The 59,104-nt window shown below is 36.7% G+C and overlaps 6 protein-coding genes across 7 annotated transcripts; 3 read left to right on the top strand and 3 right to left on the bottom strand.

The window, feature by feature from the left end:
* Nucleotides 1–620: 620 nt before the first annotated feature.
* Nucleotides 621–1,145, bottom strand: LOC136036666 (uncharacterized). The gene has a single exon (XM_065718969.1). The coding sequence runs from the start codon at nucleotides 1,143–1,145 to the stop codon at nucleotides 621–623; it is 525 nt and encodes a 174-aa protein (XP_065575041.1).
* Nucleotides 1,146–1,886: 741 nt separating this feature from the next.
* LOC136036606 (signal recognition particle receptor subunit beta-like) lies at nucleotides 1,887–3,098 on the bottom strand. Its single transcript, XM_065718913.1, has one exon. It carries the CDS (start codon nucleotides 3,066–3,068, stop codon nucleotides 2,331–2,333), a length of 738 nt encoding a protein of 245 aa, XP_065574985.1. The 5' UTR covers nucleotides 3,069–3,098; the 3' UTR covers nucleotides 1,887–2,330.
* A 9,155-nt stretch (nucleotides 3,099–12,253) lies between these two features.
* LOC136036035 (NADH dehydrogenase [ubiquinone] 1 beta subcomplex subunit 6-like) lies at nucleotides 12,254–37,051 on the bottom strand. Of its 2 annotated transcripts, none has more exons than XM_065717964.1 (4): nucleotides 36,922–37,051; nucleotides 22,049–22,325; nucleotides 18,703–18,804; nucleotides 12,254–12,480 (listed from the first exon to the last, which is right to left on the bottom strand). In XM_065717964.1, the coding sequence occupies exons 2-4, from the start codon at nucleotides 22,316–22,318 to the stop codon at nucleotides 12,325–12,327; spliced, it is 528 nt and encodes a 175-aa protein (XP_065574036.1). In that variant the 5' UTR covers nucleotides 22,319–22,325; nucleotides 36,922–37,051; the 3' UTR covers nucleotides 12,254–12,324. The 2 variants fall into 2 exon arrangements, with proteins under 2 accessions (XP_065574036.1, XP_065574037.1); XM_065717965.1 differs by having other exon boundaries at nucleotides 36,988–37,046.
* Nucleotides 31,187–31,978, top strand: LOC136036665 (uncharacterized). Its single transcript, XM_065718968.1, has one exon. The coding sequence runs from the start codon at nucleotides 31,187–31,189 to the stop codon at nucleotides 31,976–31,978; it is 792 nt and encodes a 263-aa protein (XP_065575040.1).
* Nucleotides 33,510–35,121, top strand: LOC136036664 (uncharacterized). Its single transcript, XM_065718967.1, has 2 exons — nucleotides 33,510–33,603; nucleotides 34,709–35,121. The coding sequence occupies exons 1-2, from the start codon at nucleotides 33,510–33,512 to the stop codon at nucleotides 35,119–35,121; spliced, it is 507 nt and encodes a 168-aa protein (XP_065575039.1).
* Nucleotides 37,052–37,081: 30 nt separating the features above from the next.
* LOC136036034 (small ribosomal subunit protein uS12m-like) lies at nucleotides 37,082–49,420 on the top strand. The gene is made up of 2 exons (XM_065717963.1): nucleotides 37,082–37,306; nucleotides 49,011–49,420. Exons 1-2 carry the CDS (start codon nucleotides 37,120–37,122, stop codon nucleotides 49,391–49,393), a joined length of 570 nt encoding a protein of 189 aa, XP_065574035.1. The 5' UTR covers nucleotides 37,082–37,119; the 3' UTR covers nucleotides 49,394–49,420.
* The last annotated feature ends 9,684 nt before the right edge of the window (nucleotides 49,421–59,104 follow it).

Raw genomic sequence — 59,104 nt, 5'->3', positions numbered from 1 at the left:
CAATATCTGTTGCCCAATATATTCTAATTAACCTTCGGTTTCGAAATGATCATGGTAAATAAAGTAAGATCTTACAATACCGATAGTAATCTGTCTTGACCTTTTTTAAGTCACCTTTATTCAGAAGCATATAAAACCCAGCACAAAATAACACAGAATGGTCGCAGAAACTCGAGTACAGCTTTTTAAGTGCTTGTCGCCGGAAATGTCCACGATTTCCAATAATTTTAGAGTGTCCCCAGTTTAATTGCAAACAGAAATCCCAAGCCATCGAAAAGAAGTAACTTTCGGTACGGAAAAAGAACTGCAATCCAAAGGATGAGACAAACTAACCCCATTAAATATAATCAATTCATATTTATCTACATTAAGCAATAATCCAATTCTTGCAAATGCATCAGTGACGGATCGGACAGAACGCGCTAAACCGCCTCAGTTTGGCTAATAAGAAGCATAAGCTAAGTATGATATGTCTGTGAATCCTGTAAAAAAAAAACGACGTGTACCGGACAAAACATTTTCAATAGAAGTATTAAAGATAAAGAACTGAAAGAGAACTCCCTGAAAAGAAAACTCCCCCTGTCTGACTTTACACTTGACTGGTATATGTCCGAAAAAAATCACCATTCCTTGAGTTTAATTTTAAATAAGAATTTGAATACCAAAACCAGAATCACAGACGCATTCACACCAAATTGACTATGAGCATACCAAGCTTGAGCATGGCAAACACTATCGAATGCTTTAGGTATATCAAAGGTGCAAAAATGAAGACTATAATTACTCCGAGAGGCTTCCTTAATAAGTTGCGCTAAAACATGATGAGCATGTTGACAGCTCAGACCTGACCTGAAGCCGAACTGGTTAGCCTCATAATTAACAAAGTCATCGATATGAGGAAGTAGAACATACTGTAATAATTTACTTAGAATACAGGCGACGGTAATTGGCCTGCACGAATTACACGAATTTAGATCTTTTCCTTTCTTTAATATAGAAGTATCACTTCCACATAAAAATGAATCAGGAACAACAGATCTAAAAATGCTCAGATGAGTGGTAGCACATCGGTGATAAATCTGCAAGAGCCCGTCTGATATAACACGCGAGGCCACCAGCAGGCCTACCCCGAGTCTGTCTAGCATTGATACTAAACACAATGTAATCACGATTCGTAAAAAGTTCACGCTGCCGGCAGGGAGCAAGTGTTCTTCTAGGAGAAAGGCATCAAAACGGCTCAACTTTTCCTCCAAACTTGGCAGTTTGTTTTTAGTTGCGTTAATGTTAAACGAGCACACCGTAATTTTGCGTCAGTTCATTTATGAAGGCGCCCTGTAACAGCCTTAATAAGAGCCTGAAGACGAGGACAGCGAAAACTAAATGCCACACGATCATCACCACAGTTTGCACATTTTATCGGACGTGTACATGGTGTGTCTTTGCAATACTCATGAGGACCAAAGTATCGAGCTCATTTATAGCAGGTACTTGGACAGTTAGCAATTAGATGTTCAGGAGACTGGCATTTATTACAGCATCTCAGGATTTTTCTAAATTCATAGACACGGATCATTTCATATTCAATTTTCAACACTAGTCTAAGAGCCGAAATAAGAGACCCTTGATCACAAAAGCAATCTTGAAGCACCTGGAATTTCCAATCTAGGTGGCTTCAGCAACTCCAGAACAGTTTAAATGAGTCGCCAACCCTTTTGTGATTCCGCAAAGCTTCCTTTCCAGAACCTTCAAATCCGATCCATGCAAGACCGATCAGGCTGAATCGCAAAAGCTGCTTGTCGCAACGCTGTCAATATTCACTATTATTCTGTCTCCAGAAGCACGAATATTCTCAACACATTCATGTCCGGCAATTTTATCAATCACAGTTTTTCGTTTCGACAGATTGTCTAGATCACGTGGTGTCTTCGTGAGAAGGATTGTCGCTTGATTCGTTACAACCGAAATAGAAGCAGCACCATCCCCTGGTAATCCGGGGAAGTGAAGATCATGAGCAGTAACCTTATCTTTAATTTGTAGCAAGGTCTGTTGAAGAGCATTAATTTTTGTCGAGAGCCTAGAATAGGCTCCTTTAGGTAAACACAGAACTTCTGTGGGAGAACGTATCACGAAAACAGGAAGGATAGGAAAAGGCTCAGTTTTTTTTATTTTTTCTTTTAGAAAAAGATATATATTTTTAAAATGACCTATAAAATCAATTCACCAGCTTACTCGCATTGTAAGAACACTTTCAAAATTAAAGTTTTATAACGGCCTCACGCTTTTAACATTTAAGATCAACTAGTTTACTCGCCTTTAACATTTAAGATCCCTCACGCCTTTACGATCCACTGGTGTAAAACATCAAGGTCACAACGAACCTCTGATTGATCATAGACAGTAATATTTTCATTTGTCGCAAAACCCTCTGCAAAATCTACTTCAATTTTTGCCAAATCTGAAAACGAGAATTTGTTTCCGATTTTTCCTAGGAACGTGTTGTTATTGGCAGATCCTGAAGAGTTCATCCTGTTTTGCTTACTCACATACAGAAATTCCATCTCCTTTTCAATAGCATTCTTTACTGCATCTTTGACTCTTGAACCCTTATCACACTTATTACAAAAAACTAGGATTCGAGGACTGGCTGTCGCAATTTGATCATCAGTAAGAATATCATATATGTACTCTGTGATATCCTTCAGGTTCCTAGTATATGTTGTTGAGTCGACTACAAAAACAATTGCTTTTGCTACCCTTTTATGGGCATCAAAAAATTCTTGACGGAATCTGATATGACCAGGAATATCAACAACAGTAAGACGTTTCTTTTCATCCAGTGCTAGGCTACCAACATTCTCTTTGACTGATGTAACGGTGAGAACAGGCTTCTTATGAATTAATTGTCCAAAAATCTGTGTCTTTCCACTTCCTGGAAGGCCAACAAGAAGAATTGATTTCCCCTTTGGCTTCCTTTTCAGGAACCAGATGAGCCCTATTGAGGCCAAGATTACTGTAACAGCAATAATAATTGATAGCCAATCCAACTCGTATTCATTTCTTAGGGACATATTAGTTTCTTAACAAGGGGAAAACAAATTTCAATTTAGACTGCAAAAGTGAAGTGAAGTAGATCGCAAGACCAAAGTGAATCGTAACGAAGATTGTCTGCTAAGCTTCAAACTTTTGGTTTTATTTTTTAGAATTCCTTGTTAAAATATATACAAATATTTTTGCAACTGTCCGTTTTTTTGCTCTTTAAGCAAACCTTTATGTGAGACATATATCTTTATACTAAACATTTCAATTACTATAGATTAAAGTCCGTACATCCTCCTTACACGTAAACCCCTTACAAGAAAAATTTTCAATTACTACAAGCTCGAGTTCGTTCTTTAATACAATGAGAGATGAAATAAAATTATTTCATTTAAAGTTACAGGAATTACTCTAGTTTCAATTCACAAATCAATTTTTTGGTTAAAACCCCTAAAAGAAATACTGTATTTTATATACCAACTAGCTGTTGGGGTGGCGCTTCGCGCCACCCCAACACCTAGTTGGTGGGGGCGCTTCGCGCCCCCCCCAAGCCCCCCCGCGCGCGTAAGTCGTTACGCGCCATAATAGTTACGCGCCATTGTAGTTGTGTCCCTATGTCCCACCTGTGAATATAGATATATATATATATATGGTTTTAACTACGTAAAACTTGCGAATATACAACATTCTTTGCTGTCCCATTGTCTTTGCATATAAATAGATTGTCAGGTTATCCCCCTGTTTCCCCCCGGTGTCCCCGTTGTAGTTGTGTCCCTGTGTCCCGGTCGTCATTTATATTCCCTGTGTCCCGGGTCCCGGTCATCATTTGTATCCCGGTGTCCCGGTCTGTATATACATTCGTTTTTTAGTTTTGTTTTTCTCCTTTATTTTTTTCCTTTTTTTTTCTTTTTTAGCTTATTTAGATTTTTAGATTTTTTAGTTTTTTTTATTAGTTTTTAGTTTTTATTTCTTTTTAGTTTTTTTGTCCCGGTCGTCATTTATATCCCCCTGTTTCCCCCGGTGTCCCCGTTGTAGTTGTGTCCCTGTGTCCCGGTCGTTATTTATATTCCCTGTGTCCCGGTCGTCATTTGTATCCCGGTGTACCGGTCTGTATATACATTCGTTTTTTAGTTTTGTTTTTCTCCTTTATTTTTTTCCTTTTTTTTTCTTTTTTAGTTTATTTAGATTTTTAGATTTTTTAGTTTTTTTATTAGTTTTTAGTTTTTTTTTCTTTTTAGTTTTTTTGTAGTTTTTACCTTCTTTTTAGTTTTGTTAATTTTTTTTTTTACTTGTGTCCTGGTCGTCATTTATACTCCCTGTGTCCCGGTGCTTTGTTGATTGCTAATCGAACATTCCTTTTGTCCTGGTCGCTTTCTCTTTGAGTGTCGTCATTTATTTTTTTCTTTTTTAGTTCTTTTAGTTTTTACCTTTTTTAGTTTTTTTTTAGTTTTTAGTTTTTTTAGTTTTTTACCTTTTTTTAGTTTTTTTAGTTTTTTAGCTTTTTTATTTTTTTTATTAGTTTTTAGTTTTTTTGTAGTTTTTGCCTTTTTTTTTAGTTTTTTGTCCTGGTCGCTTTCTCTTTGAGTGTCGTCATTTATTAGTTTTTTCCTTTTTTTTTTTAGTTTTTTATTGGTTTTTACCTTTATTTTAGCTTATTTTTCAGTTTTTTCCTTTTTTTTAGTTTTTTTTTATTTTTTATTTTTTTTAGTTTTTTACCTTTTTTTAGTTTTTTTAGTTTTTTTAGTTTTTTAGCTTTTTTACTTTTTTTATTAGTTTTTAGTTTTTTTTTGTAGTTTTTGCCTTTTTTTAGTTTTTTCAGTTTTTTTTTTAGTTTTTTATTGGTTTTTACCTTTATAGTTTTTTTAGTTTTTTAGCTTTTTTATTTTTTTTATTAGTTTTTAGTTTTTTTTGTAGTTTTTGCCTTTTTTTAGTTTTTTCAGTTTTGACGTCACCTAATCCAGTTTTTTCAGGTGACGTCACCTGACACATCCATCCACACATCCATCCATCCATCCATCCACAGACAACTTATTTTTATATATATAGATATGTACATGCCTTTTAAAATGTTAAAAATAACACTTGCTATTACAATATTGTAGAAAAAGGTAGTTTTTCATAAAAATTGATTCTTTGAATCATATATTTCTTATATCATGATCTTGTCAAAAGATAAATGTGAATGAATATTACACTCACTTATTACGTCATATATCTATATATCTATATATACAAAAATAAGTTGTAAGTTTGTCCGCATATGTGTGTTTGTTTGTCCGCATATGCGTGTTTGTTTGTCCGCATATGACGTCTGAAAAATAAAGAAGAAAAAGAAAAATAAAAATATAAAAAAAGCTTAAAAAACTAAAAAAACTAAAAAAAAGAAAAAACTAAAAAAAGAAAAACCTAAAAAGAAAAAAACTAAAAAAAAAAGGCAAAAAACTAAAAAGAAAAAAAAGCTAAGAAAACTAAAAATGCTACAACATTAATATAAAAATAAGTTGTAAGTATGCATGTTTGTTTGTTTGTGGGTTTGCATATGACGTCATTATAAATATAAAAGGCTTTGTATATGACGTCACTATAAGATGACGGTACAGACCGGGACACAAATGATGACCGGGACACAGGGCATATAAATGACGACCGGGGCACAGGGACAACTACAACGGGGACACCGGGGGGACAGGGGGGATATATAAATGACGACGGGGACACAGCGAATGTTCGATTAGCAATCATCATCAACAAAGTTCAAGGGCAAACATTAGAAAAATACGGTATAGATCTGAATACGGATTGTTTTTCCCATGAACAATTGTATGTTGCATGTTCAAGAGTCGGTAAACCTGAAAATTTATTTATATACTCAGACAATGGGACGGTGAAGAATGTTGTATATTCGCAAGTTTTACATAGTTAAAAACATATATATCTATCTATATTCACAGATGGGACACGGGGACACAACTACAATGGCGCCTAACACCAACTAGGTGTTGGTGTGGCGCCAAGCGCCACACCAATAGCTATTAACCTATAGGATTATAACGTCATTCATCAAGCTTGTGCATGAAAATGCAGTTGTTTTTTGACAAAATGGCTCTATTAAAAAAAAAAAATTTTAATTGCAAAAGACACTAAATGTAGCAATTTTCTTTAAGACATGCCATTATACAGCTCTCTATGGTTTTCCGGTGCCCAGCAAGCTGAGGAAAAAAAAACAACATAGAAAAAGAGATGCCATATATGCAGAATATAATGGTTGCAGTCACGTTTCTTTCTTTTCAAGCCAATGATTTCCTTGCTGTTCAAGCCAAGAGACGGTAAAATTTATATATAGGGGTTTCGGACAAAGTGGTTCTAATAGTGTAATTTTGTTTTGATCTGACTATATTTTTAGGAGTTATGGATTATTTAGTTTGTACTATGGGGCGTGATCCGTCTCTTACTAGGTTGTTAGCTACCGCTGTAACCCAGATTGCAGCATATACTATCTAGTCTACATACTTTTTGTCTGCGACCTAGTGTCAGATTCGTCAATGCAGGTGAAGTCAAAGCACGACTTTTAATACAGTGATATTTTCTTAGCCTTTTTTTTCAGCAGGCAGGGACTTCAGTCGAAACTATTCAGCCCTTTTCCTTTTGTCTCACTCTGTGAGATGGACAGAGCTATGGAGTTGGTTTGTCTTATTTATCTTGTATCTGCTCAGATTTCTTGCAGTAGATCTTTTGATACTAGGAGTTGAATTATAAGAGAATATAAATTGAGTTCTGTACTCTGTGTGCAAGTATGGTCAGCAAGACTCTTGGCTGATAGTGAAATTTGTGGTATTTGAAGCATTCTTACATTTTACGTTGCAGGGCATACTGCGCAGACGTCAGCTTATTACATTCAAATAGACAATGGTCCATTGTTTCATTTTTAAGATTACAAGACCTGCAAAGGGGGGAAGAGGGAGCTTCTCCACTTGAATTAGGGAGCTGAATTCCTTAGCCTTGCAGGAATTTCTTACTCTTCTTCTTCTATAATTTCAAATAACGTGAAGAGAGTTTTACATATATATACTATCTTTATAAAAGAACAATAATTGTATATTTTATTTCTTGAAAAGGGCTCCATATTTTTTTCGGGAAAATTAGTATCCGTTTTCGTGAAAAATACATACATACATAAATAAATAATTGTTACTCGTTCAAAGAGACAGTATATAATGTATTTTTAAGAAGTGACGAACTACATTTTGGAGCATACAATCTGAGGATTTAAGAAAATAAGCAACAAACAGTGTTTGTTTGTCGTTTTATATTGCATATGGTCAGCTTGTTGATTTTATTTTCTTTATATTATTCAATTTAATATTATATTCTTCAATCAGAGTTTAACAAAATGTTTGAATTGAATTTTATAAGCACTCCTTCCTAATTACGAGGTCAACAAATTGAACTTTTTATGATACAGGATATAGCCAACATTTTCTTGACAAATGCAACGTTCCAGTTTGTTAACTGAGCCATTCAGAGGCCAACTTGACTAAGTCGATAAAAAAGAAAGGCAGATATTCAGAGCTGATTTGAAGTTAATATGCTAATAATTTGGTGAAAATAATTATCCTGTATCCAGTTATGTTTTTCAGCGCAGATAATTTTTTTAAAGGCATTTTAGAAGGAACTTTTGAAACTGGCTTTTAAAGACGTGATTCAAAGAATTTTAGACATTTTGATGGAATATACTTGTGACTCTATAAAGCTAAGAGTCAATCAAATGCTTTAAACTTCAAAATTTGTAAAAAGCAGACATTGTTGTTCTGGCTACTAAAAGGCCCAAACGAAGCGTCCAAATTATTGAAGCGAAAACAAAATTATTATAGATGATGTTGCATTTAAGAATGATTATTTCATCATTAATTCTGTTAGAATATGTTCTATACCATTAATATTGACAACTCACTGTACCAAGCCACTAGAGGTAGAAACATCTGCGCACGCTTTTCTTCCTTCCCAATCTATTCAAAGCTTAAATCTTCTCCCACGAAGTTAGAATATTTTAAATCCTTTCTTACGACCTCTTCCGATCGAATTCGGGACAACGTGTTTTTTGTTTGACCCCAGAACGACTGCCACAACGCACAATTTTTTGGACAATCTATTGTTCTTCATCCATAGAATGTGACCTAGCAACATTTATTTTTATCTCCGTATAGCCTTAAAATTGGGATTGAACTGCATTTTTCGTAGAGTTTATTGTTTGATGCATGCTCATTCAAACGAGCACCAATAATTATCCATAGACAATTCCTCTGGAAAATAGTTTACTTAACTTCCTCGTATATATATATATATATATATATATATATATATATATATATATATATATATATATATATATATATATATATATGTATATATATATATATATATATATATATATATATATATATATATATATATATATATATATATATATATATATATATATACTAGCTGTTGGGATGGCGCTTCGCGCCACCCCAACACCTAGTTGGTGGGGCGCTTCGCGCCCCCCCAAGCCCCCCCGCGCGCGTAAGTCGTTACGCGCCATTGTAGTTGTGTCCCTGTGTCCCACCTGTGAATAGAGATAGATATAAATATATGTTTTTAACTACGTAAAACATGCGAATATGCAACATTCTTCGCTGTCCCATTGTCTGTGCATATAAATAGATTGTCAGGTTTACTGACTCTTGAACATGCAACATATAATTGTCCATGGGAAAAACAATCCGTATTCAGATCTATACCTCATTATTCTAATGATGTGTCCCTGTGTCCCGGTCGTCATTTATATTCCCTGTGTCCCGGTCGTCATTTGTGTCCCGGTGTCCCAGTTTGTAATTTCTCTTTGAGTGTCCCGGTCGTCATTTATATTCCCTTTGTCCCGGTGTCCCGGTCGTCATTTGTGTCCTGGTCTGTAATTTCTATTCGAACAATCCCTGTGTCCCGGTCGTCATTTATATATCCCGTCTGTGCCCCCGGCGTCCCCGTTGTAGTTGTGTCCCTGTGTCCCGGTCGTCATTTATATTCCCTGTGTCCCGGTCGTGATTTGTGTCCGAGTGTCCCAGTCTGTAATTTCTCTTTGAGGTTCCCGGTCGTCACTTATATTCCCTCTGTCTCGGTCGTCATTTGTGTCCCGGTCCGTAATTTCTCTTTGAGTGTTTTTTCTTTTTAGTTTTTTTTTTAGTTTTTTACCTTTTTTCTTTTTTCAGTTTTCTTTTTCTTCTTTATTTTTCAGCGTCACTATGAAGTACATATCGACGAACCTTTGTTTTTTATAAATAGATTGTCAGGTTTACTGACTCTTGAACATGCAACATATAATTGTCCATGGGAAAAACAATCCGTATTCAGATCTATACCTCATTATTCTAATGATGTGTCCCAACACCTAGTTGGTGGTCAACGTTAAAAAAACCCAATAAAAACCAAAATTAAAAGAAGAATAAAGTTCAATAAAAGCCAAAATTAGAAGAATTAAAACCAAATATCTAACAACCAAAAGTAATTCATTCACATACATCCGTGATTTGCGCAAAATACATCTACATAAATGAGTTGTTAAGCTACTCAGCAATGCAATTATTCAGCTTGTATTTCATTTGAATATTTTGCGCTGGTTCTTTTAATGATCTACAACGTGTAATATCTAATTTGAAATTTTCCGATTAAAAAACAAGAGCTAAGAGCTCATATGGCTCTTGTGACGAGGCCGGAAGAGCCAAGAGCTCATATGGTATGAGCTCTAGCAAAATTCTAAGAATCAATAGATTGATTCAAAAGGAAAACCAGAGGCTGTCGTATGTCGTATGAAAATTTCGTATCTATGACATTTGCTTATTCTACCCACCAAGTTTCATCCCGATCTCTCCATTCTAAGCGTTTTCCAAAATTTCCGGTTTCCCCCTCCGACTCCCCCAATGTCAACAGATCTGGTCGGGATTTAAAATTAGAGCTCTGAGACATGAGTCCCTTCTAAATAACAAAACCCATTAAGATCCGGTCACCCGTTCTTAAGTTAAAAATACCTCAATTTTTCCAAATTAACAACCCCCAGCTCCCCCAAAGAGAACGGATCCGTTCCAATTATGTCAATCACGTATCTAAAACTTGTGCTTATTCTTCCCATCAAGTTTCGTCCCGATCTCTCCACTCTAAGCGTTTTTCAAGATTTCTGCTTCCCCCTCCAACCCTCTGTGTCCCCGGATCCGATTCGTATTGAAAATAGAGCATCTGAGACATAAGATTCTTCTATATATCAAGTTTCATTAAGATCCAATCACCCATTCGTAAGATACCTCGATTTTCACGTTTTCCAAGAGTTCCGGTTTCCCCCTTCAAGTCCCCCCAATGTCACCGGATCTGGTCGGGGATTAAAATAAGAATTATAAAGCACAAGATCCTTCTAAATATCAAATTTCATCAATATATGATCACCCATTCGTAAGTTACAAATACCTAATTTTTTCTAATTTTTCCGAAATTCCCCCTCCCCCAACTCCACCAAAGAGAGCGGATCCTTTCCGGCGATGTTAGTCATGTATCTTGGATTTGTGATTATTCTTCCCACCAAGTTTCATCCTGATCTCTCCGCTTTAAGCCTTTTCCAAGATTTCCAGTTCCTATCCCTCCAATGACACTGGATCCAGCCGCGATTTAAAAAAAAGTATCTGAGTTACGAGGTCCTTCTAAATATGAAATTTGATTAAGATCCGATCACTCCTTCGTAAGTTAAAAGTACCTCGTTTTTTTCTAATTTTTCAGAATCAACCCCCCCCCCCCCATCTCCCCCAAAGAGATCGGATCCGTTCCGGTTATGTCAATCACGTATCTAATACTTGTGCTTATTTTTCCCACCAAGTTTCATCCCGATCCCTCCACTCTAAGCGTTTTCCAAGATTTTAGGTTCCCCCCCAATATCAACAGATCCGCTCGGGATTTAAAATAAGAGCTCTGAGACACGATATCCTTCCAAACATCAAATTTCATAAAGATCCGATCACCCATTCGCAAGTTAAAAATACCTCATTTTTTCTAATTTTTCTGATTTACCGTCCCCCCACTCGCCCTTCCAGATGATCGAATTGGGGAAACGACAATTTCTAATTTAATCTGGTCTGTTTCCTGATACGCCTGCCAAATTTCATCGTCCTAGATTACCTGGAAGTGCATAAACTAGCGAAACAGGGACAGACCGAATTTGCGATCACTATATGTCACTTGGTAGATACCAAGTGCCATAAAAACCATTGAAATTCTGAGGTCCTTAAATTTTGGTCTCTTCCTTTTAATGCTGGAAACTAGGAATCCATCAATAAAGAAAATCAAACAGAAAAAATAACAGTAAACAGTTTTAATTCTGAACATTTTAAGATGATAGGTATACAGAAAGTCCGTGCATTTGCACAAGAAACCCTTACGTTACATGTCAAAAGGCTTCAAACTAAGAAGATGGATTACTAAAATAGAATCTCTTCAAAACTTTAAAAAGCAACAAGAAAACTTGATACGGATGGAATATAGCGCTATAGCTCTATCAAGAACAAAAAATCATTCTGGCATAAATGCACGCAAAGAGTACGGAGAATTCTCAAAAGGGACTTACTGGAAGGACCCTAGAGAAACAATTAGAAGTCTGGCTGCCATAAAATCCTGAAAGTCTGCCCTGAAAAAAAATGTTAAATGGACCCCCGCCCCAATATTTATGATCATATAATTTTGTAGGATCCACACTAATGTGAAAAATCTCTACATTTTTTTTTTTATAGAAAGTGTCTACTTTTTTTTTATCTTATGGCTAAAAACAGACCCTTTCTATTATTCGACGTCTTGTGAAACTGAATCTGAGCAATATTCCTCCCTTTAAGGATCCATTTTTTAAGCTCCGGGATTCGGCTTAGGGGTGGCAAATCTATTTTAGACAACCATGCAACCTTATTTTGCTGGGAAGTCTCTCTTAATGACACAGGAAAATTGAAATCCCTTTTTGAAATGCATGAGGAAGCAGACAATGTTGAAGCCTTTGACAATCGCTTACTTAAGTAGAAAATTCGTTTGGACATCAACAGGAGAAAAACAGAGTTTAGAAGAAAGCCCTTTAAAATAAAGAAATGGTCTATTTCATGCTCAAATTATGCCGGTATACAACCATATCTGATGGCACACCTACTCGCAACTTAAAGAGTTTATTAACTACGGATTTATTTTTATTTCCTGTAACAAATATACATAATTACATTTACGTAAGACTACTACTTAGTAATTTACAGGCTTGTAAAAGGAAGAGTTTTTGAAACCCTTATCATAATAGTCGTTGGGCTGCTTCTTAGTAAAGTTAGGATAGCCAGGTTCTCCAGGGAGTATACGGGGTCTGGTATCGTAAACATGCCATCCTTGAAGAGAGGTCCAATTCTGAAATCATTTTAAAATACATTAATTAATTGACAAAATAGCGACACAACAAGCTTTGAAAGAAAAATTGTATTTCTGTCTAAAATAAGCGGCAAATAAAGGAGGAAAAAACACAGTTATTGCAGAAAAAGTTTGATTTGTGGAGAGCAGGAATGGTTCCCTTATCTACCAATAGCAAAATGAAATAAGGCAAACAGGGAAATACATTCGTGTGACCAAGCAGAGAGGTCAAGGTTTAATGAGATAAGAACCTTTAGACAATGAAGCTGATAGTTAATGGTTAGTTTAGAATTCAAAGTTCAAATATAAGTAAATTCTTGTCGTCTCCATATCAGGATAGAAGGTCAGAACATTTGCAAATTTTACTAGTTAAACGGATAATATCACTAGAATCTTGCAGTTCTGGCAAAATACACCAAGATTGGTGGAGATATAGATTAAAGCACTGAGAATCCAATGGTGATGAGAACCATGTCGAGCAGACGCTCGAAAGCCCCTTTAGGAACACCCGAACCGCTAAAAAAGGAAGTTTACCAGTCTCTCTACAGACACATTAAAACTTCGGACAGTACGTTTTAATTTATGGTGATTCCAGAGGTGGCTAAATAAAAAGCAAAGGATTGCTCTGAAGCGCGCAATAGAGCGCTAAAAACTGAGTGAAGCACAAAATGGAAGCGCCTATTCCATGGAACACAAAAACTGGCAAAAATAGTTTAGAGTGCTAGAGAGTTGACTATCAAACAGTTCTTGGTAACGAACTGTAGTAAGGAGCGACCCGGCCCAATAGTAACCAAAACTCTAAAAAAAGGGATTTTGATACTAATAGATACATCAAAAGAATTGGATTTTTAAGCTGATTTTAAATATATAAGTTTCATCAAATTTAGTTTTACCCATCAAAAGTTACGGGCCTGAAAATGTTTGCATTATTTTGGAAAATAGGGGGGAAACACCTTTAAACGTCATCGTATCTTGTCGAAAATCCCACCATGACATTCAACTTATCAGAGAACTCCACTGTAGAAGTTTCGAGCGCTTGTCTACAAAAAATGTCGAAATTTGTATTTTTCGCCAGAAGAAAGATCACGGATGCGTGTTTATTTGTTTTTCCCCCAGGGGTGATCGTATTGACCTATTGGTCCTAGAATGTCGCAAAAGGGCTCATCCTAACAGTTCTAGTGCCCTTTTTAAGTGGCCAAAAAATTTGAGGGCACCTAGGCCCTTTCCCACGCTCATTTTTCCCCAAAGTCACCGAATCACCATTTTGAGATAGCCATTTTGTTCAGCATAGTCGAAAAACCTAATAACTATGTCTTTGGAGATAACCTACTCCGTTGAAAGTCCCCGGGGAGGGGCTAAAGTCAAAAATTTTGACCGTTGTTTGCATGTAGAAATGGTTATTGGGAACTGTACAGACGTTTTCAGGGGGATTTTTTTCTGGTTGGGAGAGGGGGTCGAGGAGAGGGGGTCACGTGGGATGATCTTTCCATCGAGAATTTGTCATGGGGGAAGAGAAATTCCATGAAGGGGGCGTAGGATTTTCTAGCATACTTAAAAAGAAACAATGAAAAATTAAATATGAAAAAGTTTTTTCAACTAGATGTAAGGAGCAGCATTAAAACTTAGAACGAATATTACGCATATGAGGAGGTCCATCTCATCCTAAATATCTCTTTCTGTACGCAAAAGTATTTTTTGTAATTTCAACTATTCATTCTACGACCTTTGTGATTCAGGGGTCATTCTTAAAGAATTGGGGTAAAATTTAAGCTTTAGTGTAAAGAGCGAAGTATTGACGAGGGGGCGAACTCTCTCATATACATAATACAAATATAAGAACACAGAAGCTCGTTACGTAAGCTAATTCTTAAGTTACGTGTATTTATTACTAATAAAAATGTTCGTAAAAAAATTAAAAGTTCTAGTTGCCTTTTTAAGTAACCGAAAAATCGGAGGGCAAATAGGCCTCCTATTCCAGCCCTTTTTTTTTATCAAAATCGTCTAGTCAAAACTATGAGAAAGCCCTTTAGCCACAAAATAATTAACATGCAAATTTTGTGTTAATCATTTATGTGCGGAGAGCCAAAATAAAAACATGTATTAATTCAAAAACGTTCAGAAATTAAATAAAAAGAACGAGTTTTTTAACTGAAAGTAAGCAGCGACATCAAAACTTAAAATGAACAGAAATTGCTCCGTATATGAAAGGGCTCTTCCCTCGTAAACGCCCCGCTCTTTATGCTAAACTTTTTTTGTTGTTTTAAAAAGTAGAGCTGTGAGACAGGGTCAAACTTTAACGTAGAGAGAGGGGCGTTTAGGAGGGAATAGCCCCTTTCATATACGGAGTAATTTCTGTTCGTTTTAAGTTTTAATGTCGCTGCTTACTTTCAGTTGAAAAAACTGTTTTTTTTTTATTTAATTATAAGAACCAGCTAGAGTTTGTCTGTCCAATCGCGTATTTGCACGCTCAAACGCTCATGAAATATGGGGAAACAAATTGTGATCGGTACGAAGTCGAGCGATTGCTCTATAGCGCCCCATAAAGCACTCGAAGTGCTAAAAAAGTGCATGTTTACCAGCCTTACTACAGAAGCCTCACGGCTTCTGAAAACACATTTTAAGATGTGACGATTTCAATGGTGGCATTACAAAAATCAAAGGATCGCTCTGAAGCGCACAATAGAGCTCTAATGAAAGCGCGTAAAGCACAAAATGGAAGCGCAAACTTCATGGAATGCAAAAACTGGCGAAAACATAGTTTAAAGTACTAGAAGTCCGGCAATTACAAATAGCAGCTCGAGCATGCGTGTCAAAGCACGTTAACTAGGATGGGTAGGAAGTCGAGCGATTACTCTATCGCACCCTACAAAGCACCCGAAACCATAAAAAAGTGCAAGTTAAGTATGACAGTATAGTGACGACTTCACTCAGATTTAGCACGTAACAATGCCAAAAATCTCCCTATATATTAATTACCTCAGCGTAGTAGTCAGAACTGAATGTTATTGGTCACATCATTTCCTGGACTCAGCGGCCCATAGGGTGAAAAGTACATTCTGGTGAAAGGTTTCCGGACGAAAGGTTTTTGCCAAATGGAAATAGCAAAGAGGTATGTAAGGCTTTTATAAATGAGACTTCGGATGCTTGTTTGCCTGTCATTCAAGTCAAATTAACAGTCCTTTGTCATTTTTGGTCAACCTAACCTGATACCATAGGCGGGCATGCCTTGTTTGCCTGTCATTCCAGGCGACCTAACGGTACTGTGTCAATTTTAAATTCTTTGTCAGCCTACCCGAGACTCTAGGCGGGTGTGCCTTTCCAAAAGCTAACACACAAGTGTTTGTCCCGTAAGAGAGGCACACTGACTTCCATATGAGCATGAACTTGCTCTTCTGCGATGAGGAGACTCATGTTTGTTGCTCCGGAAACAGTAAGGATAACTGAAGAATTCCGTACTGCAGAAACATCGTCCTGCAGAGCATCACGAAATGGGTTTGGCAGTTCAGAAGAAGTTCCAGGTTTGGTAACTCATCTCCGTAGTTTGGTTACGCATCTCCGAAAAAGTGCCATTTAGGTCTCTATTTTTGTTCGAAATCCTTCATTCTTTTCGTGTCATTGAGCGTCGTGGGCTCTGCTCGACGCTCTAAATCGCGCTTCGTATTGCATTTTCGATGTCAATTCAAATTATCGCTTGTTTTAAGAGACTAAAGTTTTGTGAATTTTTCAATTTTCGCGCTTTAAGCGGGCATTAAGACATGCCAGGGCAAGATTCTGGCTCACAGATTCCATTTCTTTTCAACACCACTCGACTCTCGGTATTTCAAACGTGTTTATACAAAATTTGATCTTCCTGTAATAAGCAGATAAGTTTTGCACCATTAGCGCACTTTTCAGCGATTGCAAAGGTGCTATAAAGCGATCGCTCGACTTTCTACCTGTGATTGTTGGGATCCCCATACTTTGTACTAAATTACCACTTTTCCGGAGTTTCTTAAAACTTTCCATCAGTTTTATGCTTTTTGAGCGCACAATTCGCGCTTTGACGCACAGACTCGAGCTGCTGCTTCTAATTTTCGGACTTCTAGCACTCTAAACTATGTTTTTGCCTGTTTTGGTGTTACATGGGATAGGCGCTCCTTTTTGCGCTTTATGTGCTTTTTTTACCGCTCTATTGCCCGCTTCAGAACAATCCTTTACTTTTTATATAGCCACCACTGGAACCGCCATATCTTAAAAATGTATATTCAGAGGTTTTGATACTTCTGTAGAAATGCTGGTAAACTTGCGCATTTTTTAGTGCTTTGGGCGCTCGTAAAGGTGCTTTAGAGCGTCAAATCGACGTGCTTCCAGTCACCAGATTTGGTACTTCAATCTATACTTCCATCAATTTTGGTGCTTTTTGCCAAAAATGCACGATTTTTATGCTTAACAGCCTATACAGAAAAACAGGTTTCAACGTGGTTTTAGGAAGGAAAGAGGATGCGTTGACAAAATCTTCACTTTTAGATAAATAATGAAGAAGTGCCTGAGTCATCAAATCCCTTTGGTTGTCAGCTTTATAGATTTATAATCACGCATCTGACTCAGCTGATAGAAAAGCTTAAGCGAAGGTCATATCCTTGTATGGTATACCACATAAATACACTTAAATGATTAGTGCTAGGTACGGGAATGCCACTGCTGCAGTTAAGGTAAGAAATGACATTAGTATCTGGTTCCGTATTAAATCAGGAGTTGAGCAGGGCTGCGTCCTATCCCATTTATATGGATCATTTTGATGGACTTCGTCCCACGGAGCAAGGCAAGGCAATGAAAAACACAGAATCAATTGAGGAAGTAAAACCCTTCTGGACATAGGTTTTGCAGATGATTTAAGTATCTTAGATGAAAATGTTAGCAAAATGAATGACTTTTTAGAGGTTTTGCAAGTTCAGGGTGCAAGAATAGGTTTAAAAATTAATGTTAAGAATATTAAGCCCCACAGACTAGGAATAAGTGAAGAGGTGCAAAAATAGGTTTAAAAATTAATGTCAAGAACACTAAGCCACAAAGACTAGGAATAATTGAAGAGGTGCAAGAATAGGTCTAAAAATTAATGTTAAGAATACTAAGCCGCAAAGACTAGGAATAAGTGAAAAGGTGCAAGAATAGGTTTAAAATTTAATGTTAAAAATACTAAGCCGCCAACACCAGGAATAAGTGAAGAGGTGCAAGAATAGGTTTAAAAATTAATGTTAAGAATACTAAGCCGCCAACATTAAGAATAAGTGAAATGGTGCAAGAATAGGTTTAAAAATTGACGTTAAGAATACTAAGCCGCAAAGTCTAGGAATAAGTGAAGAGGTGCATGAATAAGTTTGAATATTAATGTTAAGAAGGCTAAGTAGCTAAGACTAGGAATAAGTAAAGGTGAATACGGGCTTTTAGGTAAGGAGAAGATCGATCAAGTGGACAGATTTACCTACCAAGGTAGTATTATTAGTAAAGACGGTGGGTGCAGCAAAGATGTTAAAAGTAGAATAGCCAAGGCCCAGGGTGTTTTTCTCAGGTGAAATAAATTTGGAAGAATAGACAAGTCTGCGCATCAAGATAAGATTATTGGAAGCTGCAGTGATAACAGTGGTCAGGCATGGTTCTTAAGCATGAGCGATCCGAAAAACGGATTAAGATTTGCTTTATGTTTTCCAGAGATATTGCCTGCGCATTGTTTTGGAAGCCCGATTGACTGACAGTATCTCAAACAGTAACGAAAAATTTGGGTTTATCCTGCTTTCTAAGGCTATAAAGAGAGAAAGGTTGAGATGGCTAGGACACGTTCTGCGGATGAAGGATGAAAGATTGCCCAAGATCGTCCTTGTCAGGCAACCGTCTAGGGAATAACGAAAAGCAAGTTGCCCCAAATGGTGTGCTAGGACGCCATAAGGAAATTTTTAAGGGAAATGGGAACTTTATGGGAGGGTTTAAAAAGAGGGAGGCTTTGAACATATTGAAATGGAGGATGAGCGTGCGTATCAGTGTTGGCCTCAAGCGGCTTGGTGTTGCACTGAGTTGTTAGTGGTAGTAGTAGTAGCAGCAGCAAATCATCTTTTTGATAACAAATGATCGTTTTCTAGGCTTTTTTTTCATTTTAAAACTAAGAGATGACCAAGAATTCCAGAACAGGACAATTAAATTTCAAGTAGAATTTCAAGATGAAAAAAAAGAAGCAAATAATGTACTAACCTGTTTTTCATATTTGAGATAGTAATAGGCAAATTCCAAAAATGCCATACCGAGCACGATTTTTGTGAACATATTACGACCAATGAAAGCTCTTCTATAGCCCTAAAACAAATCTCAGTTGAAAATTAAGGACTAAGTTGAAAACAAATCTAATAATGCCTTTCATTACCTTCAAATACTCAACTGTTAATGGCACTGATTTTTATATCATGAAAATTAGGTTATATTTATATAATTAGTTATATATATGAAAAAAAAATGAATTTCAGCATTCATATATTTTTGTTTCTAATTTAATAATTCATTTTATATTAATTATATTTATTACAAACTTGGTAACTATGCTTTTAAATAGAGTAAAGTATGGACTTTCTTGAAAGTACATACTTTCATACTCTTGAAAGTAGTTTACTTTCTTGAAATAATCATTCGTTGTGTACCCCTGATCAAATAAAAAATTCAAGCAAAGGGAATGAGAGAGATAGCGGTGGAAAAGAAGAGGCATTCTGGAAAGGGAAAAATACAAAAAAAAAACGAACAAACAATATGATAGCAGCCAGATCACATTACGAAAAAAAACACAACCAGAGGCGTAATTGGCTATGGGGCAGGGGGGGGGGAGGGCAACTGCACATCTCAGACCTCGGTTTGCCCCCCCCCCGACCTTATATAACCCTGCATAAAATAAGCATCAACTGAAACCGATCAGTTTTCTTTAGTATATATTTAACTTTATAGCACTATTAAGCATTTTTGTAGTACTTTTATAGTACTATATAGTACTCTCATGGTACCAAATGGCTAATTCTCAGTTTTTACTGTCATTTTCACTTGATTTTGGAAAATTGGCTCTAACTCCCCCCCTCACCCACCCCAGGATTTTGACGAAATTACGCCACTGAACACAACTTGAAGAAAAGTAGGAAACGGATCTTTAGATTAACAATGGCTGAGATTGAATTTCAGAATGAAATTTAAGGCAAAGTTGTCAAATTTAAAAAGCTTGAGATACAGCTTAGATTTACTAGTGGGAGCATCCAACAATTAATCAAATTATAAGCCTTATAAGTAGATCAATGTAGCGTTTAAGCACAGGCTTGAAATTTCCCACCGTTCAATCCCAACATTCAATCCCAATACTTTTTCAATTCAATTAATTAATTTTAATTATTAAGTTAAACTAATTAATTCTCTTAGGTTGAAGACTAAGACTAAAAATATCCAAACCCTGTACGACGGTCTCACTATTCAGTTCAATTAAGATTTGAGAAATATTAGTAGATTTTGGACGATTATGATTCCAGGAATAACCAAATGCATGGTCCTAAGTACGAATAGATCATACAAAGTGTAGGAATAAGTAACAATGTTATAAGGATTCTACAAGAGTAAAATAATGGATATTTCTATTTCGCTTGTTTTCATTGGGTGATATACAGACAAATATACTGGATGTTCATTATAATCTGCCTATGTTCCTTGGTTATGTCAACCTGAACCTCCTCCTTAAATAAACAAATGCTACGTGTCTGTTGTTATGTTTCTGTTATGTTCTGTAAAAATTCGACGTCTATTTCAAAAGGATTAAAGAAAAGGGATTTATGTTGATAATGTTATTAAGAATTATTTCCGTTCCGTCCTTATGCTGGAATTAAATTGAACAGCGGGGAATTGATTTTGTTTAAAAGCATATTGTTTTCACTACAAAATTGCTTCCAAACCAGCGCTTAAAGACTACACTGATCTGTTTATAAGGCTCGTAATCTAATTAATTGTTGGGTGTTCTTTCTAGTCAAGGTTCTCGCGAAATATCCAAGATTTTCCAAACTCCCATTGTAATTTACGCCTGTTTTACCTATTTTTAGGGGATATTAAAACTCCGCTTTTACCTAAAATAAAGTATGCATACAGCTCTCTAGGGCTATAATGAAAGAAAGGTTGAGATGGCTAGGCCACGTTCTACGGATGAAGGATGACAGATTACCGAAGATTGTCCTTTTTGGCCAACCGTCTGGGGCTACACGGAAAGCAGGTCGTCCTTGTCTGGGTTGGGAGGATGTCATAAATAAAGATTTAAAGAAAATGGGAACTTCCTGGGAGGGTGTAAAGAGGGAGGCTTTAAATAGATTAGGTTGGAGGAGGAGCGTGCGTAGCTGTGTTGGCCTCCGGCGGCTTGGTGCTGCAGTGAGTTATTAGTAGTAGTAGTAGTAGTTTTATACAACGTTTTTGTAAAAATGACTTGCATGTTTAAAGAATAAATTAGTCTTAAAACCAAAAGGAAATTATCCATTTTGCATTGCTGTTTAAGCAACACAGATAACCCTAAATATTTTTTTCGTGTAACAAAGCTCATGAATGTAGAAGCTTTCATACTTTTGCAAAATTATACGTTTTTGCACTTTTTTTTTTTTTACTTTTTTACACATGTTTTTGCACGTTTTTCCATTATTATATATATTTGCATTTGTTGACTATTCAGTTGAAAGATTTCACTATTGTCATTGTAGCCTACAGTTTTATTTTATTTGAAAATACAACTTGATAGTGGAATCCGTTTAAAAATAATTAATTTTCCTCATTGTTGATGCAAATTCTAAGAAATTATCCAGCTAAATGCTACTATTCCAGCTGTAATAAAGGTGAATTAATGAAATTCTCTTAAAATTCGTCCAATTAAACGCTCAAGCACTAGTTAATATCTCCCATATAGACCCAAAAAAACCTTTTAGTTGTTGCGTTTAATTCTTATTGAACCCTTTCTTGTTTTTTATTACCCTTCCCCTTGTTATTTTCCACTCCTAACTATGCCCATATATCACTCCATTATGACAAATCACCACAAAAAGGGAGAGGGGTCTACCCTGATATTGCTCAGATCAGTCAATTGTGCTAAATCCCCCAAAAATGTTGCTCTCAAACACCCTTTTTTCATACCTAAACAAAACTATCAATGCGTATAGATTACCTTTACATGGTTCCCAGACAAGAATAAAACAGCCTACCTTTCAACCTTTCATCAATTTCAATTTGTCAATTATGTCTTAACAGTCATGCCAATGGTTAACAATACTTACAATTTTCGGTTCTAATCTTCGGATCCGAAGATTGCAGGTTCGAGTCCTGCCGTGGTCGAGCCAATTTTTCTATCGAATTCTTTTACCCCTCATTTCTTTAATTCTTGTGAAGTAAAATTTTGAGCCCACCTCTACAAGGAATAAGAATTAAGAGAATAATAAGAATTAAGAATAAGAACTTAGAGAATGAAACAGCCTATTTTTCAACCTTTCATCAATTTCAATTTGTCAATTATGTCTCAATAGTCATGCCAATGGTTAACAATACTTACAATTTTTGGTTCTAAAACATTGTAAAATAAGTAATCCATTGGAAATCGCAGAAATCTTCGAATTGGATTCATTCTCTGAGCTATCATTTTTCTATCAATAACTGGCTCTCTGTGAGTCAGCTGCTGATCTTTAACCCACTGCTTCCTCCATTGCCGGTCAAGTTCGGTCATGCCACTGCCACCTACTCTGACACGAACATCATAGGTGGGACCCTCAATTGTCATAGGCTTTGTCCCATCAGGTAAAACCGGGGCAATGGCTTTAGGCATGGCTGATCTGGAATGAAGAATATATTATGAGAGGTTAACCCCCATTTATTATTTACTCTAGGACTCCCCTAGATAAGTCTTACAATTAATAAACTGAAAGGGAAAAAAATAAGGGCAATCCTTCTATCTCTTCTATTTCCATAACTTAAAAATTTGCCATGATTTCATCTGTCTTCTTGAAACTTGACAAGGCTAAATGTGTAAAAAGTAAGGCATTTAATAATAGGCCTAATCTTGGAGAAAACTCCCCTTCACCCAAGGAAAATTCCCCCATGTATAAATAACGATTGTATTTTTAATTTAAAAGTATTTGAAAATCCCTAGTGGACAATTCCTGCCCCTGCAGGAAACTCCTCCTCCATGAAAAATCCCCTCCGACAATATCCTCACGCGGAAAATTTCCCTTAGGAAATTTTCTCGCATGTAAAATAACTGTTGTTTTTTAAATGTAAAAGCATTGGAAAAATTAAGCTAGGACTATTGATTTACCCGTTGGACATTGTTGGATAATTAATATCCAGAAAATGTGAATGAAACCAGCTGACAAGTATTTTTAATTCAGGGATCTCTAATTCTAGTCAGGAAGAAGTGTTTGAAAGGTTGGAAGAACTTGGTTTCTTGGCGATCGGATAACAGCATAGTAATTTGCATACACGATACTCAGACAGACAGACATACATTTGATTTTTATAAATAGCAGAAGTGTCAGGTAATTATAAAATCAAAGTAATTATCAAATTCTACAAAGGTTTAGTTGGACTAACTCTAGAATATAGTATGACAGTAGCCTGTGTAGCACAGCCTATATAGACACCAGTTGCATAAACATTTTTCAAAAGCAACACATAGCTATTGTCTATTGTCTATCTAGGGGGGGGGGGGGGTTAATGCCAGAATTAACAGTGGTCACAACAGAAATTTCTGTCTTCACTCCTGGAATAGAGCTAAGATCTTTCCGCGTTGATGGGCCGTGGAAGCGCTGGAGGTTAACGCTTATTCTAAAGATGTGCGCTGAAATCCTTTTATGGGCAAGATACGACTCCGCGCAACTAGTGTCTATATAGTTTGTGCTGTGTAGTCAGCAAAAAAGAAAGGGTTTTAACCAAAAAGTATAAAGAAAACTAACAACACCACCCAGTATTGTAGCAAGCTCAAACGGCAGATTTAAATTAATTTAAAATAGAGATAGTAACACCAAAAACTTTCAAAAGGCAGTCCCCAATGAAATACTACAAGTCTACAAGGGAAAACAAGAGCTAAGAGCTCATAGGGCCCTTGTGAGGAGGTCTGAAGAGCCAAGAGCTCATATGGTATGAGCTCTAGCAAAATTCTAAGAATCAATAGATTACTTTAAAAGGAAAATCACAGGCTTAATGCCGGTCAGGATTTAAATAAGAGCTCTGAGTCACGAGGTCCTTCTAAATATCAAAATTCATTAAGATCCGATCACCCACTCGCAAGTTAAAAATACCTCAATTTTTCTATTTTTTCTTCTCCCTTCAGCCCCCCAGATGTTCGAATCGGGAAAACGACTTTATCAAGTCAATCTGTACAGCTCCCTGACAAGCCTACCGATTTTCATCGTTTAAGCACGCCCAGAAGCACAAAACTCGCCAAAGCACTGAACCCCACCATCTAACTCCCCCAAAGAGAGCGGATCCAGTCCGGTTACATCAGTCACGTATCTACAACATTTATAAGCATTTTCCAAGATTTCTGGTTTCCCCCTACAGCTCCCCCCAATGTCAACAGATCTGGTCGGGATTGGAAGTAAGAGCTCTGAGACACGAGTTCCTCCTAAATATCAAATTTCATTAAGATATGGTCACCCATTCTTAAATTAAAAATACCTCAATCTTTCTAACTTTTCCAAATTAACAACCCCAAGATCCCCCAAAGAGAACGGATCCGTACCAATTATGTCAATCTCGTATCTATAACTTTTGCTTATTCTTCCCATCAAGTTTCATCTCGATATCTCTACTGTTAGGCGTTTTCAAAGATTTCCGGTTTCCAAGATTACTGCTTCCCCCCTCCAGCCCTGTATGTCCCCAAACCCGATTCGAATTGAAAATGGAGCATCTGAGACATAAGATTCTTCTATATATCAAGTTTCATTGAGATCCGATCACCCATTCGTAAGATACCTCAATTTCACGTTTTCCAAGAATTCCGGCTTCCCCCTCCAACTCCCTTCAATGTCGCCGGATCTGGTCGGGATTTAAAATGAGAGTTTTAAAGCACAAGATCCTTCTAGATATCAAATTTCATTAAGATCTGATTACCCGTTCGTAAGTTACAAATACCTCATTTTTTCTAATTTTTCCGAATTACTCACCCCCCCCCCCAACTCCACCAAAGAGAGCGGATCCAGTCCGGTTACTTCAGTCACGTATCTACAACATTTATAAGCATTTTCCAAGATTTCTGGTTTCCCCCTTCAGCTCCCCCCCCATATCAACAGATCTGGTCGGGATTGGAAATAAGAGCTCTGAGACATGAGTTCCTCCTAAATATCAAATTTCATTAAGATATGGTCACCCATTCTTAAATTAAAAATACCTCAATTTTTCTAACTTTTCCAAATTAACAACCCCCAGATCCCCCAAAGAGAACGGATCCGTACCAATTATGTCAATCTCGTATCTATAACTTTTGCTTATTCTTCCCATCAAGTTTCATCTCGATGTCTCCACTCTTAAGCGTTTTCAAAGATTTCCGGTTTCCAAGATTTCTGCTTCCCCCCTCCAACCCTGTATGTCCCCAAATCCGATTCCAATTCAAAATGGGGCATCTGAGACATAAGATTCTTCTATATATCAAGTTTCATTGAGATCCGATCAACCATTCGTAAGATACCTCAATTTCACGTTTTCCAAGAATTCCGGCTTCCCCCTCCAACTCCCTTTAATGTCACCGGATCTGGTCGGGACTTAAAATAAGAGTTTTAAAGCATAAGATCCTTCTAGATATCAAATTTCATTAAGATCTGATTACCCGTTCGTAAGTTACAAATACCTCATTTTTCTAATTTTTCTGAATTACTCACCCCCCCCCCCCCAACTCCACCAAAGAGAGCAGATCCGGTCCGGTTATGTCAGTCACCTATCTTGGACTTGTGCTTATTCTTTCCACCAAGTTTCATCCTGATCTCTCCGCTTTAAGCGTTTTCCGAGATTTTCGGTCCCCCCCCCCCCTAATGACACTGGACCCGGTCGGAATAAAAAATAAGAGATCTGTTTCGAGGTCCTTCTAAATATGAAATTTCATTAAGATACAATCACTCTTTCGCAAGTTAAAAATACCTCATTTTTCAAATTTTTCAGAATTAACCCTCCCCCTCCACTCCCCCAAAGAGAGCGGATCCGTCCCGGTTATGTCAATCATGTATCTAGGACTTGTGCTTAGTTTTCCCACCAGGTTTCATCCCAATCCCTTCACTTTAAGCGTTTTCCAAGATTTTAGGTTCCCCCTCAATTCCTCCCAATGTCACCGGATCCAGTCGGAATTTAAAAATAAGAGCTCTGAGACACAACATCCTTCCAAACTTCAAATTTCACTAAGATCCAATCGCTCCTTGGTAAGTTAAAAATACCTCACTTTTTCTAATTTGTTCAGAACTACCCCCCCCCCCTCCCAACTCCCCCAAAGAGAGCAGATCCGTTCCGGTTATTTCAATCACGTATCTAGGACTTGTGCTTATTTTTACCACCAAGTTACATCCCAATCCTTCCACTCTAAGCGTTTTCCAAGATTTTAGATTCCCCCATCAATTCCCCCCATGTCACTGGATCCAGTCGGGATTTAAAATAACTTTACGATCACTTTAAGCGTTTTCCAAGATTTTTGATTCCCCCTCAATTCCCCCCAATGTCACCGGATCCAGCCGGGATTCAAAATAAGAGCTCTGAGATACGATATCCTTCCAAACTTCAAATTTCATTAAGATCCCATCACTTGCGTAAGTTAAAAACACTTTCATTTTTTCTATTTTTTTCCGAATAACTGGCCCCCCACTCCCCCCCCCAGATTGTCAAATCGGGAAAAGAACTATTTCTAATTTAATCTGGTCGGGTCCCTGTTACGCCTGCCAAGTTTCATTGTCCTAGCTTGCCTGGAAGTGCCTGAAGTAGCAAAACCAGGACAGACAGAGAGGCTGACAGAATTTGCAATCGCTATATGTCACTTGGTTAATACCAAGTGCCATAAAAAATTGTTTTCTGTTTTGTAAATACTTTAATCTTGAAGTAAATTAGTATTGAAATTTTAAAAATACAAGCTTAAAAGGCAAAACTTTGAAATTTGAAATAGCACCCTGCTTGAAATCGTTTTGTAGGAGTTCCCCCCCCCCTCCAAAAAAGCCTTAGTCCAAATCCACTTTGTTGCACTTTGTATTTCATTTATTTTGTATTTTCTTTGTATTTTTGTTTGGTATTATTCTTTGAATTTTTATTGAATTAATGGATAAATATAATACCCTGTGAAGGGAATAAATGCCTCCTTATAGGAATCCTGTTCCCATTTGGAGCTATAGCCAAAACAGTACACGCCCCCAAGTATGGCTCTGTGAGCCAGTATTCATTTAGGTAGACAGACCTATGAACAAGAAAAGCTTAAGCTGACGAGAATTTAATAAAACAGTACTTATTGAAAAAAAAAAACTTAGTTAGAACATTAACTTAAAGATTCTTTGCTGTTAAAGGGATAAAGCTTCTGCATTACTTTGAGGTTTTTTTCATATTGATTTCTACACTCTAGAGATAGATTTTTAGCTAAGGAGAATTTGAGAGACCTTCTCCAATTCCTATTATAGGTCTTTTTCTCTGGATGTTTTTATCAGCGCCATCTCTTTTCTCATATTGACCAACTCGCCATCTACATCGCCTTTTTCATATAGCAATATTTTTGTGGCTTTTCATATAGCGCCGGTCTATAGTTGCCAAGTATCTGTCTTCCAAAAGTCCGCAGATTAATTACACTGATTCGTTTACCTTTTACATTTGGAGAAACCTTTCATTAAGTGCTGATTTTTTCTCAGAACAAGCAGAAGAGGGGAAGGAACCCCCCGGAAGTGCCGTATTGTACCCGCCGGTATTCAGTTACCCGTAAATTGCGGGGAATAGGTAAGGGGTTCCTTACGCTTCCCTTGTTCTTGGGTTATTTCAGTAATTTGGGTATTCATTCAGTGCTTGGTGCGTGGATTTGAAATAGACCTTCTTCAGATTATTATTAACCTGTCCTATAGGTAGCGACTTGTGCTTGCTGGCGAAATGATTGTGGAATAGTGAAACAACAGTATACACGAGCTTTCTGAGAAATGGCTGGTGATCCATGTCTCAGATGTAAGAAAAACGTTACAAGAGCTCAAGGCGGAATTCAATGCTGTACCTGCACGAAGTGGTTACACTTCTCCTGTGCATCCGTCACCTACAGCAAAGAAGCTACTGAAAAATTATTGGGGAAGTGGCAATGTCATCGATGCAAAGAAGTAACTAACACACCAAAAGTCGCGACAGTCGGAACTCCGAACAGCCAAAGGCAGCACAATCAAGGCTCCATTACTGTATCTACTACTTCAACGCAGTCTTTAGACAACAATGAACCCTCGATCATCGGTGAAAGTCCTTTGGTTCACGAAACCCCTACCATACAATCTCGTAGCGAACCTTGCAGTTATTGCCACACCCAGACAGAAGCCAGCACATCATTTCGCTGTTTTTTCTGTAGTGAGTGGGAGCATGCTTCTTGCCGTGGAATAAACTCTGAGACTGTCCTTTCGATGAAAATTCATGACCCAAAATCAATCTTGTTTCGATACGAGTGTTCATCCTGCTCCAGGCGGAATGTAGCCCATCTGCAGCAACAAGTTAGGACAATGGCAGATCGCACGAAAACCGTCAATCCAAATGAACAGGGACGATCAACCCTAAATTCCGGCGATCCAGCACTGTATTCCCATGTGGCTCAAAATGGAGCAGCCAGTCTTGGTGCAAGTATACCAACTGCAGCCTACGTGACCAACCCAATCGAAACGCTTCTATTAGCTGAAAAGGAGAAGCAATTGCGGGAAGAAAAACGACGTAACTTAGTCATAGCGGGAATTCCTGAGTCTGATAATCTTAATGGAATAGAGTCACAAGTAATCATTGAACTTTGCCGAAAGAACAGCTTAGGAGCCACCTTAGAAATCGATGACTTTATTGAGACTAGGCGACTAGGAAGAACAAGAGAAAATGACAAACCAAGAAAGCTCCTTGTAAAGCTCCGAGATGACGCTTCAACTTTGGCAAAACGAAATACCATTCTGAAAAATGCCAGAATTTTGCAAAATTCTACAGATCCCCAGACCCGCTGTGAGATCTACATAGGGCCTGATCTTACGCGACTCCAGCTACAGACTCAAGCAGAAAGAAGGAATCTCAAAAGAATTGAAAATGCCATCCATGAGCGAGTAGCAACAGATCAAACACAACAATAGCAACAAAGAACCATAGACAAAACAATGAATAATATGTCACTTGACTACTACCGCCTGACACTCCCACCATCAACTCTACAAATAATAACTATGAAAAGGCCAGGAATCCGCAACCCACCGTTATCTGAGCTGTCGCCTTCTTGGTGCCAATTCTACAGAAACATACCTCCACCATATAATCTGTCAAATGGGGAGCAAGACCAACAAAGCTCCAGCCCAGCGTTCTGCAACTTGAGGAGCCCATCTGACAATCACCACGACAACCTGCAAAAAGGGAGGAAAACAGGTAAATCCCAAACAAAATTGACTCTGTCAAATAACCTTCTACCCGGAAAGGGACTCCCCTGTCCACAGCAAATCAAAACAAATCCAAAATGCATCATCACCACCTCCACCTCAATAAATACTCAAGGTCTAAGTCTAGAGACTCCTGATTCTTCTTCCTGCAATCTAGAAAGAGGGAAAAAGAAAACAGTTTTTAATACGAAGCCAACCCAAACTTACCGCTTTCCAACAATAGCCCTGTCGAATGTTCGCTCTCTCAACAACAAGACAGAAGATATGGAAGTTTTCTTAAGGAAACGCGACATTGACGTCATGTGTATGACAGAAACATGGATTTCGTCTTCGGCTTTGGCCATTATCGACGGGTACTCCTGTTACATTTCCCTACGCTGCAGCGCATCAGGTGAGCCTATGACGCACGGTGGCGGTGTCGGTTTCTACTGCAAAGAAAACATGCCTCACAGGATCCTGGATGTCTTAGTGCCAAAGACCCATGACATCGAAGTTTCATGGCTTTGGGCACGACCAAAAGGCCTACCCCGTCAAGTGTCGTCACTGATATATGCCACAGTATATTTCCCTCCAAGAGGACCATACCGGCGACAACTAGTGGAATATCTCCAACAAAGTTGCAACCTCATCAGAACTAAATACCCATATGCTGGAATCTTTCTTTGCAGGGACTTCAACGACCTGAAGCCGTACTGGATCGAGAGCTCTACAGCCCTTCGTCAAATAGTTAATGTAAAAACAAGAGGAGAAAACACCCTCGATTTGATCCTCACTACACTTGGTGATTTCTACTTAGATCCCTCGGCGGAAGCACCACTCTCAACCAGCGACCACGCAACTGTTCTATTGCAACCGAAGTCAACAGTGGAACCTAGTAAACCAACCCAGTTCACTTACCGTCCGCTCACAGAGGAAGGCATAATTGGCTACAGAGAATGGCTCAACTCGGTATGCTGGTTCCGCCTTTTCAAAGACGAAAATGCAAACAGCATGACCGAACTTTTCTATGAGAAAACGTCTCGAGAGTACGAACGATTCTTCCCTGAGAAGCGAGTTACAATTAAGCCACAGAGCAAACCATGGGTTAACCCGAACATAAAAGCTGCAAGATATGCTTTACAAGACAAAGCCCCATTGTGATGAATATAAACGGAAGAGAAATATAGTAGCGAGACTACTAAAGCAAGCTAGGCGTCTGTATGGACACCAAATATTCGCTAGGTTGTCAGCCAGTGATCCAAGGAAGTTCCACAGAACTGTACGGAAGTTAATGGGACAGCAGAAGCCAAAATCCATTCTGAAGGACGAGCAAGGAAAGAATTTAACCGCATAAATAATTCATGCCCACTTCTCAAATATTTGCCGCCAACAGCCTCCCCTCAATACTTTACCAAAGAATGGTCCGATTGAAACCATCCCTGTCATCACAGTTTCCCAGGTCCAAGAAAAACTCGAACACCTAGATATTAGGAAAGCCTCTTACCCCGGCGAAATTCCTATAAGGCTGATACACGCATGCTCCTCCTTCCTGGCCACGCCATTGGCCATGATGTATAACCAGTGTCTACTGGAAGGAGTTTTTCCAGATAAGTTTAAAAAGGCATATATCACACCTATTCCGAAGAAAACATCACCGACCTCACCGTCAGACCTTAGGCCGATTTCGAAGACGCCCATCATCTCGAAAGTCTTTGAAGACTTTATTCTACAGTGGCTACTAGCAGAAGTAGAACATAAAATCGACCCTATGCAGTTCAGTTTTCGTCGAGGGCACAGCACAACACATTATCTAGTCAGATTACTTCATGATCTACTAGAGCATCTAGAAATTTCGGAGGCCCTTGCTGATATAATAATTTCTGATTTCGTGAAAGCTTTTCGATCTCCTTGACCACGAGACTGTTATCAATGAAGCCCGTGCCCTGGAGGTTTCGCAGTTTCTGCTGTGCATCATCGCAAGTTTCCTTTCTGGTCGTCAATTGTGCGTACAACTTGAAAACGGGGAAGCATCCAACTTCCAAGACATCACATGTGGAGCAGCCCAAGGAAGCAAGCTAGGTCCCATCTTATTTGTCATTGTAATCAACCGACTGATGAGACAACATAAACAAAGGTACAAGTTCGCAGACGACTGTTCAATAAGTCTACTACGATTCCTTCCACAAACACACGACCAACTCGAGCCCCTGGTTGCAGAGCTTCGGGATCAAGCTGATCAAGTGAAGCTCCAGCTAAGTCTTGAGAAAAGCTGTGTGTTGCGTGTCAACTTCCTAAAGAAGAAGTGCATTGACGAACCTGCACCTCTCCAAACAAAGAAATCAGTTAAAATACTCGGCATCACACTAAGTGACGATCTTAGGTTCAGAGATCACATCAACCAGATCACAGCAAAAGCAGCTGGTCTTCTAAAATCCTTTGCAAATCTCAAAGGGTTTGGAATGACAGAACAACTCCTTCTTTCGTGCTACAAAACTTATGTAATGCCCATAGTCATGTATGGCTGTCCTGTCTGGCACCCATCGCTCACAGAGAAAGACAGAAGTCAGCTTGAAACAATTCAGACAAGAGCCTGCAAAATAATTCTTGGATCAAATTACAAAAACTACGAAGAAAGCTTGAGCGAACTCAGGCTCCCAACCCTGGATGAAAGGAGGCACGAAACACTGATGAAGTTTGGAGTTGACATCCTGAAGTCCCCAATGCACCAAGATATCCTGCCTCAGTTTACTTCAGTGACTCACGCACACAAGACGAGGGTGGCAACTTTTAAAGAGGGAAAAGAACTGTTAGAATGCCCGCCTACACACACAACGACAAGATTTTTAAACTCCTTCATTCCATACTTCGTGAAGCACTACAACGACAATATCCTCAAATCGAAGTGATAGCTCATCATGTGTGTTCTTTATTTTGTGTCTTTTTGCGTTTTTCTATTTTCTTTTTTTGTTTGACGATACCCATGTTATTCATTGTGATAAAGGGAAAGAATAAAGATTATTATTATTATTATTATTATTAGTTTGATAAAATACAACTTTTCAAGCACACCTAAAAACATAGCTTCTAAAAAACATTTACATAAGTTTAATTCTGTTCAGGCTTAATTTAGGATTCATATCAGTATATGTATATCTAATATTAAAAAGAATTAAGAAATCAAACTTTAATTAGAATCTAAACATATAACTGAAAAAGATGTTTTTAAAACCCTAAGACCACCCACACTAAGGCACAGGACGAAAAAGAGTGGGGGGGGGGGGGGGGAGAGAGAGATTTGTATTATGCTTTTTTTACTGTCCCCATGTTGAAACCTTTTTGAATGTTAACTAACAGAAGATAAATAAAAGACAATATTGTTGGCATTGGTGTACCACATAAGAAACAGTCTAACCATTAACTTCTTTAAGCCTCCATGAAATAGTGCTGAAGCAAGAAAGGAATTGTGGACAATTTTGGGGCGCCAACAAGCCCAGAGGTAACCCCAAATAAAACATTGTTGTAAACAAATACACGCCAAACTTTCTTCACTTTTACAAATTTTCAGCCTCATATGCTAACTGGTGCGTTAGGTAACTCAGCAGGTAGAGCCTTGCCATCAGGTTGGATCAAGCAAGATCTTCTTCTGAAATATATTCATTACTTCCTAGTATATATTCATATACAACTCAAGAGAGCCATAAGCTTCTAATCTTATATAGCCAAAAGCACCATATCTCGTTAAGAGTTGTGCAGTTTACAAAAGATTAAGGCCTAACACTACTTACATTCAAGGCATAACATTCCCCCTCACTGCAGTCACAAGCTCTAGCTGTTAGATGTTAGTGTGTACATACCTACTTTAGCGCAAATAACTTGATGTTGTCCCATCCCAGGAAGACATTCACAATATATGAACTTTCTTCTCTTGTTGGACTAAGTTTTTCCTCAATTGTTCACCCCAAATAATATCAAAAACAGGCTTTGAGAAAACTGCAATATGGCCTTACAATCCTGCAATTGTCACATAAGAAGATTTTCCTACTTCTTTTGTTGCTGACAGGCCTATTCCCATATTTTGATGGACCTGCCCCAATTAGTCCAGCAAATAGCTTCCAATGTCAGCCTAAAGACCTTGAGGTTGAGGTGAACAATGAAGAGGCTTGGAACACATCAGCAACTGTTTCAAATCAAGAACCAGTTACATATTGAATAAGCTAGACCATTACCCAAAGTAAGGCCATGCATTACTCAACACAGTCAAGGGTGTAAGAAAAGAGCTTCAAAGTTCAGCCTGACACCCTTTCAAACTTAAGCTTGAGAAAGCAGAGAAGAAACACAAAGAAAGCGAATATAAGCTAAGTTGATGAGATAATTATTGAAGGAAAAAACACCTATACAGAGAGGAAACTCTACATAGAGCCAGACAGTGAAAACAAAATGGTCCAGGATAATGAGAGTGATAATTCCTTGAAAGCTGGTTCTTCTGATAAGGAGGACGTGAATGAAGAAGTCTTTAGCTACATCATCATTGGTAACTATGTAAAGGTAGGCCTAGTATATGAGGGAGAATTTTACCCTGACTAGTGAAAAAAAAAAAAAAAAAAAACAATAGAGATTAATGCCAAAATAAATATCATTTGTATAATAGTCAACCAGTTGCTGACCCTGAGCTGAAAGTTGAAATTTTCAACCATCAATTTGTATCTCCTTTTCCCTCCAATTCCAGTATTGTTTTTCCCTTGCCCCCTATATATAATGTATTACACACAATGGAACCTATTCGAATTAATGATTCAATAGTTCTAAAGGAACTTATCTCTCTCAAACTGAATAAATCAGCTTGGCCCTTGTGCTAACCTCTTTTCTTACAGTTCAAGTTATCACTAAATCTTTCCACACTATCTCTGGTTTGGAAAACAGTCCATATCATTCCAATGTTTAAGAAAGGTGGAAAGGACCTTGCTAAAAAAAACTAACCTATCAGCATGACATCAACAGTTCTTAAGGTTCTTGAAAGAACAATCAATTCTGCAGTTATTAGACATCTCAAGGCAAATAATCTCTTGGACAACTCACAGCAAAGCTTTTGTTCTGGAATATCTGCAGATACCAAACTCCTTGAATCATATGACCATATCACTAAGTTACTTGATGCAAGGGTGTCTACTGATAGGATTTTTCTTGACTTTTCTAAAGCTTTTGACAAATTTGTCACAAGTCACTTACAATCAAATTATGGGATGTGAAACTGGATAAGAAGTCCCTGGTCTGGATCTTTGATTTTCTTTATACACAATTTCAATGTGTTCAGTTATTTGACAACTCTGGCAGCTGTATTCTTTCTTCATCAAATCATGTTTTGAGTGGATTTCCTCAGGATAGTGATTTGGGTCCTATACTTTTTAATATTTTCATTAGTGAATCTTCTTCCAATATCAGCAGTACACTAACACTCTGTGCTGATGACCTGAAGCTCATTGGACCAGCCCTGTCCTGTGAAGATCATACCCTTTTACAAAATAACCTTGGACTACTTCATCAATGGGCTGAGGCTTGGCTTCTTAAATTTAATGTTGTCAAGTGCAATGTCATTCAGATTGGCAAATTGAACCCCTGTTGATCTTATTGTCTCTCAGGTCACCCACTTTCCTCTGTAAATACTGAGCAAGATCTTGGAATCACTATTGATAATAAATTAAAATTCAGCACTCATACTAAGAAGTCTGCTGTTGGTGTTAATTCAACCATGGGGATGATTAAGTGTACTCTTTCCACTTGTTTGCTTAAAGTCATTGGTCTTCTGTATAAGGGACTTGTATGCCATAAGCTTGAAGGTGGAATGTCTCTTTCATCCCTTTATTTTATAAAACACATAAAAGTATTGAAAGATGTGCAGAGATATGCCACCAAAGTGATATTGGGCACAAAGGAACCTTCCTACCCTGCAAGACTATTAAAGTTGAAACTACTATCTCTTGTATATAGGAAAAATATAGGTGATGCCATTTTAACCAATAAGTTAACAAGGGCTAATACACTCCCTGCATAATTCCCCACTGTAGGTCTTAATTCAAGAACTAGAGGTTATCAGTTGAAACTTGTTAAGCAGCCTATCTTATCTAGAGTCCATGCTCAATTCTTTTTTCAATAATCATAAAAACTTGGAATAAAATTCCAAAAAAAACTGTTACTGCTGAATCTGTGGATATCTTTTAACAAAGACTGGATGCTATGGGTCAGCATAGTGTACCTGGTCACTAAAATATCCTGAATTCAATGCAATTATCAACACTGGAGCTCTACAGAGCTCCTAAGTTGACAATCAGAGAAGTATTTCTCTAAGAACAAATCCTTAGATTGCTACAAGCTACAATTTAAGGTATAGATGGATTTCAAAAATAAAAGTGGCCAGACCAAATAACTGTATCTTTTACCCCAGAGAAGATACATTCAAAAGTGTTACCCCCTGTTCCTACCCCTTGTACTACTTCTAGGGCATATTTACATTTAATATTCACAAATTGGTAGTTAATTTATGGTAAAAGTGGGCTTGATTTTAGTAATTTGATGTCAATTTTTATCATACAAATGATTTTTGCATTTTTTTTTTAATAATAGCCAAAATGAATGGTTTGTATCATAGCCCACTATGTACCATCCCTTGTCTCTGCATGTCCTATCCCCAGGTATGGTGAAACAAATTTGGCTGAATAGTGATCCTTGCAAGTGAATATTACCTATAGAGCAAAGCAAATTTGTCCATGAGCTCTACAGCCAGCAGGGAAGGTCTGTATTCTGATTGGTTGAATTGTTAGTTCATATTTATGACCTACTTTTTGTTTGCTCTTTAAGCCTCCAAGCTGAATAATTATTCATTAAATACAGAATACAGACCTTGCCCTGCTGCCTGCAGGGCTCATGGACAAATTTGCTTTGCTCTATAGGTAATATTCACTCACAAGAATCACTATTCAACCAAATTTGTTTCACCAAGGCCTTCACATAGCCAAAGAATCTTATAAAACAAATTTAATCTCAAACTGAAAAACTGTATAGTCTCCATTGCATTGGAAGGCATTTCTTCAAATCAACAGAGCATAAACATGATATTTAACTAACTGCTCTGATTCACTGGCTAGTTTCAACACAAAAGTGAAAGTGGATGATTAGCATTAATGGATGCATAAATTTTTTAATTAGCTTTTGACTTCCTACTATATAGCCTAGAAATTACCAGTGATGATTGGAAATAGTATTTAAATGTAAGGTAATTAAAGTAAGGTAAGTTAAGGATGATTGGAAATAGTATTTAAAATATAGCCTAATTTCATTCATATTGTACAATCCAAACATTTCCCTCAGCTTCAAAACCCTGCCTGCTTTATACATTTTTAGTTTGTTGAAGGGAGATTTTAGAAAGCTAAAAAATGGATGTGCTTCTGGAAATTAGCATTTCTAAGTGTAGGCTACTAAATTAGAAACTATGCTGGCTACTAAACTGGAAACTATGCTTTGCAGCATAGTTTCCAGTTCAGACAGCTCATGATGAAATTAAACATTTACCACACATTTTTCAGGGAGATAACCTTTATCTTCACTTCTTTCCTGTTTTTCAAAGAAATTCATAAATTTCTTAGAATACATATATTAACAGAGTATATACCCCCACCCGCCTCATGTGCTAAATATAACATTCATTTGCATCACAAATGAACTTTACTCCCACCCCCATTATGTATAAATAGGCTATAGCCTATACCCTGATTTGGATATATTTAGGGATGGGGGACTAGCTATAAGATTGCTGATTAGTTGCAAGACTGACTGGCTATTAAAGAAAATCTCCTACCCTGTTGGAAACTTCAATAGCAAATAAATATCTAATTTAAAGAATGCACAAAATTAATTTTTTGACCTTTCAGAATATTTTGGAAAATAAGATTTTATATATATAGATTACATTGCGATCTTTAAATAGTAAAAGAAATTATATTAGATGGCGAATAAAACCTTAGTATGTTTTCAAGCAAGAAAGTCAAGATAAAACATGAATTTTGCAAAAAAACTTTTATCAGCTTGCTGCAGTGTATCCAGTTTAAAAGGATCCCTAAATAAATATGCTCAAGCTGCCGCCTTTGACAATATTTCCTCTGTCAAGCATAGACTGCCTTCCCAAATATCTGAATCGTCTCCAAGTTTGTTTACTTGTCCAGTTAGGAATTACAGTGTTCTAGGTTTGTACTCTTTGCAGTTTATTTGTTGTCGGTTAACTATTTATTTTGGTAAAAATGAAGAAATTTTGGTGTGTACTTGTTTACCTAAAGCATAACTTGCTTTGGTTTGGCTTAACAAAATAGACTAATAGCCTAGTATGATTAGATCCCCCTATCAATACTTACCAGTCTCTTTGAGATGACATTCACATTTTTCAGTTGGCTGTGTGGTAGTAGACATGAAGATGTATGGCTTTTCACTAGAGTGTATGCAATAGCCTGGCATCAAGAGCTGTTGTCTCTGCACAGTAGCAGAGACTAAATCTTGTTATTTCAGTGTCTTTTTATCTTCAGTTGACACCTTGACTACTAATGACTTGACCAAAATAACTTGACTAATTCAATACTAAATCTATATTGTGTAAAATTCTAGTCGAGTGACTTCTTGCTATCTGAAAAAGGGGTTAGGTTAGGAAAATGAAACTTTCAGGGATGGTTCTACAGGCTAAAGTACATCCCAGGAAGGTATCTTAAAGTACCCACCTCCACTCCTTCTCCCTCTAGAGAGCCCTGAAATTCACCTACATGACAGGTCTATTGCCTACCCATTGAAATTTTGACAAAACAACATTTTACCTTAATTTTCAGTTATCCATTGCTTTTTCTCTGCCTTTATCTCTGAAAATGCAATTCCTGTTATTCAAGTAGAATTTTGAGTCATATCAACATTTTGTTTTCAAAATTTAGGAAATGTATTTGTATATCTTTAAAACCTTATAAATTGGGATTGAGAAAAGTTGTGAAGCTGAAAGCAATTTTGTTGTAGGCCTACTTCATTCAAGCTGAAGATCTATTTTGTAAGGATTCACTTTTATAACACATATTTTTGAAGGTCATCAGAGGTCAGGGCCCTCTAGAAGGAGAAGGAGTAGAGGTAGGTATTTCAAAATACCTTCCTGGAACATACTTTAGTGAGTAGACCTATCCCTGGAAGTTTTATTTTCCTAACCTAACCTATTTCTGAGATAGCAAGAAGTCAATCAACTGGAACTTTACCCTATATTTGGTACCCCTATATTTACCTTTACCCCTATATTTAATAATAAGACACGTCTCTCAATGGTAATAATTTACAAAAATGTCAGTTGATCTTTGAATTAAAATGGAATAGTTATGGGCATCAAGTTGTGGCTAATTATAGAAAAAGCCAAGACAGATAGTCCAATTGAGTGAGAAGAAAAAAACTGGCGTTAATTCTCCAAATTCATTGCCAATATTACCATCTTCCACTTATGCTGCACCTCTCATGTCACTCTACAGTGCCAAACTAGAGTCAATCTGTTGGAGGGCCTCCCCAGCTTGGCATGCTGAGTTTTCAATCATAATTGAAAATTTCAATTATAGTGAAACATTTTCCATTATGTCACTCCACAATGCCCAACTAGAGTCAACCTGTGTATAATGGCTAACCAGGTGGGGCAATCTTGTTGTGTTTTCTTCAACTAAAATACCAAGAAAAAGTATTTCTAAAAATCTATGGGTGAGGGAAGCTATGAAGATTGGACCAAGGGGGGTCCTCTTGATCCAGTGAATGAAAATGGAAAAAAGATTATATTAATTCATGATAGGTGAATATAATTTTATTTTTCAATTTGCTTCAAACTTACAGGAATTGTAGACAAGAACAAGTAGACCTAAAAAACAAAATATTGAAATAGAAAGATCTGTGCACTGATTTGTGGTGCCCATGTTCTTTTTGTCTACTATTGGATTTGCACCTTACTGGACATGTAGAGTTACATTTTTTCTCTAATTAGCTTGATACTTCCAGGATATGTAGACAGTGTCAAGGGACATTAGTGAGAACAAAAACTTAGAATGAAAATTTGGTCAAATCAATCTAACCCCCAATTTGACAACTAAGTAGAGTTGTTTATAAGTAACCAATATATGCATTTATTTTATCAGACTAACAGTTACAACTAAACAATATGTGCAAAAGTTTATGGAATGTGGAGAGCTTCAGCCCTACTGAAGACTAGCATTTATTAGATTTGAATGTTTATGATTGAAAAATCCCCCTCCGCCCTATATCTCTCCTCCTGAATTTTATGGTAAAATTTTTATTAGAAAATTATGGGACATGACTGTGTGGATTGAACATTTTTCTCCTTAAAGCAAGAGCTCTGTGAAACACCAAAGGTAGGTTTTTAACCTCTTTATTGGACTTGTCTGGTTACTGGAACCTAATTGTGACCTATTAATGCTAGACATTCAAGTTCTGCATAAAATATAAAATTACAATCTAATATATTGGTTCTTAAGAAGAAAAAATTGAAAAATCTTTACAAATAATCCTACTATTAACCCATAATAAAACCATTTCTATCAAAGCACAAAGAAAATAAATTTAATGAAAAGAAAAAATTACTACCCCTCCCCCCCCAAAAAAAGGTTTGGCTAAAATGAAAACTCCAAAGAAGGAGAAATAAAGTTATTTAGTAAGTGAAACCCAAAAGGAATATGAATTACTATGATTGTGCAAAGGAAGTTAAAGTAGACAAACTGTTAAAAAAAATTATATGTGTACATCCCTCAACCCTAGTTAGAATAAATTCAACTTCAACCCTGTACAACCCCAGATTACACTGAAATGAATGTGGAAAATACTTTTGACCAAATGGACACAGGAAAAGGATTTTAAGAAAAACTATGGTGGAGGCACTTATGAGCTCCACCTACTCCATTTACAAACATTACTGAGATTTGCCTGAAATCATGTGGATATACAGTTCTGTCAAGGTGACATTTTTTCAAAAAACTTCAGGCTGTATCTATGATTTTTTTCTTTTTTTTGGGGGGGGGGGCAAAAATATTTTGTTTAGGGGCTAGGGGCTTGTCAAAAGAATGAGGAAGAAGGGGTTTTCCAGTGCCATTTTTGGGATTTTCCTTGCTGAAGTTCTGTATAAATGCATGTAAAAAAAAAAAAAAAATTTTTTTTTGGTTTACTGCGTTAATTTTACCTGAGTTAACACCATGGTTGTACCATTGTAATTGCCATTGCTGAAAATATTTGGTTCTTTGAGGATGATGAAAATGTATATAGACCTATTGGTCAATTTTTTGCATAGTCCTAGCTTGAGTTCTGCCTGAATGCATGTAAAAAAACTTTTCTTTGGTTTACTGCATTAATTTTACTTGAGTTAACACCATGGTTGTACCATTGTAATTGCCATTGCTGAAAATATTTGCTTCTTTGAGGATGATGGAAATGCATAGACTGTGTACAAAATTGCCATTCCCCCAGCTGATAAAAATGGTGTCTCGCCTATTAGTGAATTTTTTGGATAGTCCTAGCCAAAGTTGTAGAAAAAAAAAACAAAAAACAAACTTTTCTTTGGTGTACTGTGTCAATTTTAATTGAGTTAACACCATGGTTGTAACATCATAATTGCCTTTACTGAAAATATTTGCTTCCTTGTGGATGATGGAAATGCATAGACTGGGTCCAAACTTGTCATTCTCCCAGCTGATAAAAATTGTGTCTCACTAATTGGTGAATTTTTTGGATAGTCCTAGCTGAAGTTCTGTATGAACATATGTAAAAAAACAAAACTTTTCTTTGGTTTACTGTGTTAATTTTACTTGAGTTAACACTGTGGTTGTACCATTGTAATTGTCAATGCTGAAAATATTTGATTCTTTGAGGATGATGGAAATGCATAGAATGGGTCCAGACTTTCCATTCCCCCAACTGATGAAAATTGTGTCTCACCTATTCGTGGCTTTTTTTTGGATAGTCCTAGCTGAAGTTCTGTATGAACACGTGTAAAAAAAACCTTCTACTTCTAGTAGGCTTCCAAATTTCAAAAGCTGGAGATTTCCTAACTTTTTCAACTTTGAGGCCTGCTAGCATGTGGGCTGTGCAGGCAAGTAGTTGAACATTTCTTGGGGAAATGTTGGGGAGGGCTGGTACCTGCCCTCCAAGCTTCAATTAAATATAAACTCTCTCAATTCCTTTGGTCATTCACTCAGCAATCTACTGCAGAGGTCACCAATCTTCGGCTATTAATCCTAGGCAAATGAATAAAAATCATATCAATCTCTATTTTTTTCCAACATTCTATTGTCTACCATCATTTGTCCTTGTAGCTTTGCTGGCTTGAACCTCTACCTAAGACTATTGTATGGCTTTTGGTTGGATCCCCCTCAGATTGCACTGTATAATCAGATGTGTAAAGAAGGGCAATGTCCCCTCCACCCTCATAATCCTCTACCAACATCATTCCTTGATCAACATCTGTGCAATAATTTCATTTTTAACTTAGCATAGAAACTTGTTTTGCTGAAGATGTGGGTAAAAATTTTGCTTGCAGTTTAAAATAAAATAATGGTGTAGATCCTTGGCAAAGGTAATGTAAATTGTTAAAATAATTTTTAAATTTTCTTGAAAGTATGCTCCTTTAATAAAATGGAAATCATAATTTGCCTATAAGTAGACATTACCTTAAATTGCAGCTTAGCTATTAAACATTAGCTTAGACATAAACCTAATTTTCTTGAAGGAAAATAAACCTTTTCACAAAGAAGCTACACATACATTTGACAGATTGAGGCTCTAGTAGCCTATTTGTTAGTTTGTTTATGTGCTAGTATGTTGTTAGTATTTCCAGGTTCTTTTGTCTTTAAATTCATTGTCTTAACAACTACTATAGTTATCAAGAAGTGATCATTGATGACAGTTTGTATGTAAGTATATAGGAAAGGTGCAACACCTAATAAAAAACCATATTTTCTAAATACTTAGATAAGCTCTACACATATTTGGTATGGTTTTAGGAGCCCCCTTTCCCAAAATCTATTCCTTTCTTAGGCAAGTTTCTGCTTATTGGGCTGATGAAGCACTGTAATTGTTTCTTTCTCTTTTTTATGTATATATTACAGTCAATATTGATATTCAGAGCAGTCTTCATAATACTTGGTCTTTATAGAGAATGACCAATAAAATCAGGCAACTTGATCATTTTTTATTTATCTTTGACAATCTAGAATAATTTACTACATTGCCCAGTCATTATAAACATAGAAATTATTTCTTTTGTCAATTTAGTTAATTAGATAAAGAAAAAAAGTTTTTTCAAATGAAAGTAAGGAGCAACATAAAAATTTAAATTAACCAAAATTAGTTGGTATGTGACAGACCTGTCCCTTCCTTAACCCTTGCTCTTTATGCTAAAGTCTAAAAAGCTTTTTAAATAGGTTGTGTGCTTGAACAGCATTTCTTAGAGAGTTTTGACAAAAATTCAAACTTTAGTGTAAAGGGTAAGGGTTGATGATGGGACAGTCCCCCTCATATATGGAATAATTTATGTTTGTTTTAAGTTCTAACACAAGTTTAATGTTGCTAATAATGTGGGAGTTGGTTTTGCTTTTATCACATCTCCTATTGAATGATCAGCCTCCAAAGTTAATACAACCACCCCCTCTACAAAATCCTTATATGTTAGCAATGGGCAACTTGCAAAAGTTACAAACCTTGCCTTGGGGGCTATGGGTGATTTTTCAACCTCTAAGTTATAGTTATCTGAATTTTGGACTATTTTCAACAAAATGACTATTTCAGAAATTGTAATTGGATGCATTTGGGGGGGTGGGGCTGATTACCCTCTGATCACTTTCAATTCATAAAAAGAGAAAAAGAAATTTTAATTTCCAATATCCTCAGCCTCCTCCAAAGTTTATAGATCTATGCTTTCCTTAAAAACTTTATATGTTAATGATGGGTAATTAGGATAATTTATAACCATTTACCCCAAGAGCTGAAGCAGGGGGGGGGGGGGGGCTCAAACCTGGAGCCATAGTTATTTGACATTTTGACTATCTTGAACAAAATTGCTCTCTCAAAATTTTTATCTAATACATTTGTGGCAAAGAGGCCATGAGGGAAGGGAGGGTAACTAGTTGTCCTCCCTTTCCTTCTGACTCTGAAAAAGGAACTAGAACTTTCAATTTTTAATCAATTAAGCTTCCTCCAAAGCTTATATGACCATCACTTCATTAAAAACCTGATATGCTCCTGAGGCATAAGTTACAACTCTTGTCTTGGCATTTGGAGATTGTGGCAATCCTGAAGGCATTGTTATATGATTTTTAGACTATTTTGAACAAAATGGCTATCTCATAGTTAGATTTTATTAATTTGGGGAAAAGAGCATGGGGGGCTATTTGCCTCTAATCACTTTCAACTCTTTAGAAGGGCAATAGAACTTTCAATTAAATGAGGCTCTTTCAAAGTTTATATGGCTATCTTTTCTGTAAAAAACTTTATGCCCTTGAGGTATAACTCAAAATTCTTGCCCCAGAGCTGTGGGAGTTGTATCAACTCCGAAGGTTTTGTTATATAGTCTTTGGACTAAATTGAACACAATGGAAGATGGATGGAATAATTTCAGAAAAACAATTTGTGAAGTTGCTGATGGTGTCTTAGGGAAGAGTCCTAAGACTGCAACTAGGAATATTAGTGAAAAAGCTTTAGGTTTAATAGAGAGTAGAAGGGGTTTGTATAAGAATTATCTGAGTGATAGGTTGTATGAAAACAAAAGGAATGCAAAGAAAGTGGAGAAAGCATTAAAATATGAACTAAGGAGATGTAAAGTGGAGGCTATGGATAAAATTGCTGAGGGTCTGGAAGATGCGGCTAGACGGCATAGTAGTAAAATATTATACTGGCATGTTAATAAATCGAAAGGGAGTAGCCAATCCGAACTAGTCCCAGCTAAAGATAGAAATGGGGCCACAATTAGTGATAAGGAAGAAGTTAAAGAAAGATGGGTGGAACATTTTGAGAATGTGCTAAACCGAGATACAGTTACAGGAAAAGATATAGATGAAAATGAAAAAGTTTGTGATACCTTGGATGTGAAGGAATATTCGTTTTGTGAGGAAGAATTAGCAACAGTACTAAAAGGATTAAAAAATAAAAAGGCCCCAGGTGCTGATAGTATGATTAATGAGTTTCTTAAATATGGTGGCTCTGAGGTTAGGAATAAGCTACTGAAGATTATGAATATGATTTTTGAAAAAGGGGAAGTACCCAATGATTTAAGGAAAACCTTAATTACACCACTGTATAAGAAAGGTGACAAGAGTGAGTGTTGTAATTACCGAGGCATTAGTGTTGTCTCTGTAGGTAGCAAATTACTGAGTAATATGATACTTTTTAGACTGAGAGTTGGTGTAGACAAAGTTTTAAGGGAAGAACAATGCGGTTTTAGAAAAGGTAGAGGATGTGTCGACCAGGTTTTCATTCTTAATTTAATAATTGAGAAGTCCCTTCGTTGTCAAACACCTTTGGTCCTCAGTTTAATCGATTATGAGCAAGCTTTCGATTCTGTTGATAGAAGAGCGTTAACAAAGGTCTTATCGTTATATGGTATAGCAGAAAAATACATTCAAGTTATTTGTGCTATATACGAAAATAATACTGCTGCGGTTAAGGTAGGAAATAAGGTTAGCAACTGGTTTAGTATTAAATTAGGAGTTAAGCAGGGTTGTGTTCTATCCCCCTTTATATGGATCATTTTGATGGACTTCGTCTTAAGGAGCACAGGAAAGGCAATTGGAGACCATGGAATCAAATGGGGAGGAAAAACGCCCCTGGACTTAGATTATGCTGATGATTTAACCATATTAGATGAAAGTGTGAGCAAAATGAATGAATTTTTAGAGGTTTTGCGAGTTCAGGGTTGCTAAAATAGGCTTGAAAATTTATGTTAAGAAGACTAAGTCACTAAGGCTAGGAATAAGTGAAGATGAACAGGTGACATTAGGTAACGAAAAGATTGATCAGGTCGGGAGCTTCAGTTACCTTGGTAGCATTATTAGTAAAAGTGGTGGGAGCAGTAAAGATGTTAAAACTAGAATAGCTAAGGCTCAGGGTGTTTTTTCACAGTTAAAAAAAGTTTGGAAGAATAGAAAGATAAGTCTGCAAACCAAGATTAGAATATTGGAAGCTACAGTGATGACAGTGGTCAAATATGGCTCTGAAGCATGGGCGTTCCGAAAAGCAGACGAAAATTTACTGGATGTTTTCCAGTGAAATTGCCTACGGATTGTTCTGGGTACCTGGCTGACTGACCGTATTTCAAACAGTAGGCTGTACGAAAAATGTGATTCAATCCTGCTTTCTAGGGCTATAATGAAAGAAAGGTTGAGATGGCTAGGCCACGTTCTACAGATGAAGGATGACAGATTACCAAAGATTGTCCTTTTTGGCCAACTGTCTGGGGCTACACGGAAAGCAGGTCGTCCTTGTCTTGGTTGGGAGGATGTCATAAATAAAGATTTAAAGGAAATGGGAACTTCCTGGGAGGGTGTAAAGAGGGAGGCTTTAAATAGATTAGGTTGGAGGAGGAGCGTGCGTTGCTGTGTTGGCCTCAGGCGGCTTGGTGCTGCAGTGAGTTATTATTATTATTAATAGTAGTAGTAGTAGTTGAACAGAATGGTTATCTCAAAATTTGATTAAATGCATTTGGAGGAAAGATGGTGGGGGTGGCAAGTTGCCATCTAATCACTTGAATTTTAGAAAGGGAACTAGTACTTTCAATATCTAATCATTTGAGCCCCCTCAGAATTTTAAATAACCACCTCTTCCAAAAAAAAAACTTTTATGCCCTGGGGCATAACATACAACACCTTCCCCTGAGCTCTAGGGGGTCGTATTGATCCTGCTGTTTTTTATCTGATCTTTGCACAATTTTGAACAAAATGGCTATCTCAAAATTTTGATTGGATGCATTTGGCAAAAAACGAATTTTTTTGGGTGGGGGGGGGGGGGGGCTAGTTGCCCTCTGATCACTTTCGACTCTTAAAAAGGGGATAAATTCTGATTTCCAATCAAATTAGCCTCCTCTGAAGTTTATATAACCAACCCTTGAATGAAAACCAAATACCCCCCAGGGTATAACTATAGCACTTGCCCAATGCCCTTGGGGATTGTATCAACCCCTGAATTTTTGTTATCTGATCTTTGAACTATTGTAAACAAAACGGCTATATCAAACTTTTTATCAGGTACATTTGGGGATAAAAGGGTGGGGGGGCTAGTTGCCCTCCAATTACTTTTGACTCTTAGAAAGGCCACTGGGACTTTTAATTTCCAATTGACCGAGTCCCCTCTGAATTTATACAAACATCCCTTCCATAAAGTGCCTCTGGCGATAAAAAATAGTACATTGAAGTCTTATGGCCTTTACTATAGGCAACATTATAACATTACCTCTGAAAAACGTGGAACTATTAAACAAGGTTCTGGTAGGTATGCAGGCTAAGGGAGTTGTTTAAGTCTAGTCTTCTCTCTAAATGTCATGATTTTTAATGTTTTGTTAAGATTTCAAATCTTGTTACAATTTACACACTTCTTGTTACAATACATAGACATTAAAACATGTAAACATAGATTTTCAACTAATGTTACAGTTTGGTAAAACATATTCAGCTAAACCATAATTGTTTCTGTACAACCAGATAAATAGCAAAAAGGAGACCAAATAATTTACATCACAAAACGATTCCCTGGTGACTAGTTTTTTATCTTTCTATTTGAATCCATAATTCCAATGGCTATAATATGTCATTTCCTTTCTCAAGCTTTTGGATTTTGATCAGATTTGTTTGTTCATTGTAATTTTATGTTGTTTTTAGGTTTGACGTATTTTTTTTATATATTTTTTTTTGAAAACTCGTTTTTTTATTAAATTATATTAATATGAAGATATTATGTTGTGCTTAAAATGGAATCATGTAAGAATTCATAACTTGAATGTGAACTATTTAGCCCAAGGGTTCTTGAAGCCCTTGTCCATTCCAACATTGTTTTCTTATATATGTTATACTTCTTTCAAGTCAGGACCATTCCAAGATTGTTTGATGTATGGTAACATTTATCCTTTACTGTCAATGCCAGATATCCCCTGGGGATCAATACAGTGTCTTAAGTTGGCACCTTTTCCGTCCTTAATTGATCTTAATCATCTTAATTATTTGAGCAATGCTCTCTGCCGGGAGTAGGTCACACATATGTTGTATTTGTTGTAAAAAAAGGAACCTGAACCTGTGATACCTCTGCTGTAAATCTCAAAACATTATCTTAGATCAACTAGATGTTTTCCTAAAGAATTTATTAGAATAGTTTTATATAATTATTTGAATGATCATATGTTAAACAGTAAGATGTACAAAGAATAGAGTTAATCTTACATTCTATGCCAATTGTGAGAGAATATTTTGGTTAAGGATCTCAGGGTTTTAAGGATAAAGATTGACAGGAACTCAAAATTTGTGCATTTTTAGACCAATTCAAGCTTGGACCAAATAAAAAGCGTAGCGCTCTTGAATATGGTGGGAAGAGGCTTTAAAAATATATTTATAGGTCTGAATATAATAAGAGATGGTAAAGAGTGGAAGGAGAAGTATGTACAGATATTCTGGTCTCAGGAGACTTGGCTCTGTAATGAGATGTCAGTTACACCTTTTTTATTTTGTTGGTTGGTTAAAAATATAAGTAATAATCTTCAGTTCTTAGCTCTTATCCTGTCCCTGGTTATTGTCAGTACAATCGAGTGGCTTGTAATGTCGACCTATTTATTAGTTCTGTAGGTTCGAGGGATTGATAAAATAACTCCAACACGTTAAGATGAAAACTTGGACTGACCAAGAGTGGCTTTTAGATTGGAGTGGCTTATCAATATTGGCTTATAATATATTTGTTAGTTTTTCAAGTTCGAGGGATTGACATAACGACTCCAATACATCAAGACAAAAATTTTAGGATTGACCAAGAGTGGCTTATAGATTGGAGTGGTTTATGATATATTTATTAGTTCTCTAAATTCTAGAGATTGGCAAAACGACTCTAATACATCAAGACCAAAAATTTAGGACTGTCCAAGAGTGGCTTTTAGATTACTTTGGCTTATAGATAGTGGCTTGTAATATATTTATTAGTTTTTTAAATCTTGGACTAACAAAACAACTCAAATACATCAAGACAAAAAATTAAGGACTGATTAAGAGTGGCTTATAGATTGAAGTGGCCTATTATGTATTTATTAGTTTATTCTAGAATTAGTAAATTCTAGAGATTGAAAGAACAACTCCAATGCATCAAGACTAAAAATTTAGGACTGACCATGAATGGCTTATAGATTGGAGTGGCCTATAAAACGACTCCAACACGTCAAGATGAAAATTAGGGACCAGTCAAGAGTGGCTTATAGATACTGACTTTATTAGTTTTCTTTTGTCTTTGGGACTGACAAAACGATTCCAATACCTCAAAACGAAAAATTAAGGACTGATTAAGAGTGGTTTATAGATTGCAGGGGCTTATTATATATTTATTAGTTCTGTAAATTCTAGGGATTGACAAAACAACTCCAATGCATCAAGACTAAAATTTTAGGACAGACCACGAATGGCTTATAAAATATTTATTAGTTTTGTAAATTCTAAGGATTGACAAAACGACTCAAATACTTGAAGAAGAAAAGTTTATGACTGACCAAGAGTGGGCTATAGATTGAAGTGGCTTATAGTGTGTTTATTAATTCTATAGATTCTAGGGATTTGCAAAAACTCTTATCTATAAACCAACTCTTGGTCAAAAATTTTAGTCTGGCTTATAGATAGTAGCACACAATATATTTATTAGTTTTATGAATTCTAGGGGTTGACAAAAGGACTCCAATGCATCAAGATGAAAAATTTAGGAGTGACCAAGAATGGCTTATAGATTGGATGCATAAGACTGGGCCAGTAAAAAAGGATAGAAACAGACGAGAACCATTTGATGGAAAACCACAAATGAAGGGCGTAGTCCTGAAGACACTTATTAAGAAGCCCAAGAAGCCCAACTCAGCTAATAGAAAGTGTGTGTTAGTTAGGTTGACAAATGGAAGAGAAATGATTGCTTATGTACCAGGCGAAGGACATAACTTACAGGAACATAATATAGTTCTGTGTGAAGTTCATCGACTAAGGGATGTACCTGGTGTGAAAATCAGGTGCATACGTGGAAAGTATGATTTAGGTCATGTTATTAAGAAATAATATTGCTAATTAAACGTTTGTTCTAAATCTGATTTTCAATTCAAGATTTAACCTAAAATTCTATTTTAAGTTCTAGTTAGAGAGGTCTAGTGAAATCCTTGGAAGGTTTTCAGGTATGTGACTATCCACTTTGATTTTATTTTTCTGGTAATCTTAGATCTAGTTGATAATTTCAGTGTTAATTTTCTTATTTCTGGTAATTTTCGGTAATTTTATTATGTCTAGTAATTCCAGATCTAGTTGGGCTGTGTTGAATTTGCTTTGTTAAAGTTGTTTGCTAAACAACGACAAGTTCATAGTTGTTTGAACTGGCATGTTTTCAATGCTTATAAATGGCACTAGATACAACAGTTCTCTCTCAAATCAGCCCCTTAATGGCTCTATGCTGTTCCAGTGGCCAACTAGAAGCAGAAAAAAAAAGGCACGTTCATGCTACCTATGGTAGCACGAACAATTACGATGACAGATTTATAGAAGAATTTTGGGATGTGGAAGGACTAACTTCTGTAGGAGTTTTTTATACAGGAGTCTGTAGGAGCTTTTGTGCTTGAATGATGATACTAGTCCTTATGACATAGTACTCAACGAAGGTTAGAATCGTAGTTATGATGGCTCCCACAATGTCAAAACAATCGCAACACTGTTAATCATGATAAGGATATAATACCCAGTGACAGTAAACTTAGCAACGATGGCGATATTGGGGGAACTATACTTGTTACTGACATCAACATCAATGGATGATTTGGCCGTCCACTGATTTGGGCAGGAGTGACATTGAGAGACTGCCCTAGTTACCGACTTAATCATCACTACTGATTTGGTGGTCCGAATCATTTTTTGAGTTGTCAACACCCAACTCCTTCAAAATACCTTCATAGAGCTTTACCCACAACCCTCCCTCTTGTTGGTACTTCCATGACAAAGTGGTTGTATGTCAACATGTCCCCCCTTGTCTTCACCATAAGGTTTACTATGACGAGGCATCTGTGGTGTTGATATGTTTTTATGTGGGCTGAGTTTTTCCAGGTGTTTTTGTTATGGAAGTTTACTCTGGCTTAATTTTGGCAGATTGAGTCACACCAGGTTGAATTATGAGGACTGAATTTGTGTGAGTTCAATGTAAATGGGACCATTCTGTTGTTTTTAACTCCACCCTTGAAGAAGTTTTAAAAGCACAAGAAGATTAATTATTTTTTGGTCTTAATTTACAGTCCAATTTAACAATAAAAAAAATTCAACATGGGAACTATTGGCCTACCATGGTTTTGTTTTGGAAGATCTACTCCTAACTAATGCTTTTTTGGGTAGAACTGCACAACTTCTTGTGGCACTTTTCTGCGTTGTTTTTTTTTTTTGTCAAGAAAGTATAATGAATTTTAGGAGATTGTTTTGTCCCTTTTCCCTCTTCTTTTATATCTGAATAAACTGCCCAAAACTGAGAATGATTAGAAGATTTTGTAATGAATGCTTAGAAACAAGGCTTAAATAGCTTTAATTATGCATGATTTAGAGGCATAAAAATCTGAGTGTTCACTGGTAATTTTAAGGGGAGGGCGTTTGAAGGGAAAGTTTAAAGTGAAAGTTTCCCTTGAAGTTTAAGGGAAATTTGAAAAAAAAAGTCTTACGTCATTCCATGCTGTAGTGTCTCGCGGTGTATACTTTACTGCAAAATTATATAAATCGGCTGAATTTTACGTACTAGCATTGATTGAATGACGCTGTTAAACAAATTGGCTACATAATTTCGAGATGGATTTCTATGACACGAGTTCATTTAATAATTACATATTCCCGTAGCGATATATTTTAGGCCGCTCCTACCCAAGGCTCTACCATTGTTCATGCAAAGTTATGTAGCAATTGGGGTTAGCGTTGCCTATGTTTAGAAATAAATTGTACCGGTTGTCTGGCCAAATTGTTCCCAAAAGATTCTTTATAGCACAATTACTCCATTCCTCGTTAGTTTCCATTTCACAGACAAAAATACTAGAATATAACTTGTTTTTTTACTAATACCTTCATTCTCTTCCTGAAACTAATTTTGAGGGGATATTAAAAAATATCCCACTCGAGAACAAAGAAATATGTGGTTAGAAGATACGCGGCAGCGAAAATTACAAGCGGCAGCGAGAATAAAGACATGCCAAAATTGGGACCCTTCAACGTTATATGTATTCTCTGTGGAGCCCTTTTCCCAAGGAAAGAGTAGCAAACAAAGATGATTCATTTGTAGGTCGCTACTTACAACGAGAATCAACATATACAAGCCTGCCGCGTAGCCGTGCCGTCCCGGCCCATGACATTAAGAAGAGGCTTACATTGTTTGCGGTTAAAAGACAAGCGACAATGAAAATCAATATATACAAGTCTGCTGTGTAACCGTGAGAGGGCCCGGCCCCGAAATCGGTTACATAGTTGTTTTTTTTATTAAAACTAGATATTCATATTTTTGGCCACACACGTTCTAAATAGGTTTTAATAGATCTAATAGATCTATGTAATAAAAAAAACTACAAACGATAAGAAAATAAAAAAACTGTAAATAAAATAAAACAGAAAATAAAAAACATGTGATAAGTAATAAAAAAACTACAAACGGGGTTGTAAAACTACAAACGATCTAAGTATGTTTAACAAACAACTTTAAGGAAGAATTTGTATTTTTCCTAGGGTGGTTCTGACGCATTTTCTCTAGGCCACTCCAGGTATCTAACTTGCGATCTCACATACTATGAATAGCTTAAAATTTGTAAAGGTTTTTCCTTGTGTTATGTTAACGAATACCTTTTACTTTTTCTTAAATCCCTAAGAGGTGATATGACGAGTGTAAAAAATTTAGAATAATAAAACTTGACCCGCAGATACCTACCACATGTGCCAGAAATTATGGATTGTACTATGAAATGTCCAAATGTGCTGCATTGTACCAAGGCCTCTAGGTCCTGGAGATCCTGGGTAACACTGGTTGGGCCCGTGAGTGAAGAGGTCTCTTGAACAAACTTGTTACTCATTTCGAGCTTTTTCCAACTTGTGTGGCTTATGACAGTATTGACTTAAATGTAGTGTAGTGAGAACGGCAATATTCTGCCCTAGCCAGATTGCTTGAAGCGAGAGGCTGAGCTTTGGCGCAGAAAATGGGGAACATTTTTGACCGCAGAAAGGCATTCTTGTGCTGTACAGGGCTCCTACCCCTGCTGACTTATCTCTATTTATCGTGAGTTTTATGGCACTTGGTATTTACCAAGTGACATTTAGCGATCGCAAATTCTGTCGGTCGGTCTGTTGGTCTGTCTGCCCCGGTTTTGCTAGTTTAGGCCCCTCCAGATAAGCCTGTGATGCATGTAAGACTTGTGGGCCTGTAATTGATTTAGCATTTTTGACCGCATTTTTGACCTTCTGATTTATCTCTATTTCTAGTGATTTTTTATATTGCCTAAACACAAAAATCCCCAAATCAGCACATAAATCACTAGATTGTTGAAGAAAATCACAAAATCACCTAAAAAATACTAAAATCTAGTGATTTTCCGGTTGGCAACCCTAGGACTGTCTCTTCAGGATTACGACGCTACCTTTTTCGAAAAGATTTCTCCTCTTTTGAATGATCTTGGGATGTTTTCTGTAAGTACTGCTACTCAGAAAGAAGTCTTTCAAGTTTAGAAAGCTCAAAACGTGGCAAACCTGTCCTGTTGAAGAAATTCGATTGGCCAAGATTGAGTGAGTGGTTTAGCCCTGCTCACCACGCATACGAACATTTCTGTTTGCTCCAAAAGGGTAATAGACATTTTAGCAGGGAAAACAAATCAGCGCTAATACTTCGTTTTGTAAACATTAACTTGTCTGAACTTGGCAAAGCTTCCTGGATGACTTTTTAAACTATCTTGTGTATCAATATCAGTCATGAAAAACTAGTTAAACTGTGTGTGTCCCTTTCTTTTTTGTGTTAAAAACTGGAATTACATTATTGTATCATATTGTGATTTACATCAATCCTGCTACACCCTGGATAAAAATCATGAATACAGCCCAGACCACCGACGCTTTTTTGTACAGGGCTATGGAGCCGGTAATAAACTGTAACTGATTCCAACTCCAGACATTTTCAGTATACCGACTCCAGCTCCATTCAGTAAAAATTTGCTTAAACTTCGACTCAACAGTCCTGTTTTAAAACTTCATTTAAGTAGATTTTATAAGTTATAACCGAGCCTGATTCTGAACAATTTCAGTATAGTGACTCCATCCAGCAAAAATTTACTAAGACTCCAACTACACAGCCCTGTTTTAAACCTTCATTTAACTAGATTCTGTAAGTTTTAGCCGACTCCTACTCCAGACATTTTCAATGTAACGACTCCATTCAGTAAAAATTTATTAAGACTCCAACTCTACAGCAATGTTTTAAACCTTCATTTAACTAGATTCTACAAGTTCTAACCGACTCCGGCTCCGGACATTTTCAATATACCAATTACATTCAGCAGAAAATTACTAGGACTCCAACTCCACATCTCTATTTTGAACCTTCATTTAACTATATTCTATAAGTTATAACCGACTCCACTTCCGACTCATTTTCAATATACCGATTCCATTCAGGAAAAAAATTACTTAGACTACAACACCACATCCCTATTTTAAACCTTCATTTAACTAGATTCTATGAGTTAAATTACATAAAAAAACAAGTTTTTTTGAATGAAAGTAAGGAGCGACATTAAAACTTAAAACGAACAGAAATTACTTCGTATATAAAAGGGGCTGCTTCATCATCAACGCCCCGCTTTTTACGCTATAGTTTGACTCTTTCTCTCAATTCTTCTTTTTAAAACAGTAAAAAACTTTAGCGTAAAGAGCTGGGCGTTGATGAGGAAGCAGCCCCTTTCATATACGAAGTAATTTCTGTTCGTTTTAAGTTTTAATGTCGCTCCTTACTTTCATTAAAAAAAACTTGTTTTTTTTTATTTAATTTCTGAACGTTTTTGAATCAATGCATATTTTGATTTTGGCTCCGCAGAGGAATAATTAGAACGAAATTGGCATATTTATTTTTTTTTTTGGCTAAATGGCTTTCTCTTAATTTTGATCGAATGATTTTGAGAAAAAAAAGAGCGTGGGAGGAAGCCTAGTTGCCCTCCGATGTTCGGTTAATTAAAAAGGCAACTAGAACTTTTAATTTTTTACGAATCTTTTTATTAGTAAAAGATATACGTAACTTATAAATTAGCTTACGTAAAGAACTTTTGCATTCTCATGTTTTTATTACATATATGAGGGGGTTCGCCCCCTCGTCAGTACCTCGCTCTTTACACTAAAACTAAAATGTTGTCCCAATTCCTTAAGAATGAGCTCTGAATCACAAAAGCCGCAGAATAAATAGTTGAAATTACTAAAAATACTTTAGCGTAAAGAGCGAGGTATTAGGAGGAAGTGAGCCCCTCATATGGGTAATAATTTCCGTTCGTTTTAAGTTTTAATGCTGCTTTTTACTTCCAGCTGAAAAAAAAACTTTATCATTTTTATTTTTTCATTGTTTTTTTTTAAGAAATGCTAGTAAATCCTGCGCTCCCTTTATGGAAATTTTCTTCCCCCATGACAAATTCCTCGATGGAAAGTTCTCCCAGCATATTCCCCTCTTCTCAACCCCTGCCTCCAACCAAAAAACCTCCTGAAAATGCCCGTACACTTCCCAATAACCATTATTATATGTAAGCACTAGTCAAAGTTTGTAACTTGTAGCCCCTCCCACGGGGACTGTGGGGGAATAAGTCGTCCCCAAAGACATAATTATAAGGTTTTTTGACTACGCTGAATAAAATGGCTATCTCAGAATTTCGATCCGTTGACTTTATGAAAATAATTAGCGTGGGAGGGGGCCTAGGTGCCCTCCAATTTTTTTGGTCACTTAAAAAGGACACTGGAACTTTTCATTTCCGTTAGAATGAGCCCTCTTGCAATATTCTAGGACAACTGGGTCGATACGATCACCCCTGGGGGAAAAAAACAAATAAACACGCATCCGTGATCTGCCTTCTTGCAAAAAATATAAAATTCCACATTTTTTTAGATAGGAGCTTGAAACTTCTTCAGTAGGGTTCTCTGATACGCTGAATCTGATGGTGTGATTTTCGCTAAGATTCTATGACTTTTAGGGGGTGTTTCCCCTATTTTCTAAAATAACGCAAATTTTCTCAGGCTCGTAACTTTTGATGGGTAAGACTAAACTTGATAAAATTTATATAATTAAAATCAGCAATAAATTGCGATTATTTTGATGTAGCTATTGGTATCAAAATTCCATATTTTAGCCGGGTCGCTCCTTACTACAGTTCGTTACCACGAACTGTTTGATAACCTACTCTGACTCCAGACATTTTCAATATACTGATTCCGACTTCAAAAATTTACTAAGACTCTATCTCCACAGCCTGGTTTTAAACCTTTATTTAACTATATTCTATAAGTTGTAACCGATTCCGTTTTCGGGCATTTTCAATATACTGACTCCATTCAGCTAAAGTTCACTAAGACCCGTACTCCACAGCCCGGTTCTAAACCTTCATTTAATTATGTTCTATAAGTTCTAACCGATTCCAACTCCAGACCTTTTCAATATACTAACTCCATTCAGCAAAAATTTACTTCGACTACAACCCCACACTCCTGTTTTAAACCTTCATTTAACTAGATTCTATAAGTTATAACCGACTCCGACTCCAGACATTTTCAGTATAATGATTCCAACTCCATTCAACAAAAATTTACTAAGACTCCAACTCCACAGCCCGGTTCGAAACCTTCGTTTAATTGTATTCTATAAGTTATGACCGACTCCGATTCCAGACATTTTCAATATACTGACTCCATTCAGCAAAAATTTGCTAAGACTCCAACTCCACAGCCCGGTTCGAAACCTTCATTTAATTGTATTCTATAAGTTATGACCGACTCCGATTTCAGACATTTTCAATATACTGACTCCATTCAGCAAAAATCTACTTAGACTACAACTCCACATCCCTATTTTAAACCTTCATTTAACTAGATTCTATATGATTTATAACCCACTCCGACTCTGGACATTTTCAATATACTGATTCCAAATCCATTCAAAAAAATTTCTAAGACTCCAACTCCACAGCCTGGTTTTAAACCTTTATTTAACTATATTCTAAAAGTTATAACTGACCCCGTCTTCGGACATTTTCAATGTACCGACTCCATTCAGCAAAAGTTTACTAAGACTCCAACTCCACAGCCCGGTTCGAAACCTTCGTTTAATTGTATTCTATAAGTTATAACCGACTCCGACTCCAGACATTTTCAATATATTGACTCCATTCAGCAAAAATTTACTAAGACTCCAACTCCACAGCCCGGTTCGAAACCTTCATTTAATTGTATTCTATAAGTTATGACCGACTCCGATTCCAGACATTTTCAATATACTGACTCCACTCAGCAAAAATCTACTTAGACTACAACTCCACATCCCTATTTTAAACCTTCATTTAGCTAGATTCTATATGATTTATAACCCACTCCGACTGTGGACATTTTCAATATACTGATTCCAAATCCATTCAAAAAAAATTCTAAGACTCCAACTCCACAGCCTGGTTTTCAACCTTTATTCAACTATATTCTAAAAGTTATAACTGACCCCGTCTTCGGACATTTTCAATGTACCGACTCCATTCAGCAAAAAATTACTAAGACTCCAACTCCACAGCCCGGTTTGAAACCTTCATTTAATTATATTCTATAAGCTATAACCGACTCCGACCCCAGACATCTCCATTCAGCAGAAATTTCCTGAGACTACATATCCACAGTCCTGTTTTAAACCTTCATTTAACTAGATTTTATAAGTTATAATCGACTGCAGACATTTTCATAGGGACTGTGACTCCATTCAGCAAAATTTACTATAAATTCCACGACTTTAACTCTGACTCCACAGGCATTGTCTTATGGGAGAGAAGAACACTATTTAAGAAACTTGAAAGGTCAAAGGAAAATATCGAAAAACTTGCGTAGGATTTTAGTTTCTCTTGTTTCTAAGACTTTGAGCCCTTAATATCGTCCCGGCTCCATAAATCTTTTTTAATTTTACTTTTTCTCGGTTCCTTCCCTGACCTTTATCCGTCTATTTCGAGAAATAGTGGGTGAACACTTCTCTTAGTAGTTTTCCCTTGAGTGGGCTGACAGACTTTCTTTATTTCCTCAGCTGTCCATAATTAAAGGTGTATATATAGCTTATTTTGCCACTTACGGTTCCACTCTCTTTATGCAGGTACATATGATTTTTTTTGTGTTTTTTTATTGTTTTTGTTTTTTATGGGCGGGGGCAAATCCAGAAAAGCATGAAAAATTGACTAGTTAGATGAAATAGAAAATAAATTATCGACAGTCATAAACATCTAGAAATGTCAAAGAGCTCGGCACCAAGCTCTCTCCCCACATATTCTCGTAATCATAAATTAGATAAGCCGAACCAAGGGATATATTTGTCTTGGTGTCTAAAGGAAACTGTACATATAATGACCAATGAAGAAAATTTGTGCAACAACTGAAGCTCTCATGTTTTTCAAAATACTAAGTTCATCTCAATATGAATAGATTACGAAAATATTTTTTAACATCAAGATGCAAAGACACATGCAGAAACTAATCTTGAGCCCAGCCTCTGACGAATTACTTACAGGGTTGTCACCATGGTCAATAGCTAACAGTGGCGGATCCAGAGGGAGGTGGGGGGGCTGCTCCCCTGACGTAGCGGTTGGTTTGTGGTTGGGACTGCCTGCTCTGGTTTGGGCTGGGACGAAAGTTATTAGTTTTGTCTTTGGTTTTTAATAATTGAGTGTTTAATAACTTTTTAATTATTAGGATTGTTTCTTTTTGCAAACAAGTTTGAAACAAGGTTTCAGTTACTTTGTGCGGCGTCTCGTAGATTTTACTAATGACGCATACCGCCAAAAAGTATTTGAATAAATTTAGGTTTATCGAGGGAATCTGTCCGTTTTACCACAAAAGCCAACTGGGAGGCGAAAATCTTCTTTTCGTAATAATAACGATGAGAAATTTAATATCCTAACTTCTTTAGGTTGTCGAAATGATATTTTGGGATTGTGCTGTCACAACGGGGCTTAAAAACAAAATATTTACTTTTTTTATTGTCAAAAATTTGTTTTTGAGTCTTGCTATGGCACTGAGGCTAAGAAATTGATATTATTACTTTTTTTGGCTGCCTGCTTTGGTTTTTTGGGTTTGCTTTTTTGCAAAGCGGGGTTGTTTTCAGAATATTGTTGTTTTTTAGGGGATCTGTATAATAGAAAGTAAATGTATGAGAAGTGCAAAAATTAAAAAAATACAAGTTTTGGATTTTGACGAGGAAATGGTGGCCACTTTATTGCTTATCTTCATCTAATTGAAGCTCTGGATTATATGACATATAACTTCCTATGTTCATCCTAAAACACTAAAATAAAGGCCAAATACTTTTGAACTTTCATAAAGGTTCGCATAAATATATACTTAAAACTAAGTATATGAGTCGAAATACTGCTTCTGAGGTCGGAGTAATAATTTAAGAAGAATAGATTATCGAAAAATTGTTTATAAAAAGGGGCAAAAAATTATGCATTTATTCTTTTATCTAGCTGGTACATTTGTGTCTCTGAATTCTCAGATTAAATCAATGGAATA

The sequence above is a fragment of the Artemia franciscana genome, chromosome 15, assembly GCF_032884065.1.
Source record: "Artemia franciscana chromosome 15, ASM3288406v1, whole genome shotgun sequence".
NCBI classification, from domain to species: Eukaryota; Metazoa; Arthropoda; class Branchiopoda; order Anostraca; family Artemiidae; genus Artemia; species Artemia franciscana.
The sequence above is the reverse complement of the archived record's forward strand: the minus strand, read 5'-3'. Positions and strand labels throughout refer to the sequence as shown.

What these genes read in the sequence shown, in the direction of transcription:
- LOC136036666 (XM_065718969.1), bottom strand. Translation starts at nt 1,145, where the DNA reads ATGCTAGACAGACTCGGGGTAGGCCTGCTGGTGGCCTCGCGTGTTATA.
- LOC136036665 (XM_065718968.1), top strand. Translation starts at nt 31,187, where the DNA reads ATGAGACAACATAAACAAAGGTACAAGTTCGCAGACGACTGTTCAATA.
- LOC136036606 (XM_065718913.1), bottom strand. Translation starts at nt 3,068, where the DNA reads ATGTCCCTAAGAAATGAATACGAGTTGGATTGGCTATCAATTATTATT.
- LOC136036034 (XM_065717963.1), top strand. Translation starts at nt 37,120, where the DNA reads ATGAATTTTGCAAAAAAACTTTTATCAGCTTGCTGCAGTGTATCCAGT. An exon ending in TAGGAATTACAGTGTTCTAG is followed by an intron (nt 37,307 to 49,010) that starts GTTTGTACTCTT and finishes TATGAATTCTAG; the next exon opens with GGGTTGACAAAAGGACTCCA.
- LOC136036664 (XM_065718967.1), top strand. Translation starts at nt 33,510, where the DNA reads ATGGTCCAGGATAATGAGAGTGATAATTCCTTGAAAGCTGGTTCTTCT. An exon ending in CTTTAGCTACATCATCATTG is followed by an intron (nt 33,604 to 34,708) that starts GTAACTATGTAA and finishes ATTGTCTCTCAG; the next exon opens with GTCACCCACTTTCCTCTGTA.
- LOC136036035 (XM_065717964.1), bottom strand. Translation starts at nt 22,318, where the DNA reads ATGCCTAAAGCCATTGCCCCGGTTTTACCTGATGGGACAAAGCCTATG. An exon ending in ATGTTTTAGAACCAAAAATT is followed by an intron (nt 18,805 to 22,048) that starts GTAAGTATTGTT and finishes GATTTGTTTTAG; the next exon opens with GGCTATAGAAGAGCTTTCAT. An exon ending in ATCTCAAATATGAAAAACAG is followed by an intron (nt 12,481 to 18,702) that starts GTTAGTACATTA and finishes AAATGATTTCAG; the next exon opens with AATTGGACCTCTCTTCAAGG.